The sequence below is a fragment of the Diadema antillarum genome, unplaced genomic scaffold, assembly GCF_040938485.1.
Source record: "Diadema antillarum isolate AM-2024a unplaced genomic scaffold, OU_Dant_1.0 scf00000047, whole genome shotgun sequence".
Classification (NCBI taxonomy): domain Eukaryota; kingdom Metazoa; phylum Echinodermata; class Echinoidea; order Diadematoida; family Diadematidae; genus Diadema; species Diadema antillarum.
The window spans coordinates 463,775-535,863 of NW_027270936.1; the positions used below are offsets into that span (position 1 = coordinate 463,775).

The 72,089-nt window shown below is 38.7% G+C and overlaps 3 protein-coding genes across 4 annotated transcripts; all 3 read left to right on the top strand.

Annotated features, from left to right (window-relative positions):
- Window positions 1–615: 615 nt before the first annotated feature.
- On the top strand, window positions 616–12,430 carry LOC139715362 (alpha-amylase-like). Its single transcript, XM_071626936.1, has 5 exons — window positions 616–755; window positions 1,269–1,495; window positions 9,380–9,529; window positions 9,611–9,614; window positions 10,786–12,430. The coding sequence occupies exons 1-5, from the start codon at window positions 616–618 to the stop codon at window positions 12,428–12,430; spliced, it is 2,166 nt and encodes a 721-aa protein (XP_071483037.1).
- Window positions 12,431–15,744: 3,314 nt separating this feature from the next.
- On the top strand, window positions 15,745–27,831 carry LOC139715348 (uncharacterized). Of its 2 annotated transcripts, none has more exons than XM_071626926.1 (9): window positions 15,745–15,838; window positions 18,770–18,822; window positions 19,587–19,689; window positions 20,403–20,485; window positions 20,790–20,869; window positions 21,902–22,066; window positions 23,022–23,248; window positions 23,836–24,054; window positions 26,972–27,831. In XM_071626926.1, exons 1-8 carry the CDS (start codon window positions 15,783–15,785, stop codon window positions 24,008–24,010), a joined length of 942 nt encoding a protein of 313 aa, XP_071483027.1. In that variant the 5' UTR covers window positions 15,745–15,782; the 3' UTR covers window positions 24,011–24,054; window positions 26,972–27,831. The 2 variants fall into 2 exon arrangements, with proteins under 2 accessions (XP_071483027.1, XP_071483028.1); XM_071626927.1 differs by having other exon boundaries at window positions 23,836–24,047.
- A 29,165-nt stretch (window positions 27,832–56,996) lies between these two features.
- Window positions 56,997–67,162, top strand: LOC139715363 (tartrate-resistant acid phosphatase type 5-like). The gene is made up of 7 exons (XM_071626937.1): window positions 56,997–57,012; window positions 59,898–60,038; window positions 63,279–63,475; window positions 64,031–64,158; window positions 65,181–65,387; window positions 66,081–66,228; window positions 66,911–67,162. The coding sequence occupies exons 1-7, from the start codon at window positions 56,997–56,999 to the stop codon at window positions 67,160–67,162; spliced, it is 1,089 nt and encodes a 362-aa protein (XP_071483038.1).
- Window positions 67,163–72,089: the final 4,927 nt, after the last annotated feature.

Sequence of the window (72,089 nt, forward strand, 5' to 3'; positions counted from 1 at the left end):
AATATTCATAATTACGCTGTGTACTGTACACGTACACGCACGCACCGGCAGCACTTGATTACCTCGTTTCTGATTGGTCAGTGAAGGTCGGACTTCGTCTCCGTCGCTTAGCCCAGGATTATTTTTTTCGTTCTGTTTACACTCACTTGCTTGGCACCGCAATTGCGGTGCTAACCCCTGCTATTTTGCAGGGCCAGATAGTACCGTACTATCGGTGGGGCTAGCCCACTTTGGCAAAAACGAGTGTAAACAGAAAGTGGGCTAAGGATAGTCCCGTACCAACGGTGGGGCTAAGGCCCCCCCCTTAGCCCCACCGTTGGTCCGGGGCTAAGCAAAAATTTACAAGTGTAAAAAGCCCTTAAGTGCGTCGATGGACACTGTAAATGGTGACTAACATATCATACATGCTTGTTTTTCTGTAGTAAGGTCTCAATAAGCGTTCTTGCATGCAGTGATGAGTAACGAAAAGTTACTAATCTTTTTGAAATGAGATGCAAGGTGTTTCAGGATACTAGCATCTACGTATCGAATACGAAAGTAAGAACGACAATAGCAATCACAGGGGTAATGCATCACTTTGCCTGATGACATTTACAGTCCATGGATAGCCGCAAGATGATTGGTTCGCTTCTGATTCTCCCGATGCTGATTGGCTCCTGCCTTGGCCAATGGCATGCAAACACGGTGGACGACAAACAAACCATTGTGCATCTCTTCGAGTGGAAATGGACGGATATCGCAGCGGAATGCGAAAAGTAAGGAGAACCCCTATGATGTCCAGTCTGGCTTGTTGCTCTTGTTATGGTTATCATCCGTCGGGTTTATATGAATACTGCGCTTTTGGTCATCATTGTGGTAAACAATGAAGATTTAAATGTATTTTTCGATGTCATTTCTGCGATAAGTTTACGCAAAAACGCACAGCGCCAGATGCTGCGATAAGCTATTAAGCAACACTGATTTGCACCTGGTGATCGCGATTAATACAATTGTTCCCTTTATAACAAAGCATTTCAAATTTCAAATTCCTTATAACTCAGTGATTTTATGTCGGATCTCCGGAAGACCGGTTTCTGCCATTCTATTTCATTTTTTTTTTCTATTTATCGAAACTAGTTTGGACATTGCGACATTTCTCAACACACTGACACGGAGAGAGAAAGTAAGCTTAACCCGGCCTGGTTATTGAAGATAAATTGGCACCGATGGAAAGGGGAAAAAAGGTTAGATAGTGATTACTTCTATTTCTGGATTTCTGCTATTACCAGCTTCCTGAATAAGTACGGTTTCGGCGGCGTGCAGATCTCGCCTCCCAACGAGCACCGCATAGTCACGGATCCATGGAGACCCTGGTGGGAACGTTACCAGCCGGTCAGCTACAAGCTGGACAGCCGGAGCGGCACAGACGCAGAGTTCCGAGACATGGTGCGCCGCTGCAACAACGCCGGCGTGCGAATCTACGTGGACGCAGTCATCAACCATATGGGTGCTAGTGGTAAATAAATGGTTACCTTGGTTACATCAGCTCGTCATTCCGGAACGCATGCACCAGAATGATATAGTGAAAATGTAGATAGAAATTGACCCACAACAACATTATAAAACACATAAACACGCTTTTTCAAGAGGCATGGGAAATAGTATTAACCAACTCATAAATTAACATAACTATTTTCTGAGCAATAAGTCGAGGGAATGTGTGCATTATACGTTGCAGTATTCATTAGATAAAAATCAAACACTTCACAAAGTCAAAACTCTTCAATTAGTTTTCTGATTATGACAAAACTTTCACTGACGCATATATCCTATATTCAATAATGATACTACCCAAAAGAAGTGTTCCAAAATGTAAAAGTTTTTTTTTTTCATCGGTGCACGTCACAAGTCCGACACTCACGAGTCACGCAGCACACGAGCTCAACATTAGGCAAATAATGCCCATGAATCCGAAGTAGGCAAATAAGGCCACAGAGTCCGACGCTTAGCGAAAAAAAAAAGTCCCAAACAAGGCCCATGGGTCCGACACTCATTCATGGGGCTTAAGGTACGCAGTGTCGGTCTCGTGAGAATTTTTCGCCTCGTAGTCGGACTCATGGGCCTTGTTTGCCTACTGTGGTCAGAGTTCTACGTACAAAAAGCTACAGCCTTATCCACAGCACAATTACATGTATGTTCCATGATGAATAACAACCCCGAACCAGTGCATTTCAACAACAACCACAAAATGTAGAACTAGAGATTGTAATTTGTCATCACTGACAAATTAAGGTGATCCGATTTTTTTTTTATCAATGATTCGAGTCCTGATCGCAATAGGCATGACCATACAAGTTTCATCTGTGTTTAGAGACATTGGCCGTGTTATGTTTGCATTGTCATTTAGCAAAGGGAGTCATATCTGCCATGTTTGGTACCAAATTTTGTATACATTATAACGAAGAGACAGCAACAAGAACATATGACCTTTGACCCACCTTTGCACTCCCAAGATTGCATCTGATGAAATAGTGGTTATTTTGTGAAATGATTCTCGCGACATCGTCTATACGTGTGCAAAATGTGGGAAAGATAGGACAGGTGTTCACCAAGATAGAAGATGAAACATTAATGACCTTTGACCCTAATTTACATACCCAAGATGTTGTCCGATCTAGTAGTTGTTATTTTATGCAATAATGTACGTGGCATGAACTAAACATGTGCAAAATATGGGGGTGATAGGGCGTGTTTTTCTTGAGTTATTGCAAAGAAAGTGGCAGAAAGAAAGAAATATCTCAATACATAGAAGATAAGCTTTGATTTCAACCAAGTCTTTTATCGTGATCCCGACTTCGTATGAAAAAACGAAGGGCAATTGAACGATAGCGCAAAGTCTCAGCTACAACATATTAAAATCTGGGAGAAATTCACCGAAGGGTAAGTGAGCTAGTGCTCGATAAAGACAATCATGTCAATTTTCACATTTAAAAAAAAATCCCTCCCATAGAGATAACACGTCATAACGGAGATACAAAAAGAAGTACATATGACCTTTGACCTCAATTTGCACAGACAAGATGGCATCTGAGTAAAAAGTAGTTATTTTGTGAAATGATCCTTGTAACATGGTCTTTTCGTGTGCAAAATATGGGAAGAGTAGGACATGTATTCACTAAGATACAGGATGAAACACTTATGACCTTTGACCCTAATTTACATACCCAAGATGGCGTCTGATCAAGTAGTTGTTATTTTATGAAATAATTTACGTGACATGAACTAAACATGTGCAAAATATGAAAGTGATAGAGGCCGTTTTTCTTGAGTTATTGCAAAGAAAGTTGCAGAAAGAAAGAAATATCTTAATACATCGAAGATAAGCTTGAATTTCAACCAAAATTTTTGACATGATCCCGACATCGTATGAAAAAACAAAGGGCACACTTACGGTAGCGTAAAGTCTCAGCTACAATATATCAAAATCTGGGAGAAATTTACCGAAGGGTAAGTGAGCTAGTGCTCGATAAAGATAATCATGTCAATTTTCATTTCCAGAAAAACTGCACTCCCATAGAGATAACACGTAAACTGGTCAAATTTGACAAGATTACTTTCAATCCATTTATACGAGGTGATACCGTTATCTAATCAAAATTTTGTTATTTTATGATTGAAAGAACATTAAATAAGCTACAACATACTGAAATCTGGGTGAAAATTGACAAAGGACTAGTGAGATACGCTCGAATAAACTTGAAATTTGATGACGTCATTTTGAAAATTTACTTTTTTTACTTTATTAAGAAATTTGATATCTTTTAATCATTTTGTCAGCATTGCCACCCCATGAAATGACATGTACAACTCATCAGCTTTCAAAATATGTAAAGAAAATGGGGGTCACCGTCCATCCTGACGAGTAAAATTGGATTTAAAATTGGCGGTTTTTTGGCATAGTTGCACTGTACATCGCCATTGACGCGCGCGCGGAATTTCAACTTTTACGGGCCCGTATGACGTCATATTGAGTCGGATTGACTTGAAACTTGGTATAAATATTTCTTGACATTACAGACATCCGATCAAAGTGAAAAAACTGGAAATTTAAATGGCATATGAGCTGTGCGTGCGTATATGCGCGCGCGCGTACGCGTCCGTCCAATTTTTTCAATTTTTCAAAAAATGCTCCAATTGGTCTGAAACGTGTGCAAAAAAATTTTGAGCTCGATTTGAGCATACAAATGAGAATGTGTTTTCATATAATGACGTCATAGTGACGTCACGGTCGACTGATCACTTTGATTTTTGTTCGATTGTCGTCTTTTTGACACGATACATATATGGTATAAGTTTGACATTCATAGACAATGCACTTTCTGAGCTAACCTCTACACAACTTTTGGGGAGAAATAAAGAAAAACTAGAGATTGTAATTTGTCATTACTGACAAATTAAGGTGATCCGATTTTTTTTTCATCAATGATTCGAGTCCTGATCGCAATAGGCATGACCATACAGGTTTCGTCTGTTGTTAAAAACGTTGGCCGTGTGATGTTTGAATTCTCGTTTAGAAAAGGGAGTCATATCTGCCATCTTTGGTACCAAATTCCGTATACACTAGATAACGAAGATACAACAACAAATACATACGACCTTTGACCCACCTTTACACTCCCAAGATGGCATCTGAGGAGTGGTTAAAAGTGGTTATTTTGTGAAATGATTCTTGCGACATCGTCTATACGTGTGCAAAATATGGGAAAGATAGGACAGGTATTCGCCAAGATACAAGATGAAACATTTATGACTTTTGACCCTAATTTACATACCCAAGATGTTGTCCGATCAAGTAGTTGTTATTTTATGAAATAATGTACGTGACATGAACTAAACATGTGCAGAATATGGGGGTGATAGGGCGTGTTTTTCTTGAGTTATTGCAAAGAAAGTTGCAGAAAGAAAGAAATATCTCAATACATAGAAGATAAGCTTTAATTTCAACCAAGTTTTTTATCGTGATCCCGACATCGTATGAAAAAACAAAATGAAATTTAACGATAGCGCAAAGTCTCAGCTACAACATATTAAAATCTGGAAGAAATTCACCGAAGGGTAAGTGAGCTAGTGCTCGATAAAGACAATCATGTCAATTTTCACATTTAAAAAAATTCCCTCCCATAGAGATAACACGTCATAACGAAGATACAAAAAGAAGTACATATGACCTTTGACCTCAATTTGCACAGACAAGATGGCATCTGAGTAAAAAGTGGTTATTTTGTGAAATGATCCTTGTAACATGGTCTTTGCGTTTGCAAAATATGGGAAAGATAAGACATGTATTCACTAAGATACAGGATGAAACACTTATGACCTTTGACCCTAATTTACATACCCAAGATGGTGTCCGATCAAGTAGTTGTTATTTTATGAAATAATGTACGTGACATGAACTAAACATGTGCAAAGTATAGAAGTGATAGGGCGTGTTTTTCTTGAGTTATTGCAAAGAAAGTTGCAGAAAGAAAGAAATATCTCAAATTATCGAAGATAAGCCTGAATTTCAACCAAAATTTTTGACGTGATGCCGACATCGTATGAAAAAACGAAGGGCACACTTACGGTAGCGTAAAGTCTCAGCTACAACATATCAAAATCTGGGAGAAATTTACCGAAGGGTAAGTGAGCTAGTGCTCGATAAAGATAGTCATGTCAATTTTCATTTCCAGAAAAACTGCACTCCCATAGAGATAACACGTAAACTGGTCAAATTTGACAAGGTTACTTTCAATCCATTTTTACGAGGTGATACCGTTATTCAATCAAAATTTTGTAATTTTATGTTTGAAAGAACATTAAATAAGCTACAACATACTGAAATCTGGGTGAAAATTGACAAAGGACTAGTGAGATACGCTCAAATGAACTTGAAATTTGATGACGTCATTTTGAAATTTTACTTTTTTTACTTTATTAAGAAATTTGCTATCTTTTAATCATTTTGTCAGCATTGCCACCCCATGAAATGACATGTACAACTCATCAGGTTTTAAAATATGTAAAGAAAATGGGGGGTCACCGTCCATCCTGACGAGTAAAATCGAATTTAAAATTAGCAGTTTTTTGGCATAGTTGCACTGTATATCGCCATTGACGCGCGCGCAGAATTTCAACTTTGACGGGCCCGTATGACGTCATATTGGGTCGCATTGATTTGAAACTTGGTATAAATATTCCTTAACATTTCAGACATCCGATCAAAGTGAAAAAACTGGAAATTTCAATTGCACATGAGCTGTGCGTGCGTATATGCGCGCGCGCGTACGCGTCCGTCCGATTTTTTCAATTTTTTAAAAAATGCTCTAAATGGTCTGAAACGTCTGCAAAAGAATTTTGAGCTCGATTGGAGCATACAAATATTTCAACGCGCGCGTACGCGCACGTTTTAATAGAAAATATGAATTTTGAGAACATGAGTAGAATGCGCATAATTTGAAATATATGTGACGTAAATTTCATTGAAAAATTTCATTCCATTAATGAGATATGATTGAGAATGTGTTTTCATATAATGACGTCATAGTGACGTCACGGTCGACTGATCACAATGATACATTAGATTTTTCGTCTTTGGGACATGATGCATACATGGTATAATTTTGAAATTGATAGGCAGCGGACTTTCTGAGCTAACCTCTGCACAACTTTTGCGGAGAAATAAAGAAACAAAGAAGAAGAAAGAATCCGTACAGATACAGAAGGTGATCCGAAGGATACTCGGATCACCTAATAAAAAGAGCAAGTTGATGCATGTTTTTGCGCGTTTTATCGAATTGAAACAGTCCCACTTGCTTAAGGTAGCAATATATTTTCATGTCGATTATCATTGAACAATTTGGCTATGAAATATGGTATCATCTTTTAAATCAATGTCTTGTATTAATTTTTACACTGAATATCATGAAAGCGACTGAACCCGAGCGAGCGGAGCGAGCGGGGGAAAGGGGGGGGGGGGAGGGGTGGAGGGGGTGTCCCCCTCCCATGGTGAGAACTTTTTTGCATTTTTATGTTGTAAATGGTGCAATTTGATGCATGTTTTTGCGCGCTTTATCGACGTGAAACATTCCCACTTGTTTAAGGTAGCAGTATATTTTGATGTAGATTTTATTGAACAATTTTCCTATAAAATGGTATGATTTAAATACACTTCTTGTATTAATTCTTTTCATTGAATATCATGAACGCGACTGAGCCCGAGCGAGCGGGGAGGGGAGGGTGTGGGAGGGGGGTGTCCCCCTCCCACGGTGAGATCTTCTTGCATTTTGATGTTGCAAATGGTGCAATTTGATGCATGTTTTTGCGTGTTTTAACGAGTTGAAACGGTCCCACTTGTTTAAGGTTGCAGTATATTCTAGTGTAGATTATTATTGCACAATTTACCTACATGGTATCATTTGAATAAACTTTTTGTATTAATTCTTACTCAGAATATTATGAACGCGACTGAGCCCGAGCGAGCGGAGCGAGCGAGGGGGACGGGGAGGGTGTGGGAGGGGGGTGTCCCCCCTCCCACGGTGAGAACCTTTTGCCTTTTGATGTTGCAAATGGTGCAATTTGATGCATGGTTTTGCTTGTTTTTACGTGTTCTATCGACTTGAAACAGTCCCACTTGTTTGAGGTAGCGATACAATATTTCATGTCGATTATTATTGAACATTGTGGCTATAAAATGGTATTAATTAGATCGCGAAAACGTCTTGTATTAATTCTTACACTGAATATCATGAACGCTTTCTGCTCAGCAATCAAACAGAAAAAGCATGCACACGAGGGTGTAGATATAGGGGCATTTCCCCTCCCACACGAAGGTGATTTTGCATTTTCAGACCTTAAATTCGGCGATCTGGTGTAAATTTTTGGTGCAATACTTTTTCATCGAAGTGTTAAAATCACGGAATTTAGATCTTATTCCGAATGTGCATCACCTGTGTGTATGTACAAAGTCTAGTGAGGAAGAGCTTACTGGAAGGGGGATTCCCCCTCCCGCTCGGCGGAGCTTTTGCGTTTTAAGAATTGAAATAAAGCGATCTGGAGCACACTTTTTGTGAAAAATTCGGAAATTGTCATTTCCAAAAATGTATTAAGTCTAAAGTGGGATACAAGCAATGAAAGGGTGGCAAGATATCTCTCCCATATTCAAGGGAGCCTTTTTTTTTTCAGTTTTGCTGAAGCTTTTTGAACTGATATTCAACAATCTGGCGCACACTTTTGTTGGAATATCTGGAAATTTTTCATTCAGAAGAGAAGTGTAGCAAGCCTGTGGAAGGAGATTCTGTATAATTTTCTGATTGCAGTTGAACGTTTTTGGTGCACACATTTTGTTGAAAAACTTTTTATGTTCAAAGCGTAGCCACAGTCTACTTCTATGCATGGGGGGGGGGGGGGGCGAGCAGGAAGAAGGCATGGGCGAGTGTTATCTCCAACCTTCCCGTACGATGGAGCTCTTGCCGTTTTAAAGGTTGAAATTGAGATATCTCCTATACGCATATTTGATGGAATATTTGGGAAATCATTAAAAAAACTGATGGGGGGGGGGACTGAGGGAGGAAAGGGTCGATTAAAAGGGGAAATTCCCCTTGTACATGAGGGAACTGAGTTTTCGGAATATTAAGTGATATGTCAGAATTATTCATAATTTTGTGTAAATCTAAAAAGTGTACTAAGGCTAGGGAAGGAGACACAGAGGGGGAGGGTTTGGGAGGGAGATACCCCCTCCCAAGCACGAGAGAAATTTTGCATAATTTGAATTGAAATTCCGACGATCTGGTGCACACTTTGAGTGAAATATTCAAAAAGTTATGATCGTATTTGATGAAAGGTTGAACAGGAGACCGGCTTCATATGCATGCATACAGTATACACGCATTTTTTTTCCGCCTCGCAAATCCCCGGTCCAAATCTTGGGGGGGGGGGGGGGGGGGGGGTGGGGACGACCGCCCCCATCGCCCCCCCCCCCCCCCCCCCCCCCCCCCCCACCCCCCCCCCTGGCTACGCCAGTGCTTGGAAGAGATGTTTTTTACCCATCAATGTCCCTCGCGACCCAGGTGCATAAGTGGGTACCTGGCAACGCTATAGTGGCAGGGCCCTCTAGTAGAACAGTAGAAACACTGAAGAGGCTACCCTTCATAAAGAAGACATCATTATTATCAATAATCATCATTATTATTATTGTTATCATTATTATTATTATCATTATTATTATCATCATACTCATATTATTTTTATTATTATCATTATAATTACCATTGTTATTATTATTATTATTGTTATTATTATCATTATTATTATTATTATTATTATTATTATTGTCATGTTGTTGTCCTTGTGTTCTAATCAGCAACTGGCTATGGCACGTCTGGCAGTTATTACGACTGTGGGAACTTCGACTTTCCTGGTGTTCCTTTCAGCTCGTTGGACTTCAATGTGCCACAGGGGAAGTGCTCGTCCTATAATGGTGGCATAAACAACTATCAGGATGTCGATGAGGGTGAGATAGGTATTGCTCGTAACATTCACTCTCGTAATCACGCTATGGTATTTTGAATATATTCGTGGATACCCGTAACAGTAAGGTGACGCGCTGTTTTGTTGAACTGGTATTCCTAAAACACACGGGGAAAAAAAGTGTTTTGATGTTTAAATGTTTGGTGCTTAGAGGGTCACAATCATGCCAGGCCTATTGATTAGCCAGCTCTTGCAACTACGGCCATGGGGGGGGGGGGGGGGGGGGGGGGGGGGGCTGTATCGTCCAGTTCATGGCGTTGTTAGTTTTTTTTTTTCGTATTTCATTCACAAAAATAGTGATAATTATTGAAAGGCCGTTCCAATAACCAGTCGAGATGAACCCAGTTCTGTATTATAGATAAAGAGCAGTTTCTGTTAGCAAATGACGCTACACAATTTTTTAATTCAGTTGAGCAAAACGTGTGTATTTGATAAAATTTGATAGATTATGTAATGGCTATATCGTAACTAAATTTCAATTAGCAAACACGTGCAGCTTTTTTCTAGCAATGGCATTTTATTTCATAGGGTTAAGTATGAGAAAAGAAGGTTATTTTGCGTTCCCGCAAAATCGAAAGTATTCGTGATTTACTTTAATACATGACCGCAAAAAAAAAACTAACAACCCTACATACACACAGTACAAAAAAGCAGATGGAGACCAAACACTTCGTGGGTTTGATCAGATCGATTCTGTATACGGGGAATATACTACAAGTACTTCAACCGTGATAAGGAGGCGTGACGTGATTATATGTGAGTGGTTGTTTCAGGCCAATGCGTGTGTCCTTTTCCATCGCTTCATGATAACCAGTGTTCATGTAAGGAAAAAAAAATACTATCATAGTTGATGCTGTGACAACCATAGTGATCGAGGTTATTTGCAAGTCATCAAATCTTCGCATATCAGGCAGGATATATCACATGTTTTCAAGCTTCAGTTGTTTGAAATTTAACTACAGGCAATCTTAAAATCGAACGATTATCTCAAGCTAGATGGATTTACGAAGTTGCTAAACCGGTCTCCACGTCTTCATTGTGCCTTTTTGTAGACAGTTCGGGGAACTGTTCTGTCACAGAAGGAGCAATAATTAAGGGGTTGTGGAGACAATATTCTATATCCACCCTATCCGGGTATCTGCGCTTCTTCTTTTTTCTTTTTAGTACAGAGTTTCATTAAACAGCTTCGTATTTAAGCAGTTACTAGTATGTCTCCGGATGATTGTTTCCGCAGGTTAGGAACTGCAATTTGGTCGGGTTAACAGACTTGGACGCTGGGAAGGATTACGTCCGTGGAAAGATCGCCGGCTACCTCAACGAGCTGATTGACATCGGTGTGGCTGGATTCAGGGTTGACGCCTGTAAGCACATGTGGCCCGGTGACCTGGGTGCCATTTTCGGCATGGTGAGCAACCTTAACACGGACTTTTTCCCTTCTGGCAGTCGTCCCTTTGTCATCCAGGAGGTCATCGACCAGGGTGGTGAACCCATCACTGCCAGTGAGTACACTCCTTATGGTCGCGTAACTGAATTCAAATACGGACTACGTCTCGGTGAAGGAATCGGTGGTTCCAATTCGATGAAATATTTCAGCAACTTCGGTGAGGCTTGGGGAATGCTCGCAGATGGTTCCGCTCTGGTCTTCGTGGATAACCATGACAACCAGCGAGGACACGGTGGTGGAGGTAGCATCATCACTCACGAAAACCCACGTGGGTATAAGATGGCTACAAGCTTCATGCTGGCCTATCCGTATGGTTTTGCGAGGGTCATGAGCAGCTTCAACTTTCATCACGACACCGACCGCGGCCCACCGTCAGACGGCAGCGGAAACACCGATTCTGTAACCATCAATGCTGACGGTACCTGCGGTGGGGACTGGATCTGCGAACATCGCTGGAGGCAGATTAGGAACATGGTTGGTTTTCGCAACACCGCCAATGGTCAGACCCTCTCCAACTGGTGGGACAACGGAAATAATCAGATCGCATTCGGTCGTGGGAACAAAGCATTTTACGTCCTGAACGCAGATGGCTACTCCTTGTCTGAATGGCTCTACACCGGTCTTCCAAGCGGCGAGTATTGCAATATCATACTGGGTGACTTTGATTCTTCTACTGGCTCTTGCAGCGGACCAACAATCAACGTTGATAGCAGTGGATACGCATACTTTGACGTGGACACCGGTGATGACCCCGTAGCAGCCATTCACGTCGATGCCCGTGTTGGTGAGAGCAGTGGTGACCCTGGCAGCCCTGGAAACCAAGATCCAGGGTATGAGACTGGTACTGTCCCGTACGGTTGGGCACGCACTGTTATTTTCGTGCGCAAAGAAACTATTTCCGGACAGGACCTATTCATCAGAGGAGGAATTGACCACACCAAGAGATCTAGCTGTACAAGTAATGCCGACTCCAGCGCATGCGCCATTGGCATCTGGCACAACATCGGTGGTAGTAATGCTAAATTTAACGCCTGGAAATCAGGTGACGATTACCTGGACTGGTACGGAGCTGAGAATGACCAGAGCAGCTACTCGGGCGTATCTCCCGCTGGCACTCCTCTCGTGTGGACCAACAATGATCCTTATTATGGTGCTTCGGTATCAACTGAGGGCTATGGCTACACTCCACTGAACACCTGGGGAGAGCACTACTGGATGGTAGACTTTGAGATGCTTTGCGATGAGACAGAAGATGGCTGGTTCGAGCTTAAGGCGTACCTCCAGAACGGTGATGGCTGGGAGAGCGATCGTTCCCAGGGCTCTTGTGGGGGCACAGCTGGTGGAACCAAGCCATACTCAAGCAATAACCACTTTGCACGATGTGGCTACGTCAATGTGTTTGAGTTCAACTCAAACACCTGTACCATCAACAATTTCTAGGGAGTGACATTTTCTTCCTTTCGGTTTTTTTTTTGTTTTGTTTTAGTTTTTGTTTTTGTTTTGTCAAGCGGTATTCAGTGTGCTCCATGACTAGTTTCTGCAAGTTTCTGATCAAGGCTGCACTTAATAGAAAAGCTGTGGGATATCTTTTTCCAAGTTCAGTTGGCAATTTATCTTGAAGAAAACTGCCACAAGAGTTGCATATTTGAAATTGAAATAAACAAGAGTTACATATTAACATGTCTTCAAACATTAAAGAAAGAAAAATGCCTGTTATGGTTGAAAAAGCTAACCTGACATCTCGGCTTGACACATTGAGTTTGATTTAATCGTCCTTTCAGGACGTATTATCGAATTCTAATTTTCAAATTCAAAATCCATGAGGGAAAAGTCTGAAATATGACAGTGACTATGTTGCAAGCTGAATACCTCTTTTAATTCTGTCTCTGTTTAACATCTATGAAGATAACAGTTCAGCTTTCAATAAAGCAATATGGATGAAAAAGCATCTTGCCTTTGCAGGCAACTAGGCCCCTCGATTTCACTGAGAATAAACTTTATTGCGCACAGACGTAAACTTCTTTGATTTGTCTATCTTCGACTTTCATTTGACTAGTGTATACAAATAAAGTTAACATAGAATGCCTATAATCAATATTACGGATTTGTTGTCGTTCTCTCTAAAAAATATCGAGTGAAAATATTCACTCTTAAAGGAGTGAATACAAAAAAGAGTGAATTTAGAGTGAAATTGGAGTGAATTCTGAGTGAAAATGTTCATTTTCACTCATTTTGGAGTGACCTCAGGGATCACTCGAAGATTTTGGAGTGATCCCTGACGTCACTCTAAAACGAGTGAAAATGAACATTTTCACTCAAAATTCACTCCAATTTCACTCTAAATTCACTCTTTTTTGTATTCACTCCTTTAAGAGTGAATATTTTCACTCGATTTTTTTTTAGAGAGTTGTTTCTTTTATACCCTTGTGTTCAATGTATTGCGTATACATCTGCTTAACATGAAATTTAACTCCAAAGCCAACGTCATGAACGGTGTAAAATCAGACTAACAAAGTATTTGTTAATATCTTAATATTTTGACTTTTGAAAACAGCGGAATCACTATTTTGGCGAATTAGTTTCGCACCTCACTATTAAAGAGCTTGCACTTCCATTGATATAACAGAATTCGGGGACCAACACGAAAGGTTCTCGCGCAACTTAATTGGTGGGTGTATCAAGCCGTTTTACTCGGTGTATTGGAGGGTAAACCTGATTGTCCTATGATTTTGTTCAATAATTACTTTACCAAATAAATTACTAGATACATTATTAGAATGTCTTGTCACTATTTTTTTTTTTCAAGTGGGTCCTACCCACCTGAAGCAGCAACAATATGTATACCTGGCAATGTGCCTCGGCCTATATCGCACGTAAACAGGCTTGACAGAAATGATGGCTCATAATAGAGGAACAGTGAAGCGATCTGCTGTGGGAATAAACATTTCGTTCGACAGCAGCTCAGTAAAATCCTATAATGCCCTGTACATCGTACGAATTAATGTACAGGGACGGGGGGCTTGTTTAGGCTGCAATGATAACAGACTGCAGTGGGGTCTAGTTGTTAGTGTTATCTGTTCATCCGGATCAGCGTACTTGCAGCGTCATTAAAGGGGAATTCTGGTCCAGATAAAAGTTAGTCTGAAAAGAAATGGTAAAATATGATAAGCATGAGCTAATATGTCATCACCTCACAATTTTCCATTGTGATATCACACACGCACACACACACACACACACACACTTATTATATATATATATATATATATATATATATATATGTAATATATATCGTATATACATGTATATTATATATATTATATATATTCTGCTATAAAAGTACAAAATATATGTCATTCCTAGTTGAATAACTTCAAAATAAGGATCAGTCAAATATATTACGACATTTTAGACAGTGGGACATAATTGCGTCGAAACATAATAAAATGGAATTCAGAATTGTGTGTATAAAGACAAACTGTCTGGCAAGTTGTGAGGGGATGATGGATGATATCATCAACTCACTATTTGCATGATAGGGCCTCCATATAGACTGGTCAAGAAGTTTTTCGTGAAATTAGCTAACCTTCAATTTATTTCCGAACAGCCTTTTCCTCTGACATTTACAAAACAATGACAAGATAATATATGTCTATTTCCTGGCATATATTCTACGACTTCGTCAGGCGCCACCCAGTCACATAAACTCGATGATGAGATTGTCAAAGCTAATCACGACAATATTATTATCTGTGCCCCTGAGTCGCCTCGTTCAGCCGCACTGCACACTCGACAGAAGACAAAAGGAACTTTTTTTTTCAATTTAATTCAATTCAGTTCAAATGATTTTATTTCCATATAAAGTCATACAAAGTAACATACATAACGCTTACATGAGTACATGATATTTAAAGGAACTTTGAATCACGTACGAAATGTTCCGTAATGACTCTTTTCTAAACGCTATAGGATATACTCATCTAATTAGAACACATTTATGCAGGAAATTATTCTGTTTTCTCTAACTAAAGTGTGTAACAAATCAAATTGGATGGGCCTTATTTCGGGGTCGAGTTATCCAGAAAGCATTAAATATGCTTATCCATTGCTATTAGGCTTATATCACCCATTGCTCTAGTTTCTCTTATCTCGCCTTAGTGAAGTCAGAGGCGAATTGGACAGGAGTGCTTCATCACTTTTACAGTATCTGATTCATACAGATCAACATAATCTAACTATAGGAGAGTGGTCGAGAGACTGAAATTGGCGGACTTCTTACTTCTTCTTCTTCTTCTTCTTCTTCTTCTCCTTCTTCTTGTTCTTGTTCTTCTTGTTCTTGTTCTTGTTCTTGTTCTTCTTCTTCTTCTTCTTCTTCTTCTTCTTCTTCTTCTTCTTCTTCTTCTTCTTCTTCTTCTCCTCCTTCTTCTTCTTCTTCTTCTGTTTTACAAAAGTTTTAGTCATATTTCTGCTTGGATAAAACGAAAAGTTCGCAAAGTCGGAGGGGTCTATCTAATTCATCAAAACCTATTTGAGGACACGTTAAAAATGAGACACTGTCAGGTTGATCATGTGACTTTTCTGCCATCTTTCAATGAGGATTATCATAATCACAATCGGTCTGCTAATTCTGCGAGCGCAAATTTTCTCTTTAATTTGCACACACAGAGATACCATAGCTCCCCATACAGTTGTACTGTGTGATACATACCCACACCTACCTCACTGTTATACGCGTACACACGTAGCCACACACACTATCGAGAGGACAGAGCAGAGGGTAAAGTCAGTCAAAATGTCTAGTCGGAAATTCATGGGAAATGATGGCGATTGGGTGTGCGGTAACTCGAAGTAAGTAATTTGTTGTACCATTTGTTGAGTTAGCATGATTCTTTGTGACTTAATGGATGTAGTCGTTGGTTCATCTTTTGCGTCTGAGCTCTGAGACGACGCTGCTCGGCTCGGCTACAATTTAATGTATGCTGGTTGTTGCATGTAGTGGGCTACCAACAGTCCTACGTATAGCAATTTGTGTCTTGTAATTGTGTAGACGGATATGGGTTGCATGTTATTGTGTATTCAGTATGGTAGGTGTCCAACCTACCGACCGGGTCCATAACGACCGGCCGCGCATTATAATTGCATTGCGCGTACAGAAAGAAAATGTACGCATGGGACTACGCGCAACGGTGTTCGATTATTCACTTGGCTACGCTACCGAGTAAAATGTGGCGAAAACAACTAAGTATTCCCTCTAAATTACCGAAATTTAGCAAAATCGAAATAAGGTTTATCGTGTAACTAACGTTACATATATTATAACTAGGCCTACCTTTGCTGACTCGTTGTTAGATGTAGAGTATCCTTCCGTAATAAATTTGACGATTTTGACCGCAAAATTGTCACCGCCGCTTGTACGATCGAGCACACACGTTACACATACACATGACATAAACATTTTGTCGCCCGCTACGACCGTACGAGTTGATGCAGAAACGAGGAAATGAATGTGAAAAAACAAACCGACTCATCTAGACATGGTCTAATTTATTTCAATTACGATGAAAAGTTTCCTTATGAAAATCAATTCAAATTCATCAAACGGTCCTTCAAAAGTAATATCGAAGGATTCAAAATATATTCAAATATTATTGGGAAAAAAATGACGGCTAGAAAAAAACAGAGGCCTGTCGAAAAAACGCATTTAAGTGCCCTTTAGGCTTTATACGTATTCTCAGGGTGGTCGGTGGAAATGAGCAGGGCAACTGAGTGCAGAAAAAATGACACCCCACGCGTTCGAAGCCGCCATCTAAGAGCGCGTACCTCAGATCGCATTTTCAGTGCGCGCTTGTGAATCCGGAGTATTTTCTCCACACGTGAGTAAAATTTCAGGCCAATTGTGAGATTTTTCACGTTTCTATTGATAGAAAAACGTTAGGTGTCCGGTATTATGGACACCCAACCATACTACTCCTCAATACTTGGTTGTGCATAACCTCCACAGTGTAGGGTCTACCTGCTGACAGAATGTCAATAATATGTGATAAACTTAGATCTCTAGACTAGATCTAGATCTATGTCAGTATTACCGTGCCGTGGTACTTTTTGTGGCAAACTTAGACCTTATTTAGTATTTAACTGTTATATGTTTGATTTGACCGAAAGATCGGTCTGTATCTGTCCGTCGGGGAATGTTCCGCGGAGACTGCGTCTGGCTTCACGGATCCCCTCCGTATACAGACCGAAGTCAATGATTGCGGCTCCTGTGTGGAGCAGTCGCGCACAGATCAAACGTTACAATAAACCAAATTTCAGACAGCTTTTTTACATTCAAACAAGTATGACATGACATGACACATTATGCAGCAATATTTGGGATAAATTTCTCACATTTTGCAATTGAAATACTCACATAACCTCGGTTATAATGCAGAAATTTTATCGATATGGCAACATCGCCGTTCGCGAGCAGTAAGTCGCCATTTTGAATCTGTAACAATTGCTAAGCCAATCACATGCGAGGTACGTGTTTTAGTAAAACAAACACGTAGAAACTACCTCGCATGTGATTGGCTAATAGATTCATAGTGTATGTTTCTGCAGTTTGAATGTGACGACGCGACAGGCTGTGTTTTACGTTGAAAATTCTCCTAAAATATTGGATTATTCATTAATCTGGTGAGTGTAACGTATTCTTAAAAAAATAATTTCACCATACAAGCTTAAATTTGCCGACCTAGGGCCGTGAATTAGACGCAATCGAGAAGGGTGAGGTACCTCACCCAATTTTCCATAGAGACAGTGGTTAAGAACATCCACACAGCAATGGGTACTGCAACCTTCCGTCTGTCTACGGAGGACAACGTTAATGGCAAAATATAAAAGAGTCCTCCGGACAGACGGATCTTTCTGTCTAATGTTTGATAAGCCACAAGGCCCAAACTTTTTGTGATGTGTCAATATTATTATTAGACTCTAAATAGTCTAATGTTGCACTTGTTAGTCTTGTAGGTCTAACGTTAGATGTCTATTCACATACACTCTTTTCAAACTTTGTTACATAAAAAAAAAGTAAGCTAGCTTGTGAAATTGATCAAGATTTTCATTGTATACTTGTAATGTTGCACAATTCAATAAGAATTAAGATATGTCCTTCCATCCAATAACAATATCCAGCACTAATGACCTCAGCTTGGCATAATCATTGGCACATTGCACATTGATTTTCAGCTCCTGGTTTATACTTCAAAGATACAATTAATGTAATGGTAATTGATGACTACCTTCAGTTACAGATTATGTAGGCAGTGAATGCCACACTAATGAAGAGTGAGTTGTTTAGAGTGACTGCATGTAAGTCAATGTCAATATCAATGCCATGTAAACTGATTTGGTTCAAGTATGTGTATGCAACATGTATGTGAGTGATTTGAAATAAGCTATCAGATATTTCCCATTATTTTGGTGCAATTTAGTTGCACAGAATTTGAAATGTTGACATGGATACAAAAGTACATTAATGCCCACCCTTCTTAAGATCAAAGAATACATTGTACATACCCTACACCCTGAAATACAATCTTAATGTGCAAATTAAGGCAATATCTGCAATCTCATTGATGGTGATGGTTTCTATTACATATTTGTACAGTAAATGTACATTTTGGATGTACATGTATGTATGTATTAAATTCTGTGAATGATCGTGGAGTTCAAAGTTGTATCCACTTACTGTATGCCAACCACATGAGACATTCTGGGACTTTTTTTTCTCCTATCAAGGTGCAACAATGTCAACTTTGCAAGGAGAACTCATTGCAACAGATGTGGTGCAGGTATGTTCTATGAAGTACATGTTGATTAAACTTTCTGTATTATAATCATTTCATTATAGTAGATATTCAATGATATAGTGCTCTTTGAATTTGAATTCCTAACTCGTAGCTGTCTTTCTGTACTTCCTCCTCTCTCCTCTCAATGGTTCCATGACATTTGCTCCTGCAACAATTGCTCCCATGAAATATCTGCATGCTGAGCCAAACATTCTTCCTACAACCATAACCCAACCCTTATACTACATTGTAATCCTCACATCAAACTAGACCTAAAACCCATCACATTAAACCCTAAGTCCTTGGAGAAAATAATACTGGAGCCATTGTCACAGGAGCAAATGTGTTACCGTTTCAACACCCCATCCCTTTCCGCTCCCTTGCTGACATTGTACTTGGTTTGCTCTGTTTCTGTGAGTTCAGTGTCACTCATTGTAACTGTTATTACAGTATATGCTATAGGTTATATCTGTGTGCGGTATTACATGTTTGACACTAGCGACAGTCTAAGTCATCATTTTTTGTCTTTTTTCTCTTTCTTTCTCCTTCTCCCTTTTCATGGACTTTTTGAGCTGTGTGTTTTGTGACCAAGAATTTATGTCCACGTAGGTTGAGACAGCTGATCTGCACATGTGTAATATACCTTGGAATTTTTTTTTTTTGTAACATCATGTATTTACCAGGTTTTGTTGGTTTTATTTTGTTTTGTTTTGTTTATGTTTACCTTTTGTTTGTCTTTTGTGCGTGTATTGCTTAATTGTGGACAGAAAAGAGTCGGCTGAAAATCAAGGATGGAGGGACAGTGATCGGCAAGCAGATGGCAGAGAGAAGCAGAGGGTTGTTCAGTGCTGATGACTGGCAATGCAAAACGTGAGTGACACACAAAATAGAGGAACAAAACAATGAATATCCAATGGCCAATTCAGTAGATTTGCAACTCAATGCACATGTGTGTTGAAAGACAACAGAAGCCACAACCTATCGCTTTGAATCAATCAGAGGTGCGGTTTGTTGTCTTGTTAGCAATGTCAGGAGATTGCCGCCATCAAAGTTGATATTCCTGAAAAATTCATCACATAGTATATACATGTAGTCACTACTTCTCAACATCATTGTGAAAAAAAAGAAGAAATAGGAAGTGTAAATTAAGAATAGGAGATCAGCTCTCCACAGGGAATGTAAAAAGAGGGGGTGACATAGCCGCTTGTGCTTGTGTGATTGTTAAACCCTCCTGCTTATCTACACTATGTATGTCCATATTTTAGCTTGGAAAAAGAGACATTACAAAACTTTCTCAAGGTCTCTTTAGGTTGATGTTGGGAAGGAACTAGGTGCATGTGAATTTCCAGCAGCCTACGTTGTATATCTATGGTTCATAAAGGCTCTGTCATCTAGTCCTGATGCAAAACTCTAAAATATTCTAGTTCATCTTAAGTCATGCAGTAAGGTGTTAGCTCTCACTATTTTCCTTTGATATACATAGATATCACATAGACTTGTGAATGATGAGCAGCCTTGCTGTTACATTGTGTTGCCATAAAAACTGTTATCCGTGTATTTTTCCATCCTCTCCCGTCGATCAGATGTGGAAACGTCAACTGGGCCCGGAGGAATGAATGCAACGTGTGCCACTCTCCGAAGTTTGGCAAGATTGAAGAGAGGACAGGTAGATGTGACAATGCTGCTTTGTTGACATTAAAAGATTTGTTTAAACAGGACATGTTTAAACATCGTTCAGTCTGGTTGATAATGTTTCAGATGTATTGGATACACAGTACCTTGAAATTTGTTCAGACTTACGGATCACTGATGCAGTTTACTATCGCCTATAAATATGTACTTGGAATGTGTCCCTAAGTGTGAAAATAAAACAAGTGAAAATGAGACAGGATCGTAAGAATTGTGAAATTACGCATCATTAATGTTTTAGTGAGAGATGATGATAATGTTTACTACAATGATTCTTCCAGGATACGGTGGAGGATACAATGAAAGAGGCAATGTGGAGTACAAGGACAAGAGGGGCTCCGATGATGAGGAGTATGATGAGGTCAGTTTGTTTCCATGACGATGAGATGTGGCAAAAAGCTTCTATAGATGTCGATATTATTAGTTTGTTTGTTTTTTGTTTGTTTGTTTTTTTTGCAGTACCTTTTAAAGACATTAAACCAGTCAGCGTTGTCAATTGATCTTTGCATTTATGTGTTTGTAAACATATGTGTGTTTATACAGTACATGCATGCATGTATCAGCATGGATGTATGTATTTTGTGTATTATGAGTATGACTCTTTCGTGATATTCCAGTCTGAATGAATATGACAACCATGAGCAAGCTGGGGTAAAAGCAACAACCTAAGCATGGCCCCATGACACAAAGATTGACTACTGGATATTGTTTCCTAGTCTGCACAAGGTCTTTTGAAAGATAGGTGGATTGAAAATATATGATGGATTATTACTGTCACCCAGTGCTTAGGGTTCATGCCAAACCTCTAATATTGATTGCAAGACGGAGACCAAGAAATATCTCATATAACCATCCTTTGAATATTGCCATGTCTGCCATAATCTCAACAGTTGTCAATTTTCTGCCTCTATCTTGTGTGCGAGCTGGTATAAAGACTTGAGCATTGACTAGTATTTCATTGTATTATTTCTTGCCATCCGTACAGCTTTTGGTGCATGTAGCATAATGAGGTATTTCTTTTCACCGACTCAATTCAAGAAGGGATGAGATTGCCCGATGTACTTGCTATCATATCCAATCTTTAAACTTATTCATTTTGTTTTTATATTATGGTATGGATTCTCACAGAGAAATATCCACCAGTTGTACACTTTTTAAGAGTGCATATGAATGGATTTTGATACTACCAATGAGATTAATCTGTCGTGTGCCCGGCATGACACTGCGCTATTTGCACCATCATTTAGTCACACCTACCAATCTCAAATAAATGCGGGTGTTTGTAGATAAACAAGTATACTAATTTCATGTTAATATATCCAAACACAGATGTCATAAATGTTCTCTGCATATCCTTTGTTTTGTCCTGCCCTTCTATTTCATGCGTTCTCAGTTTGGGAGAAAGAAGAAGAAATTCCGCAAGTCATCTGCCTCCGACAGAAGTGACACAGGTTGGCAACCCAACCAGAGAGTGGAGGATAACAAAAGTGATGATGAGGAGGAGGAGGAGGATGAGGATGATGAAGGAGGACTGGATGCCTACAAACTAGATTCTGAGGTTAGTCTTTGATGTTGCGTCAATGTTGTACATTGAAAACAAGAAAAGAAAAGAAAGATAGGCATACGTGTCTACGTTTTATGGAAGTATCTATTGTCCAATAGCTGGGTTGTGTGGCACTCAGAATGATTCCATGAAATGAACGTATTGCTCTCTTCTAGTTATTCACAAGATTTTTTTATTTTTACTAATTTGCTGTCAGTTTATTGTTGCATGATGTTGATCCTGCATAAGCATTGCCAACACTTAAGGATGCTGCAATATGTCATTCAGAAATACTGTATACGCTATAATTTTCGCGTACATAAATTTTCGCGAATTGCCGCCGTCACACATTTTCGCGAGTGGCTAAATTCGCGATTGGGGGACCAGAGAAAATATGAAGTGGCAAAGCAAGTGTGAATTTTCAACTTACTAGCAAATAAGAATGATACTAGTTATACACTGCATGAAAAAAACTTACCAAACTCTGCGAACTAGTAAGTTGGAATTCAACATTTTTGAAGTGGTTAAGTCCATCGCGCTAGATTTCTGACGAGTGGTCCCCTTGCGATAATGGATTGGCTCTCTACAGTATTCGTAAGTAGACGTGGACGTGCGTAAACAAGCTTAGCCAGTATGGTCTGTTCGGTAAGCCGTGACATGGTATACTAGTACTGAAATGTTCGTATCATCAAGGCAAGGGATTCATTTTGGAAGGTAGTATTTTTGCGTGTTGTTAATTTCGCGAATAGCTCCCGACTCGCGAAATTCGCGAAAATAAAACCCCCGCGAAATATATAGCGTATACAGTAAGTCACTACTCTGCTCTGTGGAATCGTCGTATCTTGATATGATTCCTATGAATAAAGCACTATGCTCTTGAGGATATATATACCCTAAAATTGAAGCAGGGAGCAGAAATGCTTTGAATCCGAATAAAAAAATATATGCGACTTTGATTTTATTGATTCAGGATGATGACGATGATGAGGAAGGCGGCGACCTCTCCGCCTACGCCCTCGGGGACAGTGATGACGATGGAAAGGCAGCTTCAAAGTCAACAAAAGATGCCTCGAAGTCCAGTCCAGCCTCAGGCACCAACCCCTCCTCCAGCTCGCCCTACTCATCGAGGTCATCATTATCATCATCCTCCCAGTCGTCAAGGTCCAGCAGCTCTGCATCTGCCCAGTCTCGGTCAAGGTAACAGGGGCAGGGAGCTTTGTCGGTCAGCTCAAGAGAGTTGACCAGACTGTCCCAAGCCCAGTTTGAGTGAAGCCAGTGACCATGTGACCAGTCACATGACCCAGGGTCTTTTTCTAGACAAATGTGCAACAAGTTTCCCCGTGAAAGAACAGAATTGTCAAAATCGGGGTCCTGAAACATGATCTTTCATAACTGTGGTGTTATAGCATGCACTGTATAGTGATATTCTATAAATAGAAATAGCTGTAACAATCCAACCAGGCATGTGAAAGATGCAGTATCCCATAGATATCCCATAGATATACCGTGAGACCACTGTTGTGATCATCTATGGTTACCGTACCACATACTGTGGAAATGCACTGTACTTTTTTTCTACTCTCTTTATGTGACACTTCAAAATATCCATAGAGACCTTCTGCCTCCAAAGAAGCTGTTTACTGCAGTATATGAGTTTACATTTAGAAATTGACATATGTCTATTAACTCAACATTTTAGTTTTATTTCAACACTTCAGGGGATATTCACTGCTTGATTTTGGTCTAGTGGATGCTAAATGTAGTCTGTGTCTATTCACATGTAGATCCCGATCCAATGATCGAGGATCATACTCGCGTTCGAGATCCAGATCCAGGAGCCGCGACCGCCACAGATCCCACTCTGGCTCCACCTCCTCCAGGCATCGGTATCGTTCCCGCTCGAGGTCACGCTCCCGCTCGAGGTCAAGGTCCCCCCTGAGAGACAGGAAGTACCGCTGAGGTCACGACCCACCCCAGCCGACTGGGAGCATGCTAGGTCAAAGGTTTGGATGGTTGAACTGTACCTAATGTATCGCAACTTCCCAAGCTTGGAATTTTCACAGGCGCTGCCTGGCTTCAAAGGTTTAACAGTCATTCATGATAGATGTTTTCTTCAAATATCTTCGGTGGGACATGTCACACAATAGTCATCACAAAACAAGAAAAAAAAAGTTTCATAATTGTTATGTTAGGGTATCATTGTTGGGTATTCACATACTTAACACTTAGATATTTTTAACCTAAATTAACGAAGTTCATCATTCTTCCTGACTGCATTTTTGCAGTTGTACACTTAGGAATGAAACATGGACTCAAGAAAGGATTGAACAATGACTTCTCTCTGTGTCATTAAATCTCTTTGCAGGCATGGGAAAAAGTCATACATGTTTAAACCACAAAAGCATTTTCCTATTTAGTTGGAGAAATAGTCTGCATACATTGAATACTGGTCAAGGTTGTGTTGCATGTTATGAAATACAGTTTACATGCATTTTTGAACAAGAATTTGTCCATTTCAGTCATAGTTTGTGGAAAATACTTGTGAGTTGGAACAACTCTCAATTTGATAACTGAACGGACAGATCACTGCAAATATGTGGAATACATCGCTGACACCAGAATGAAAAAAAAAACACTAAAGAACACAACCACAGATGGAGAAAATGAGTCATACAGTGTAGTTGCAATATAGTCAACCTTGCCTAAAGTCGATTCTATTTAGACTGTAGAAAGAGCTTCAACTTAGAGGAAATTTGACGTATGAGGGATTTTCAATCAGTAGAATATAAAGAGAAGAGGACTTGAAAAGACTTTCGACTTAGGTGATTATCCAACTTATGCAAGATGGACTTAAGCAAGGCTGACTGTATTTGCCATCATTTCAAACTTTCTAGTTGGAAGATCTATGGACCAATGTTATTAACTCAACCATTTACCCTCACAGTCATGACTTGCAAATGAACTTTACACATACATTTTATCATTATGTGCATTTGTTATCATTGTAATTTTGTATGCTTTTTTCTTGAAGTACAAAAATGAAATGATATTTGATTATTAATGACTCCTATCAATCAACTCTGCCTAAGCTGAAAATGAAGCATTCACGTGTTAAACTGAATTTGTCATCCTTTGTCACTTTCTCTCTCACTTTACCTGCCTCCTATCCTACTTGCTCCATAAACTCTATCTCGCTATCTGTATCTGTGGTCATCAATCAATCGGTCTAACTATCTGTCTATCTAGATATCTATCTATCTATCGTGATACAGTACACTCCTATTATAATGAACAGTTATAACGAAATTCCTGTTACAGCGAATTAAAAATTCTGATTTTCCACTCTTAAGTATTTTTGTTTTTTATTTGTTCGGTTAAAATGAAATTTTGAAATATGAAATATAAGGAAAGAAAACTGCCAGTCCCAAGGACTTTGTTACAACATGGAGTCCACTGTATCTGTCTGTCTCTCTGTCCTATATCTAACTATCTTGCTGTCATACTTTCTACTTATCTCAGTTTGTCTATCTATCTATCTATCTATCTATTTATCTATTTATTTGTCTATCCATCTGTCTATCAAGCTATCAACCTATCTATCAATCAATCAATCAATCTATCTATCAGTCTATCTATCAATCTATCTATCTGTCTATCTATCTATCAGTCTATCTATCAATCTATCTATCTGTCTATCTATCTATCTATCTATCTATCTATCTATCTGTCTGTCTGTCTATCTGCTAGCTATCTCTGTCTGTCTGTCTGTCTGCCTGTCCTCTTTGTCTCCTTATTCCTTGCTTTCCTGATATCCATAGTATTATGTTTATGGATACTCTGTCTGCCATATAGGGGAATTCTGGAACAGTTATAGGTAGTTTCAAAACAGAGTTTTCAAACTAGTTTGAAATAAGAGTAAAATCTTGTAAGCACGACAGTGAAATTTGACAGAATCGGATGAAACTTGAGGAGGTTATGACATTGTGAGTTTAACTAATTTTTACAAAATAGTTCTCAAACAGTAGATATAGATATGCAAATGTGTGAGCTGATGATATCATCACCTCACAATTTTCATTGATCGTGTACAACAAAAAAACAGAAAAAATTAACATTTTTCTGCTATAAAAGTGTAAGAGATATTGTCATTCCTGACAGTATAACTTTGCAATTCTTATCAGTTAGGTATATCAGTATTTATGACTGGGGCATAAGTGCATTTAAATGAAAAAAAAAAATGGAAATTTCCAGATTTTATGTAAGAACTATATGGCAAGTTGTGCAGTGATGACATCATCAACTCGCTCATTTACATTTTCGTATGTACCGTTGCAGAATTGCTTTGTGAAAATGAGCGAAGATTCACAATTTCCCAAACTACCTTGAATTTTTGATGATTTCAATCAAACTTTCACTATTATGCTAATAAAATCTCACTCTCTCTCTCTCACTCTGGCCTGGAATTCCCCTTCCAGTGATTCACCTAAGCCTATCAAGGCTGGAGTGAGATACATGTACGTGATTGCTCATTCTCCAGTGTCAAACGTGTGTGCTGTGGAAACTTATGTATATTTACCTGCACGAAAGCATGTGGGTGGAAATTGAGCATACTTGGTAGGGGTCACAGGAAGAGAATCTCAAATTTAAAGCAAAATGTCCGTAGGAGGAATTGGGGGCATTTTTTGGCCACAATGACAATACTGGAATTTATTTTCCCTCAGTTATAATGTCAAATTCTAAATGTCTCACGTTATTATCATTATGTTCATGTACAGCGTAACACTGTGGTAACACACGTGATGTGATAATGCAATTCATTGTGGTGATTTAAGGTATTTTTAATGTAATATTGATGAGGTGCTAAATTATTTGTAATGACATGCGTCTGTTTTCTTCTTGTATCTTGTGTCTTCTCTGCAGGTTGCTTGATGGTACACAGGGCTGTAATGATTCTCTGCCATCTGTAAGTGCAGTAAGAGTGTAGAACTCGAATGCGAGAGATCGTGGGGAAGGCAAGGTATTCTTTAAACTCTTTCCTATCCTAAATCTTTCAACCATTTCTAAGTACATGTATGTGACAATACTGAATTCTATTTGTTGTGTTTTATGTGGGGCATTTTTTATAGTTTGTTGTAGAGTCATGTAGTCTGACAGCTTTCATGTCTTATATTGTAAGGACAACCTACTTGACGAAATGTACTGGGGATCATGATTTCCTGTTTAATTGCCATTTGCATTAGTTCGTTCCCCTATTTTAATTTTGTAGCTGTTAGTCACAGTTGTCAGAATTATGTTAATTCTCATGTAATATCCCCTCTTTTCTTACTATAGACCTAATTTCTGGAGTCGAGAAGTTTTCTATCTGCTTGCAACAATGAAGAGGAGACATGCTTCAAATTTAAGTGTAGTGCTCCTCAAATTTGTTTCGTAGGCCAAGAAATAAAGTATACAAATTGTGATCACTTAAAGCAGGCTGTGTTAATTCAAGACACTTTATTCATAGAAGCTTCTTTTCATATTTCTCTGCTTATGTCAACATATTTTGACAGGATAACAAGATCAGCAGGTTAATGCTGTTTTACATCAAGGTGCTGTACAATCCAAATATAAAATCACATTTCATAAATATTAAAAACATAATAAAGTTTGAAGAAGCAAGATCCCAGTTGAGATAGTAATAACCAAGTGTAGAGAATGGCAAAACACTGTAGTTAATTTTTTTTTTTATTAAAACAGCTATTAGAAAATGATGTATATGCATTCAAACAAATAGCCTATGATATAAGCATAAATAGTTATGAATTTAGCCAAAGATTTTGACTACTTTTGATTTACATATTCAATTCATCTCACTGTTCTCTTTTTTAGGGTTGTTTTTATGCCATATGCCAGGGCTCGACACTAATGGTGGCCCAGTGGCCCGGGGACACCAAAAATGAAAGTCGGGCCACCAAATTTCAAAAAAGTTCAAATTTGGTGGCCTGCCTCAGGCCACCAAATTTTTTTGAAAAGTAGGGGCCTATGTCAATAAATTGGTAACTTTTTGTGCCAGAAATGCATAAATGCATGCAGTGAGTGTGTGACTAATTGAAAAAAAAAAGGACTTTTAATGTTTTGTTTTTTATTTTTATTTTTTTTCGGGCCACCAAATATTTCTCTCGGGCCACCAAAAAAAAGTTAGTGTGGAGCCCTACATATACCAAACAGTGAGTCTTCTTGGTACATTGCATCCACTAAGCTGCAAAGTGCATATATGTTTCGATGATTATTTGATGCTTTTGCCCGATCCCATACATCAATGCAACCCCTCTCCCTTTCAATTTCTCGTACATTAGAAACGTTGTGCTTATGCTGCCTTTGTTACACTGCTTAAGTATTTCACGTAATGTGACCATGGTGCAAATCTCTCCGCATCAGAATCACTTTGAGGTAAAATGTCAGAGGATGTTTCCCCCAAACAAAGAAATGTATGGCTTTAAAAAGAAAAAAAAGCCCCCCCCCCCCCAAAAAAAAAAAAAAGCAGATGGCTGATTTATGTTGAGAGAGTATGCTTTCTTAAGATGTGGCAAACAGTTTGTGAAAATAATCAGTGTTCTTAAACACGAGGTTCTTCTCTGTTAGCTCATATAACCACTGCAGCTTATTGGGGTTTACTTGGATTATGTGTGTGCTTCGTACATTGGAAACTTTTCATCAACTTCCTGGTTACTTCAGCTGTGCCCCTCACCATTCTGCACGTCTCTACTCTTGTTTACTTCCATTCCAGAAAGAGCAGGGCTTGTACTTGTGTAGCCATTGCAGGGCTCGGCATTGGCAGTGGTAAAAATTGGTGTCAGGCCACCAAATCTATGTTTTGGTGGCCCAATTTGGCAACTAAAATTAAAAATTTATCGTTACTTTTGCTTTTATTTTGGACCACTACATATCTTTGTTGGCCAGCATAATTTCAGATTTAAAGATTTTATTGGCCTGAACAGGCCGCCAGGCAAAAAAGTTAGTGTCGAGCTCTGGTCAGTGCATCAGTGAAAACGTGTTCATGTCACTACAGTGCACTCCCGTTATAACGAACATGGGTATAACGAAATTCTGGTTACAACGAAGTAAAAATTTGGGCCGCAAGATTATCCACTCTATGTATTTTTATTGTTTATTTGTTCGGTTATAACAAAATTTCGATATAACGAAAGAAAACCGCCAGTCCCGAGGGCTTCTTTATAACGGGAGTCCACTGTATAACATTTTACACTAAAAGTGTTCATTTAAAGCTGCATTCTGTTCCCATGTTCAAAGAGGGTGTAGTTTGTGGAAGTCATAGTATAGAAATTCTTTATCAGGTGTGTTGCAAGAGGTCTACAACAGAAAAACGGGCATCAGTAAAAATGAATTCGCTGGTGTCCTCATGATCAAATCAATTTTTTTCTGTGGTAAACAGAAGAACTTATGCCATGCTTTCATATTCTTTGTTTATGTGTGTGTCTTATAACTTGTTTTTGTGGCAAAGTGGGCATTTTGACTCATAAGGTTTTGTACTACAGAAAGAGGACAAGTTGCGTGAGAACACAAGTGTACACCTAGAAAATTGATAAAGTAGTTAATTCATTGGTTTTATATTGCAGTATTCAGTTTTTAAAAAATGATGGCTTGACATCGCTTGGAACATCCATATCTGTTGCAGATAAGTAAAATACAGTATCATTAAACATGTGTGCATGTACATATGCAGTTCTTAATTTTCCTGATGCAAGATTGTGTGATTTCATGATTATTTTTATTTTTTTACACTCCTAATTTTGAATAAGATGATTAACAAGCCGCCATTTGTAACCTTGTGAATCCAACTGTTTACTCTACAGGACCTCATGCAATTGTGACATACTGAAAGTGAATTTGTTGTACAGACACAGTTTTCTGTCATCATTTATACAGTATTTTGGAAGTAGGTAAAAAATTTTTGTGAATCCTATTGATTTTGGATGTGTCTTGTAATACAAAGTGCAGCCGTAAATGTATGAAATACAAATTGTTTTTTCCTGGGCTTTGTGTTGTCTTCGGGTTCATCTTCTCTTGCCAAGGAATGTTCTTATACATCGTAATGGAAAAAAAAAAAGTCAAGCAGCTTTTATAATTTTGCATGCAGGGGTGAAACAGGAGAGCCCTGATAAGCGATTGGATTTTCAGCAAAAGTTTAGGGGTCAAAGGTCACTGTCAAAATCAAGCGATGTTACTGTTCCTGGAACAATACAAGTTGTTTACCTGAATTTTATACATGTTAAGGATGTGACAGGATAGTTCACTGATTAGATTTCTAGCAAAGTGGTACATTTACAAAATCTTATTGGCATTTAAAGTAGTGAATATTGTCATGTTTCCAATGTTCAAGAAATGACTCACAATGGATGATTCGGAATGTAATTTTCAATCTTCAAGCGTACATTAGAATAAGTATGTTGTAGCAACATTGACAAGACCTACTGTGAGCGTAGTCAAGAGGATTCGATGTTGTATTGGTACGATTCCCTAGAAATTTGGGGTGAATAAAGATTAATAAAAGATTGCTGCAACCAAGTAATTGTATTCTCTGCATAGCTTGCAGTACCCTCACATCGTAATGCAGTGTATTTTAACCCATTGAGGACGATCTCATTTTGCTATAACACACATTTTCCGTACATACCTGCAGGAGTATACTTTGGGTTAGTCATCAGCGGGGTAAAATACATGTAGCTAGTTGTGATAGGCAGGTGGGTGCAAAGGTATTGAAACAAAGTGTAGAGTGGCAGATTCGTGTACATGTGCTTCCTTTTGAATTGATAAATACTGCCACGTCAGGTGCTAAGCCCAAAACTGCATTTTGGGATGAGACATAGGCACATTCTTGAATCATAGCCACTGTTTTCTGCTGGCTGACTTGTCTTATCAAATGCGAAACATCACTCATTAGTATGACTTTGAGATATTCTTTGAAATTATTCAGCAATACATGTTCAATGTATCCTATTTGTATGTTCTGACCTGTACATGTACTTCATTCCTGCATCAATCCTAACCAACACCAAACCCAACCCAAGGCATCACTACCATCACCAACAACCCTTTCAATCCCCATGGTGATCATGATGATGATGATGATCAGGGGGGATCCAGGAATTCCTTAAAGGAGAGGTGCCTATGCAAAATTAAAGGGGGGCGCATGCACCCCCTTCCCCATTTTTTCTTTTGTTTAATAGCAAAAATAAAGGGGGAGGGGGCGCCCCGGTGCACCCCACTCTGGATCTGCCACTGATGATGATGATAATGATGATGATGATTCACAGCACCTGTATGGTGCCATGTATCTAATAAAAAAAGCATTCAAAGGCACAGACTCAAGGGACTTAGTAGATGAACGCTTGGTGAAAAATGTGAGTCTTGAGTGAAGCTCTGAAGTTCTCCAAGTTGTCAATTTCACTACCAATGCAGTCTAACGCGTGTAATAGCATCCTCACCTCCAGTAAACTGTCAACTAACTACCACTTTCACCATCAATCCCATCTTGTCTCGCTCGCTCATCACAACCATCACCACTATCCCCGCCCCATGCACTCACCACCAACATCACAACGACCACCATCACTTCCATTAGTACATTGTACATAGTTCTGTAAGTGGGCTCATACGAAACGTTTGATTTACAAGGACACGTGTCATGGCAAACCGTGAATGGTTCCTGGGGGAAATTGGAAGCTTGGTTTATAGCAGTGCATACAGGTCTCACACCCGTTAATGTCTTCAGTTGGAGATTTGAGGAAAATATCTTGGAGGTTTACAAAGGTCACACAACCTTCTTTTTTTCTTCACCTAGTTTTAAAGTAATATTGAACATATAGTTTGCATAAGCTTTTTTAAGTGTTTTGGAAGAGGTTACCTGCTCAAACTTTTCACAGGGGTGTGCAAATTTGAGATCAACTCATAACATTGTTGCCCATAAGTTGTCTATATCTTGCAGACATTGCATTCAAAATGTATTGACCAGAAAACAAGAGTGAAAAATCTTATATAAAAGATGCAACCGATCTTTTATTTCTTTGGAGCTTATTGAGTCCCTTTCTTCAACCTCACCTTCAAGAATTTACAACACACGTACAAGTGCGACTTGCATTTTTCTTTACCCTGTAGCTTTGTTTATATACAGTTGTATAGATAGAAGATTGGAGTGCAGCATGCAGTCATTGCCAATTCTTGCAAGAACAAGTAAGAAAGCCAGCTGAATTCAACCTGTAGGCAGTACATGTACAAATTAACACTCATAAATATTTCTCCTATACAGCATTTGTGCTCTATAGGCCTATCTTGTGATGCTCTTCAATGCTCTTGCGTGATATTTACAAAGGCTAAGCTTAAGACGTTTACATTGTAGTTATACAAATGTGTTGAATTCCGTAGAGATTAGTGACCGGTTCATGTCATTGTGAAGAAAATTAAGGGGGGGGGGGGGGGGTATCTTAGGAGGTTTTTTTATTTTCAATTAGTCCTATTTTTGAATAATCCTTTATTTGTTTCAGAAATCTGCTTGATATAATTGATGTTTGAAATTTAGTACTTACAGTGTATAAGAATGTTGTACACAACATAATTGGTCAATAAAATGCAATGAATTTGCTACTGTATACATTGTGTCCTGCTGTTTTTATTAGAAATATTGAGTGATGGGGAAAGTAAAGTGGAATGTATGAACCATGGATGCCTTGTTAGAGGATTACATCAAGACATGATGAATGTGATCAAATGTTGCTTGATTTTGTTTTTCTTTGTGCAATGCACGTGTTTTTATGCGGGTGGGGGAGCTATTTACATCACTTGACAACAAAATATGATACAAACAAGGGAGTAAAGATGGAACACAATATTTCTAAGAACTAAATATGTATTTTTCAAAGGTGAGCAGGCTTATTTTAGCAATTTTAAAACCAAGAAGAAAGTTACAGTGTAACCATGTTAAACAAATTGTTATGACATACATTTGTATTTCCTGTAACTCGGTCTAATTGAACCACCACACATTTATTTTATGAATGTTGGTTACTTTGTCAGACAAACATATATACATGTACATTCAGTTGCACAGGTATTACGTAGTCTCTGTTTTAGAAGGAGCTGTCGATTTGATGAAACGCTGATATCTTTGAAATGTTGAAGATGTTGTAGTTATAATTTAAAGGGATGGTATAGTAGTGGCTGAGGTGGGGATTCAGCTTTTAACTATTTGTGAGATACTTTGAGACTGAGAGTTAAAGATCACACAATTCTAAGAGTCATTCTGACATTTATTTGCTGAAAATTGGTTTTGAAATGGCTGAGATATTCAAAAATAAAACAAGACCGCTTTGTTTTGGACATCGGCGATTTCTAACCTGAAATAAACTGAATTTCTTTTAAAATTATATGTTCTTTCATATTTCATAAGAGGTTTCTCATTATTTTGAAAAAAAAAGAGAAAAATCATCGAAAACCGTTAGAAACCTGGCGACCCATTAAAGTAACCAGACAGAATGTGAGAATTTTCAGTGATACGGACCCAAAATCAGAAAGTTCTGAAATTTAAGAAGTTGCGCCTATTTTCACACAACGATGATACACCGTACATGTATAACAGTCCGTACCGGGGAAACTTGTAAGGAGACGGTCGGGATCAAGCCATTTTTATCATTATCGTCTATCTCTCGACACCTACATGTATAGCAATCTGGGCAAGGAGATAGATGTACATATGTGCCGAGCATGTGGCCTATTGGACCTGTTGTACATGGACCTGTAGAATTCCACAGAATGCCAATTTTATGACAAATATATTACATATGCATTTGTGTGTGTGTGTGTATTGTTAGTGACATAATGTTGAGAGTGATCATGTATTCTTCCCCGTGCTTTCGGAAAGATGTAAGTCAAGTACATGTATAGTAACTCATCCATTTTGATAGAAGATGAAAATACATTGTATGTTGAATTCTCTTTATATTATCTTTGTATCTTTGCCCTATTGTCACATCGCAATTTGTTTAATATTCTTATCCAGCGTTGACGACAAATGGAGATAACTGCATGAAGATCAAAAAATAATATAAAGGCCTAATAATAATAACTTTATTGAACTATCAGATTTTGCCTGGAAAGTTTATTGATGTGCACCAGATTCTGTATTCACTGAATCCACATCATATTTGGGAGATCTACCTTTCCAAAGCTCGTCGCTGACGAATATTTTACATTAAGCCAGAATTTGAAGCTTAGAATGCCCCCCCCCCGGTCATCTGTATACATTATTGTGTGTACTGCCTACTCATTTTTCAAATTGTCGGAAAAGGAGTATAGTTCAGGGGCTCAATTCATGGGGCAAAAAAATCGAAAAGTCGATGAAACAGAGTCTTTCTGTGTCATGAGTGTAGTTTTCAAATCTTACCCAAACAACCATGAACTAGGTTTCCGAATGGGGTTAGTTTGCCCCCCCCCCCCAACAAGAAATCAGAGATGGGGTTAGTTGGGCTTCTTGATGTTGCCCCGATTCTCCCGAATGTGCTTTATACCCGTGACTGCTGCAAAGCATGCAGGGTGGGCTTCTTTTCGCAGGATATTATTTTCGCCACCGTGCTCTGGACGTAAAGTCACGCTGCTTTGCTAGCTTTCCTTCCAAAATACCTTGATAAGAGGTCAAAATCCCAACCCATTGTCATCCGTAACGATGAACAATGTACTTCTAAGAATCTGGAACAAGCCTAGGCAGTGGCGGATCCAGGGGGAGTGCACCGGGCGCCCCCCCCCCCCCCTTATTTTTTGTTAAAGCAAAAGAAATAAAAAATGGGGAGGGGTGCGTGCGCCCTCATTAATTTTGTAAAGGCACCCCACTTTATAAAAGGAATTCCTGCGATTCACCCTGCTAGGTGTATGGTTGCCCGCCTGAGAAAGGAGGGGGGGGGGGGCATGACGTCACTTACTAAGTTTCAAGACTACCCATATGGATACTAGCTTCTCAAACCCATCCCACATGGGGGAAAAATGCCAGTGGAAGCGAAGATTCGATCTCATCACCAGAAATAATGTTTCGCAATTGTGCGATCCACATCTCCACCTCATGAAAATACAACGCCATGAGCAAAACAGTAGGCCCATATTGGGACATCGCCATGCGTACCGCCAAAAGGCAAGTAAAATATTGACAATTATAGTGAAACAGTAACCGCAACAACAACAAACAAATTCAGAAAATGACTGATAGAAAGCAACAAAAATTAAATAAAGGGGCGAACATTCACAGTACTGTCAATGTGCTTGGGTCAATAAGTAACATCATCGCAAAGTATTCAGATTTTTTTTCCATTTTTATTCGTATTTTCTTATCTCACTTATGATTTCTCTTTTTTCCTCGCTTGATATCTTGAATTATAGATATACACTCAGCAAAAAAAGTAAGTTCCCCCTAACATTTTTGGATATATCTCAAAAAGTATTTAACGGATTTTCATAATTCAAACGGGAATGGATAGGGAATTTCATTACTCACAACATGAGTGGCATATCATTGCTATCAGATGTCATTATTGGTGTAAAAAAACGAATTTTGTGTCAAAATGCATGGAAAAAAGTTGCACTTCAGGCTATATGAGGCATATTGTATACATTTCCTATGTAAGTTAGCAAATGACCTTTTTAAATTGTGTAATAGTCCAATACTCAGGAACTTCTTCATGGAAAATTTGTACTTCCTTATTCAACAGATGTTATGCATACTTTTTAAACAATAGGCCTTTTCAATATGAAAATGTTTGGTAGAAGCCATGTGATTTGTAATTCCAATTTGGGTTGATCACATTGATGTGCCTATGGCCATTTTGCATCATGCGCTCAAGTTGTAGATCAGTTTGTTAAGGGAAATGGCATCGAACGTATGGAGTGGCCTGCAAGATCCCCTGACTGTAATCCAGTAGAGAATCTTTGGGATATCATTAAACGGAAAGCGAGCAAGGAGGTGAAAGATGACAATTCACTGCAAGAATTTCAGCGCATCTTGCAGAGAGCATGGGCCAACATTGAGCAGCGCCAAGTACAAACTTTAGTTAACAGTATGAGGAAGAGATGCCGGCTGGTCATTGAAGCGGATAGTGGACATATCAATTATCAAATGCTTCACTGTATCCTCGTGAAAGAAAGAGATAGAGAAATATGCTATAACCCATGCTTAAATGTTCAGAATCATGAGTGATTGTTTATTTGTGTAAAAGTCATTGCAAATCACTAAAGTGCAACTTTTGTTTCCATGCATTTTGACATAAAATGCATTTTTTTTTTTCACACCAATAATGATATCTGGTGGCAATGATTTGCCACTCATGTTATGAGTAATAAAATTCCTTATCCATTTATGTTTGAATTATGAAAATCGGTAAAGTACTTTTTGAGATATATCCAAAAATGCTAGGGGGAACTTACTTTTTTCGTTGAATGTAGATAAGAAGCAAGCGTTGCTTCTTATCAATCCCGATCGCAGGTTAAACAGAGTAACATAGAATGTATGTGTTCCTTGAAGTTTTAACCAGTCATCTGTGACGGAATACGTTTACCCACAAACTTCAACTCGTGAGTGAACGTTTAGGACTTGTTAAACTGTAAAAGAACATGCGAAATAGCTCCTAATATATTCTATTTTTAGCCTATAATTGAGATGAATGGTGGGTTAAAAATGAGGCAATAAGAGGACATATTTTCCCCCAATTGTACAAATTCCAGAAGGGTTGATATCTGCATTATCATATATAATTTTCCTTCATTTTTATCCAAGAAACTAACATTAATTCGTACTTTTGTTTCGTTAGGATCCTGCTTTTACACAAGAAATGAACATGATGAATACCTATACTCCATGTTTGCCTATTCTAACAACGCTAGCATAAGGAGTATATTATCTGTCCCATCATAATTATGTAATTTTCCTTCATTTTCATGTGAGAACATTTTTGTGAAATATCCTGCTTAAGTAGGGTTATAATGAAGGTCCTTTTAATGGACCATGTGATGTTATATATTTGATTTTATGCATGCTTTAAAGCAGCGCTTTTCAACCAAAATTAAAATGACATGACTACACATGGTATAACGAGCCTCAAAAACTTTGAAGGAACCAACTTAGTGGGCCTTGGGTAAGAAAAGAAAGGTTTGAAATTGGCTTTCAAGCACAAACGGTTACAGATGTCGGAATTTTACATATAACTATCAAAGATAGTTACTAGATACTGTAATGTTCATATTACCAGACCATAACCTAAACCCCATCTTCTAATAACATGTTCTATGTTTACATTAACCACCAAGCTTTCCCCCTCACTAACTTCTACTGATACAGCTGTAACGCAATCCCCTCTTTCCGTTCCCAAGCTGACCACACAGATTAACTGTCTCCACTTGATTGACAAACAAACCCAAACAAACTTGTTAAATGAGCTCCTATTGCAGACTGTGTATATACTCCCAGTTTCAACAATAAACTCTCACTTATCCTCCCAACTACCACTGAGTGAAGTTCGATCTATCCATTGCCTCTGAGTCTCCAACTATCTGTACTCTATATAGTCCGGGAGCCAGCGGGGGTCAGCCTAGCTGAAAAGGTTACCAATTTTATGTATATTTTTATTATAGGAATTTAGTACATATGCCCCTAAGTATGGAAATGCACGTCTGGCTGGTCATCGGTGGTGGGTGTGGCCAGGAGGGCCAAAAAAAGGACCCCTCAAAATTAGGCTAGCCTAGCTGGAAAAGTAACCCCATGAAAACAATTGGAACTTGTTCGTTACACTTACAGGATAAATGAATGACCATTGCCAGACGTTTTAAGTGGTGGGGGGTAGCCGCCAGACGCTCTTAAAGACCCAACTCCAGCTAGGCTAGCCTAGCTGAAAAAGTACCCTTACGAAAAAGTCCTGTGGTACTCCTGTGGTAATTACCACAGGACGGTACCACAGGACAGTACCACAGGAAAGTACCACAGGACAGTACCACAGGACAGTACCACAGGAATTGTCCTGTGGTATTTTGGGACATACCACAGGACAGTACCACAGGAATTCCTGTGGTATTTTGGGACGTACCACAGGGCAGTACCACAGGAAAGTACCACAGGACCGGTACCACAGAACAGTACCACAGGACAGTACCACAGGGCAGTACCACAGGACTAGTACCATAGAACAGTACCACAGGAACTGTCCTGTGGTATTTTGGGACAGTACCACAGGACAGTACCACAGGTCGATCATTACCACACAGCATTACCACGGGGCAGTACCACACAGCATTTCCATGGTACCACAGGAGAGTACCACACAGGACAGATCGAAAAAAAAAAAAAATCTGGGAGACTTTTAGCCACATTTCACGGAATATTCCTGATAGGTGAGTGATGGATTTCAGGACAAACATGGCCCTACTTAATAACCTGTCCTACTCCTAACATATAACCACAAACGAGAGTCTAATGGCCAAGTGCCAATCTAGTCCTATAATAGATCTATATAGTCATATTCTATTCCTAGGTAGCCATCGACCCTATCAGTACATATATATATGGCCGTCTATCCGTAAAGCATTAAGGCATGGTTACTAACTCGATTATACTTTATTATCAAGATATGAAATTACACTTTCATAACAATATCTATGATATTGGGAATAACATAACATAATTAGACAATCTTTCATAAAGTTCAAAGTAACTTCCATCATTAATACTTTGATTTTTTAAGACATATATGTATTTTCTAAAATCTAGAGTGCTTTTTATGAATATTCATGAGCTATGTAAAAATTTGTACTACAGGAGTACCACAGGAGTACCACAGGAGTACCACAGAAGTCCTTATGAAATTTCTCATGCTTTACATCAGCACTTTCACTAAATAGGTAATACTTTAGGAGTATAGGACAGGATAAGCAATGGCAAATCAATTGTTATAATTCACAGCATAACTCATCTATCAATTAATTGAGGAATATTAATATGTGCTTTTTTGTTTGTATTTTTGTTATAAATTTCAGTTGATTCTGCCTTACAATTTTCCTGTGTGGTACTCCTGTGTGGTACTGCTGTTTGATATTCTCCTGATGTGATAGTCCTCTGGTATAAAATGTTAAGAAAAAAAAAGAATATGCTGTAGCATTTTTCTGTGGTACTTACGAATTTAATTTGCTGTGTGGTACTTCTGTGTGGAATAGCACCATATTATGATTTTCCTGTGGGATTTTGGACAGTTCCTGTGGTACTCTCCTGTGGTATACATCGAAAATTACCACAGGAATTCCTGTCGTACTGTCCTGTGGTACGTTCCAAAATTCCACAGGACAATTCGTGTGGTACTGTCTTGTGGTACGTCCCAAAATACCACAGGACAAGTCATGTGGTACTGTCCTGTGGTACTATCCTGTGGTACTTTCCTGTGGTATTGTCCTGTGGTACTGCCCTGTGGTACTGTCCTGTGGTACGTCCCAAAATACCACAGGACAAGTCGTGTGGTACTGTCCTGTGGTACGTCCCAAAATACCACAGGACAAGTCGTGTGGTACTGTCCTGTGGTACTGCCCTGTAGTACGTCCCAAAATACCACAGGACAAGTCGTGTGGTACTGTCCTGTGGTACTATCCTGTGGTACTTTCCTGTGGTACTGTCCTGTGGTACTGCCCTGTGGTACTGTCCTGTGGTACGTCCCAAAATACCACAGGACATTTCCTGTGGTACTGCCCTGTGGTACTGTCCTGTGGTACGTCCCAAAATACACAGGACAAGTCGTGTGGTACTGTCCTGTGGTACTATCCTGTGGTACTTTTCTGTGGTACTGTCCTGTGGTACTGTCCTGTGGTACTGCCCTGTGGTACTGTCCTGTGGTACGTCCCAAAATACCACAGGACAAGTCGTGAGGTACTGTCCTGTGGTACTATCCTGTGGTACTGTCCTGTGGTACATCCCAAAATACCACAGGACAATTCCTGTGGTACTGTCCTGTGGTACTTTCCTGTGGTACTGTCCTGTGGTACTTTCCTGTGGTACTGTCCTGTGGAACTGCCCTGTGGTACTGTCCTGTGGTACGTCCTGTGGGATTTTGGACAGTTCCTGTGGTACTCTCCTGTGGTATACATCGAAAATTACCACAGGAATTCCTGTCGTACTGTCCTGTGGTACGTTCCAAAATTCCACAAGACAATTCGTGTGGTACTGTCCTGTGGTACGTCCCAAAATACCACAGGACAAGTCATGTGGTACTGTCCTGTGGTACTATCCTGTGGTACTTTCCTGTGGTACTGTCCTGTGGAACTGCCCTGTGGTACTGTCCTGTGGTACGTCCTAAAATACCACAAAACAAGTCGTGTGGAATTCCTGTTGTACTCTCCTGTGGTACGTCCCAAATGACAATTCATGTGGTACTGTCCTGTGGTACTGTTGTGTGCTATACGTCCCAAAATACCACAGGACAATTTGTGTGTATACTGTCTTGTGGTACTGTCCTGTGGAACTTTCCTGTGGTAATGTCCTGTGGTACTGCCCTGTGGTACATCCCAGAGTACCACACGAGCCTGTGACACAGTACCACACATTTCCTGTGTTAACATATATTTGTGTGGTACATTGTGTGGTACCAACCAGTACCACAGGGAGTACCACATGAGCCTGTTAAACAGTACCACACAGTTCCTGTGGTAACATTTATTTATGTGGTACATTGTGTGGTACTGACAAGTACTACAGGGAGTACCCTACAAGCCTGTGGTACAGTACCACACCATTCCTGTGGTAACATTACAAGTGTGTGGTACATTGTGTGGTACCGACAAGTACCACAGGGAGTACCACAGGACTTTTTTGTTAGGGTAACCCCATGAAAACCACTGGAACTTGTTCGTTACACTTACAGGATAAATGAATGACCATTGCCAGACGTTTTAAGTGGTGGGGGGTAGCCGCCAGACGCCCTCAAAGACCCAAATTTTTCCAGCTAGGCTAGCCTAGCTGAAAAAAGTAACGTAATGAAACCCACTGGAACTTGTTCGTTACACTTACAGGATAAATGAATGACCATTGCCAGACGTTTTAAGTGCTGGGGGGTAGCCGCCAGACGCCCTTAAAGACCCAAATTTTTCCAGCTAGGCTATAGCCCTGGCTGGAAAAGTAACCTCCTGAAACCCACTGGAACTTGTTCTATGTTTGTATCTCACCTGATAAACACTGTCGACATAGTATTCTGGTGTTCTTTCACTAACTTTCCACACTTTTGAGCCATATACTGAGTATGACCACCAAATTCACTCCTCAGATCGTCTAATGATTGCTGTCAAGTATTAATATTGGAGAAGTCCGACTACGTCAACAGTCAAAAAAGTCAATGAACTATACCATTTGAAAATCTCTGTAATCACAAAGTCGATACGTGGACGAGACATCACTTCGCTTTTGCCTTGTTAGATGGTGAATATTTGTAAGCTTCCGTTTGTTATTCATACAGCACCAGCATACATGTCTGAGAATAGCGGTAAAGAAGATTAAAGTCTTTGGCAACAAGTGCAAAATTAAATTCTGTGCCTTATTTGCTGAACAAACGTCGTAGGAGGACAACAACCTGTTAGGCAATATGGCGGACCAATAGCTCTATATTATTAGTGTTATAGAAATGACAATGATGTAGTTCTGAAGCATACTCTTCATTAGATACTTTTGCAATGACTCAATGTATACTTTTAATCGAATTAAGTATATATCCATGACTTGCTCATGAATTACGGCAGAACGATTCGGTGAGGAAAGTTTTCTGTCATGTCATTACGGAAGAAGTGAACGTGTCAATATTTTGTTATTTGTTCCATAATTATTTCTGAAGTGGTTAAATGTATTTCCCTAAAACATTTTTTTCTTTTATATATATACATGTACCTACATTGCAATCAAATGCCTATTCGTTGAAAAAATGCAGGCCATGTATTCAAAGGTCAAAGATCATAGGTTATGGAAATAGGGTATACAACATTTCACTAAGTTATTGGTTGTTGAATGGTTGTTGTTGTGTTTTTGTTTTTGTTTTTGTTTTTGTTTTTGTTTTTGTTTTTGTTTTTGTTTTTGTTTTTTGTTTGTTTGTTGTTGTTGTTGTTTTGTTTTGTTTTGTTTTTTTGTTTTTTTTTGGGGGGGGGGGCATGATTCAAAGTGTCCTAAAACCTTGTATAATACATGTATTTAGTTTTGTAGTCACGACTCTTGCTATGTATGATGCCAAACTCTTCCCGCTCATACAAATGCAGCCATTTCAGGGAAATAATTATGATATATTACTTCATGATTTGGTAATGCTGAAGTGGTTCATAACATTCCATGGATACTATGTATAGAACAGAAAGTGAATTTGACAATGGTATATGATATCCGCAATTTACTCTTTGACAGGTTCTATCATCCGATTAATAATGTATAAATTGAATATACAGTACTACTTAGTCCCCTATTCAGTAACTACAGGTTAAGTTAGATAAACTGCATTCATTTTGCACGCGACCATGGCGTTATAGCCAAAGATGATTGAATTCTGTAAATCCCTGTGTGCCTGCACAGGATTGGAAAACGAAACAACTTTCTGTGTACAGAACAACCAAACAGAAACTGGTGCATGTATTATTCTCAGTCACTTTGTTATTCATATAGAGGTTTGCTCATTGCAGTTCCGGAATCTCAGCTCGAGGGACTCGAATTGATCCCAAATCAGTCGGCATGCGTGTGTCACCCAAAACAATATCTGAACACATAACTGCAGTCCCCCATAGTCTCTATTGGTTGCCGATAAGGGCTGGTATCAAGTTTGATTTTCATATTATTTACAGTACCTTGTATTTAAAGGACAAGTCCACCATCATATACATAAGGATTGAGAGAATGCAGCAATATTAGTAGAACACATCAGTGAAAGTTTGAGGAATATTGGACAATCCGTTCAAAAGTTACGAATATTTTAAGTATCTGCTGGAAGAGAAGACTACTACAGTGTATGATGTCACATGCGTACAACTATGTCAGGAAAATAAAAAGAGAATTTCACAAAACTTTACTTTTTTTAATAAAATGCACATTTCTTCGACTTGCTACTGATGTATGTTAAGGGTAATATTATTCCCCCTGCCTTCTGAAAGAGAGAAGTTGAGTGTTCTTTTATTATGTGAGAAAAGTGAGAATATCTTGAATTTTCTTTATACTTTCTTTATATAGTTGTACTCATATGACATCACAAGCTATAGTAGTCTTCTCATCCAGCCGTGACTGAGCAGAAACTTCAAAAATTCATAACTTTTGAACGGATTGTCCAATTTTTCTTAAACTCTCATTGATGTGTTCCACTAATATTGTTGCATTCACTCATTCCACATGTCTATGAAGGTGAACTTGTCCTTTAAATGTTTTCATCGAAATGCCCGTATACGGTATGCGTATCTCAGTTAACTCTTTAAACCATGGTTGTAATCTACGTGCCAAGAATCTCATGTTTTCAATAAGCGTGAACTCCAAGACTTGTCGTGATAAGGACTTTAAGACAATTGGCATCGTCATCATAAAACGAATTCCCCTTTTACAAGACACGTTTTAGATTTCAGATAGAAATATGGATTCGTTTGAATGCATACAAACAGCTTCTTAAATCCTCTTACATTTTGTTGTTTTTAAGATATGGTGTATACTTTAGAAGTGTAAGAAGCATGCTCTTGTTTTAGAGGGTTTGAGTACTGGTAAGAAGCATATGTTATTCTTATAGATTATGTGAATAAGTACGCATTCAAGAACGTTTTGAATAAAACGTATCCAGACAACTGCATATCATATTTTCACCTCTTCCTTCATGCAGATGTATACTCTTGCCGAGAAGGTTTGTTTGATAGATATAGTGCTCTGGCTTATTGAAAGGTAACTGGGTAAATTTTTGGTTTCAGTATATTATTCAAACACAACTAAGTTAACTTAAACATTAACATTTTCACAACTCACAAATTCCACACGCACACACATGTCATTATTCACAAGATCCAAGTTACACCAATCATATTTACTTTGCAGAGTGCAACAACAACATAAGTTATATACTGAGCAAATAGGCTTACATCAGTTCGCACTATTCAAGGTTTAGAGTAGTTCAAGGGAAGATAAACCCAAAGAGCAATGTGGATTGAGTGAAAGCAGCAAAATTAGTAGAACACAGCCGTGAAAGTTTGAGGAAAATCGGACAATTGATGCAAAAGTTATGAATTTTTAAAGCTTTGGTGTTGGAACCGCTGGATGAGGAGACTACTAGAGGATATGACGTATGAGTGGACAACAATACAAAGAAAATATAAAGGAAATTCAACAAAAATTCACTTTTCTAGAATTATGAAAGAGCAATGGACCAACCGCTTCCAGAAAGCAGGGGGAATAATTGCTACCCTTAACATATATAAATATCAAGTTGATGGAATTTGTAATTGTCATGAAAAATGGATTTTTGTAGTATTTTCTTTATATTTTCTTGGTATTGTTGTCCACTCATACGTCATAACATCTAGTAGTCTCCTCATCCAGCGGTTCCAACACCAAAACTTTAAAAATTCATAACTTTTGCATCGATTGTCCGATTTTGTTCAAACTTTCACTGATGTGTTCTACTAATGCTGCTGCTTTCACTCAATCCACATTGCTCTTGGGGTTTATCTTCCCTTTAAGGAACTAAATCGTACCCGATTGTGTGATGCTAAGTTGCACATTGAGATGATGGGCAATATTGCCCCTATAAAGGAGCAGGCAGTGACACTGACTTGCTCCTTTAAAGGAGCAATTTTGCAGCAGTCATGGAGCAAATAAGCACCACATAGGTGCAACATCATACCAATAAGGCACAAGATTGCACTCTCAAGAGAGGGTACATTCTTGCATCCTTCGGGTATAAAGTTGCACCTAAAGGTACGAGGTTGCGCCTTTTTCAAGGGGGCAAAGTTGCTCCCGAGGGTGTAACTTTCACCCTTTCTTGCGGGTACAAAGCAGCACCCAAAGTTCCAAGATTGCACCCTCAAAACAAAGCACAATCTTGGAACTTTGGGTGTTTCTTTGCACCCTCACGAAAGAATGTAAAGTTGCACCAAGATGTAAAGGCTACACGGGGTGCAAAGGTGCGCCGAAAGGTAAAGGGTGCAAGATCGCACCCTCAAGAAAGGTGCAACTTAGCACCACTTAGTGTGGGTGGAAAGATGCACCCTCAAGAAGAGGTGCAATCTAGCACCACTTAGTGTGGGTGGAAAGATGTACCCAAGGGAACATTTTCGCACCCTCAATAAAGGGTTCAACTTTGCACCCTCTCTGCAGTATTATTTTATACACACGTGAATTCCTTGTTCCTGTGAGCTACGTTTAATATGAGCGTGACCCAGTATAAGACACGTGTCAAGCCTTTGCAGACACAGAATTTTTTTTCTTCATATTGTTTAAAGGTCATTTAAAATATATATATATATATATATATATATATATATATATATATATTTCTTTTAAGTTAAGAGGAGCAAATGTGGAGATCATGACCTGTGTTGTTATACATGTTACGGGAAGTCTATATTTTTATGTGTACTCGTTTTTTTCAACTACAAGGAATTACCTATTTATGAGCTAATTGGATAAAGAAGCTGAGCATTCTTTTTTTTTTTCGTCAGTTAATGTCAGTGCTGGAGTATTATTCTTGAAAAGTTGGCATCTAAATGTCCTCCAAACCAAGTACTTATTGTATAAAATTATATTCCTGTGAGTTACGTTTCTTATGAGCATGACAGATCTGTAGACACGTGTCATAGTGGTTACAAACACTATAAGTTTCCTTTGCTTTCATCGTTATCAAGAAGCGATTTTGAACAATTACAGTTGTTCTGTTGGTTTTTTTTTCAATTTCGTTACGAGAAGGCAATAATGATTTCATGTAAAACATATGTTAAGGAAAGTTGATAGTTTGGTTACTTTATCATTACTCATCTTCGTCTTCTCAACAAGAAGATGATACACATGAGCTCATTTGCTAAAGAAGCTGAAGGATGTTTAATTGCTTGTAGCCACGTACGGGGTTTTTGTCATAACATGATGCATCTTAATCCCTCGACACTAAGTACATGCAGTATTAGTTTATAGATAACATAATATTTTGGTTGTTGCTATGAGCTTATTCATATGAATTTTAGACATATTTCTCATATGTTTCTGTCACATGCTTTACTGAAGAACAGCAAATGTTGAGTTTATTGGCAAGAGAGGTTGATCATTACTTTACATTTAAGTTCATTGAAGTGCCGGAGCATAAACTTGTCTTGAAATATTAGCATCCAAAACCCTCCAAACCAAACACGTGCAATACTAGACACGACAGGAATTCCTTGTTGTTGTGAGTTATGTTTCCTAAAAACACTGAATTTTTCTGCTTTTGCAATGTACTAGTTCAAAAACACTCCTGAACAATTTTCAGATTTCGTTTCTTTCTTAAGAGAAGAAAACGGTGAGGTCATGTGAAGCATGTTTCGAGAAGTTTTATTTCGTTAATAATATTTCTTTACCAATATCCTCAACCGTAAGGTGATACGGTACCTAAAAAGTCATAGGCCAAAGGTGTTGAATTTTACTTCCCCTTTTTAAAGTAAATTTAAGAGCTGGGGCATTACTTTTAAAAAGTTGGCATTTTAAGCTATGTACACCGAGTACGAGTCTTACTGAATGGATTTCTTGTTGCAGTAGAATTGTATTTTTTATGAGCTTGATGGAGTATTAGACAATTGTATCAAATGTTTGCAAAAACTGTTAATGTATTCCCTTTTGCTAATGTCCAAAGAGTTCATTTGCCAAGTTTTGATTGTCTTTTGTTTTAATCATCAGGGGTTTGTTTTATCATGGTCATAGAGGAAAGAAACTTAATTATAAAAAAACCTTCATATAAGAAGAGATACTGTAGGACACAATTTCATCAAAAGTTGTGATTTTCAACATTTCCAAAATGCAATTGATGAATATTTCTCCCCAGGGCACAGAAAGAAAGTAGTACTCCTGAGGACGGACAGTCAACTGTACGAAACGTTGAGTCTCTTCTAACTCTTTATACTTCCTTGGTTCACAGTCCTTTTCAGGACTACACTCACTCCAGAAAGAATACTCTTACTCAATTTCTCACCTCTCATCCAACCTTTCTTTCTATCTTTCTCCTGTCATTTCAACAGTCCTATACTATATAGGGACTATACATACATGGTGAACCGCAAACCAAGTGTATCTAAGTAGTTTTTGTCTTGTTTTTTTTTTTTCCACGTCAGTATGTTATAATACCCGCGGGTTTACGCCCATCCCACCAATTTCCATCCGGATACTCTACCCGGCCCTGTTTTTTGTTTTTTGTTTTTTATTTTTGTTTTACACTGCAAAGAAAATGAGAACACTGATGTTTGAGAAAAATCCCGACATGTTTGATTGAGCAATTCTTTTTTGCTGTCCATTATTCTTTCCAAGTAAGTTTTTTTTTTGTTATCACTGAGGACAAATACAGATACCCTATTCCTTTCACCAAAACCACAGCACTGTATATTCTCATATTTCTATATACATTATTTCGTCTCAACACTTGCCCTATTGATATTTCAAAGCACGTTTCCCTGTGCGCTCAAGAAACTACCCCATTAAAAAGGAGACCTCCGGGTGATTCTCAGATTTTTACATTTGTACAACTGTGAATTAGTTATACTGAGGGCAGAGTTTCAGAATTTGTGATAATTGGGATGAAGAATAAGAATATTTTCAAAAAATAGAACAAATTGCAATGAACAAGGATGATGACATGGGAGAGTCACCATAAGAATGCATGAGTTGGGGCTCAAGGAAGCAGAACAAAAGAATAAGGCATGCATAAATAATAGACAGGTGAACTCGCAAGCAAGCGGTATTGTTATGGAATTACACTGCTATCATTTCTGAAATATGTGAACCTTATAGCTGGTAAAATTGGGTCTTTGAGAGCGTCTGGGGGCTACGCCCCACCACTTAAAGCGTCTGGCAACGGTCATGCATTTATTCTGTAAGTGTAAGAACAAGTTCCAGTGGGTTTCATGGGGTTACTTTAATTTTCAGCTAGGCTAGCCTAGCTGGTAAGAGTTTGGTCTTTGGGGCGTCTGGCGGCTACCCCCCACCACTTAAAACGTCTGGCAATGGTCATTCATTTATCCTGTAAGTGTAACGAACAAGTTCCAGTGGTTTTCATGGGGATACTTTTTCAGCTAGGCTAGGCTAGCTGGAGTTGGGTCTTTAAGAGCGTCTGGCGGCTACCCCCACCACTTAAAACGTCTGGCAATGGTCATTCATTTATCCTGTAAGTGTAACGAACAAGTTCCAGTGGTTTTCATGGGGTTACTTTTCTAGCTAGGCTAGCCTAATTTTGGGGGTCCTTTTTGTGGCCCTCCTGGCCACACCCACCACCGATGACCAGCCAGACGTGCATTTCCATAGTCAGGGGCATATGTACTAAATTGCTATACACATAAAAATTGGTAACCTTTTCAGCTAGGCTAACCCCCGCTGGCTCCCGGACTATCTATAGTAACATACAGACAGCGATACAGCAAAGTTAACGTATCCCCGAAATATCACACTTAGTAACCAAAGACATAGGCCTAAAATGTAGGCTTACTCGTCGAAATTTGGCTGACGAGCTATCTTCCTGTCTTCTTCCCAATCTCACGGATATTTTCTTATTTTTCTGCAGGACGATTATGAAATACGGCGAGGGTTTGTATTTGTCATTGAGTTAAATCGCTCCTGTATTTTTATTTGTGTGTTTCATTCCTTCTTTTTTTTTATTTGTTTTTGTTTTCCATGACGGGTTCACGGAGGTCAGTCCAAAGATAAAAGTCAGAAACACAGTATGAAAACATAAACACAACATTCGTCACAAATGCGATGACGCCGCTCCCGGCTGGTCCAGTGGCAGGTGTCAAACGGGTGATTTTAGTCCCGGTTGTCGATGCCATGTTAAAGGCACAACACGAAAGCTTCTCTTTTCCCGCTACCACGACCAGGACTAATTAAGCTCTTACCTAACGTTTCCGGTCTGTGGACCAATTAATGCCAAATTAAGGCATAAAGTATTACTCCAGTATCGACCTGCCTGCATGAGGTGATGTTATGAAACGAATCATAGCTGCCTATTACCCTCTGCGACCCTCACATTAGATTTCTTCATCATCTGTTCATCTATGTTTTTGTTCGAATATTCCTTTCTGAAAGTTGATGGATAGTGGAAAAGTAGATCGTTCGATAGGATCATCATAAATGTTTACGTCAATTTTGAAACTCAAGTCGGTAATATTGTGTTAATATGATACTGTTAGTAAATGTGAAATGTTCATACACGTGTATTTACACGTGTACTGCAATCTTTCATAATATACAGACACTAAAGACGTGTAGTTAAGAGGTCATTTTCGGATGATTAGGTCGAATATCATTCAACAAAATTACTCGAAAATGAGCTTTTACTCTGTCATATTAGATTATGGTCATCTGTTAAAGGGTATGGCTAGTATTTAAGAGTACATTGATTATATCTATTGTTGTGTGAAAATCATTTGCTTCAGAATGGTCTCATATTCAAGTAATGTGCAGTTTAATGTTTCCAGGTTAGCATGCCTGTACAGTGACGGGGCATTAAACTGCACATTAATTGTATATGAAAACATTCTGAAGCAAATAATTTTCACAACAATGGATATATGTGCTCTTAAATGAATCCCACAAGGATTGGAACAATCATCCCCCAGCATTCCCACTGCTTCCTACTGATCAGTTCCTAGCCATCTCCTTTAGATATCGTTATGTGATAATTTTCCATATTCTGCAATGCTTTTAGACGTGCGTCATCATTATGAAATAATACACGTGTATGTAACTTATGTTGCGCCAAATCCACAAGGCGTAGGACCTACACATTTTTGCTATCATCATCATTACCCGGATTATTGGATACAATTTCCAACCAGCACTGACAGTGCTCACTCTCTTTATTTTTACTTTTGATGAAAATACACCGCCGATAGCATAATTTTACTGAACTGTGAGTATAATATTATATTCCTTCACTAGGCCTATCCATCTTGTACATGGCCGGTGCCACGTTTTTAGAAGTGGGTGGGGAAAAAAGGGGGTCTTCAGGGCAACTTTCTCATTCCACTTCCGGGTTTCTTCAGACGACAAGCAAAAAACAAAACAAAACAAAAGTCCTTATCCGCGCTCCCACTACAAGGTTTCATCGGCGGGCCAAACAAACAAACAAACAAACAAACAAAACAAACGAAATCAAACAACTTCTAATCGCCAAAAGTTTACCACCTCTAGGGTAAAAGAAAATTGTGGAGGGGGGGGGGGCAAAAGTGCTTACACCCTTTGTATTCCTAAATGTATTTGGCAAGAAAAATGGTGTGGGAGGGGGGATTCACCCCCTCCCAATCCCCCGGTTCTGCTGGCCCTGTTTGAATCTTAAATCATATGTAAATGTCCGTACCTGTTTCTTTTCTTTCATCTCTCATAGTTCCCTCTGTCTCTCCTCTCAATAAATAATTAATTTTTACTTAGAACTTACGTAAGCAAAACTAGAATTGTATGACAATATACAGTGATTCAGACGTTCTTCTACCATCCTTCAAGACGCATGATCTACATTATTGTATCTGGTTCACAAACGTGCATTTGTATGCTAATTTATGTGTTTTGTTTTCTTATTTGTACCTGTTACATCATGATATATCATCGTTTTCTTCTACCAAGCCTCTTTATATAAAATTATGGTATAGGTGCTGCTCCAAAAGGTGCCAGTGCATTTGCTTAGGCAGTTGCACCGTCTGGAACGGTTTAGCCCTCCTTAATACAACGATTATAGGCCCTAATTATGTCATACATGGTTATGCAATCAGGAAGAAAAAGAAAGTGACACCCATGCATAGATTAAATATCGGATGTGTAGGTTGATTAAGTTTGTTGTTTATTTGCGTTGGCTTGTTTTGCTCTGCTTGTCTTGTTTTGTTTTGAGAGGGCAAGTTCTTCGTTGTTGTTCATGGTCATCTAGTTGATCATAATCCATTATCAACGTTAAACCTGTAATTATCATCACCATCATAATTGTCATCATAATTTTAACTATTGGAGCAGAGGTCCATAATGGTCTTATACTTTTACGCACTGCTTTCAACGGGAAGGTCCAGGACGCTTGCCCTGCGCATTCCATGAGTGCTCGTGACTTGAGGGTTGCAGTTCGGTATTCCGAAAGTGCGTAATTCCGAAAATCATTCATCATTCATTATTCAATGCAATTTGTTTCAATCATCAACGAAAATGATACATAAAAGTATGCATTCTTCGGTTCATGTTATGAGCAATTTGAAAAAAAAAACAACAACAGATTATGAGATATAATGTAATATATATTTATATATAGGCCTACGTACAGATAATTACATATAGGGAAGACAATGCACACTTTGCAATAGAAACGAAGGAAAAATTGAAACAATGGAAAAGAGATCTACTAAGAAGTAAAGCTTGATCATAGATCACTCAAGAGGAAAAAATAAAAACAATTTACAAATAACATAGTATCCAAATTTAATATATAGATATATGTTCCATCAAAGCATTTGAAATATTCATGACGCTTTTTTTAAAGAGTACTTGGGGTTGATAAAGTACGAGAAAGTATAACAGCTAGAGGAGTCTTGATCATATCAGCAAAAGGTCGATTATCTCTTGAGTTTTGCTGGATCGGTGGTGAATCATTTTCACATTAATCCTGTCGTTCAGGAGAGTATGCAAGACCAAGTCTTTGCGAATATTCATGCGCCCTTCTTCCTCTCAACCACGTGCGCGGGAATTCCTTCTTGTTTAAGCCTAACATCTATGAAAAATGTTACACAATCATATTTTTGATCGGGCAAGGTTAAATGTCAAGTAACGTTTTGTCTCTTTTCCCATTCTCATTTTCCCTACAAATTCCCAGTATTTAAAATTGCATTAATCTCCTTTTATATGAAATACAGAATCAATTGGTGTGCAGAATTTGTACGAATGATTGGTGAGAGTCGTAAAACGTCACTTTGGGGTGTCATGTGGAATAGTGCGTGATGCTTCATTTGATTTGATTCCATATCAGCATTGACACTGAGGTTAGTAGATGTGAGGTTTCTTCCGTTGGGAGCTTACATTGTCTGCAGTTCTCACTATCCCGTTTCTTTGGGGGATTTTCCCCCAATTCTTGGCATGATCACCGTGAAAAGCACCTTCACAATTTTACAAGAGGCTGTAAAAGAGAATAACTTCGCTAACCAAACGCACATGAGCGCGACTTAGGAACTCGACTATGGCAGCTGGTGGAAAAAAACTCCAGTTAAGCTACAGGTGACAAAAGAACCTCAAGAGGGGTCAAAAATGTGAGGGAAAGCGGATGAAATCACTTTGTAAACGAAAATTTTAACGAAAGAAAGATGTGGGTATAATCCATGTCCAAATTTAACGAAAGACAGCCTCCGAGAAATGTTCGTTCGTTCATTCGCTCTTTCGTATTTATTTTGTAGTTTATTTGTAGTTCATTTATTATTGAGTTTTGCTTCTCAAATAAAAAATCATTGATAGTTCATTTATTATTGAGTTTTGCTTCTCAAATAAAAAATCATTTATAGTTCATTTATTATTGAGTTTTGCTTCTCAAATAAAAAAAAATCATTTATAGTTCATTTATTATTAAGTTTTGCTTCTCAGATTAAATCAAAGTAAATTACATGGATATAACAAATTTAAACGATACCTAACCAAATGACAAAGGAGCAATACAAAAGTGCAGTTTATACTGCATACATTAAACTAAATCATTGTAAAACAGTTTTGGTTGCATGTAACACAGAAGAGGCAGTACATAATATGATTCAACAAGGAAGCAAGAGACTGTCAGCATAAGCATGGCTTGACTGGGCTGATGGCCTCAGTGGGAATAAGTGTAGCTCGGGTTTGCCTCTCACGAAAAGTACTTTTTGTTGTTGTTGGCGTCGTCGTCGTTGTTATTGCAATAGTATATTTATCAGATGGGAAAAGAAGATGTGGGTGAGTGCTGTGCTTTCAAAGTTTGAAAATGCAAGAACAAAAATATAAACGTAAAGAGAGGCATAAAGCATTATGAGGGAAAAATCACAAACAGTGGAGTTGATAGTTGAAGTGGAAAGAACGTGATATTTTGCGTTGAACATGACCGATGGTTCACACATAGCATAACTTCCAGTGAGAACAAAACATTTGTTTATTCTTCCGATGCTGATGAGTTCATTGATGCAATTCTCTTCCAATAGAACAGCTTACGTGGCTCTTTTGAAGAAAAGTTTGACAACTGAAAATAAAACACGGTCACAGATTATCAAAATTGCAATCCTCGTGAAGTGTTTACGTATCATTAGTCGATTGATTTAATTCCTTATCTTTTTCATCTTTTTGAGAAAGACAAAAAGTGACATCATAATCACGTGAACGGTGCAGCCACAGAGTTGCCAATTGTTGTGTTATAAACTTTGGCAACACCGGTACTTCTCCTACTTAAGATCACTCGAAGGAATTTCATATGGATAGACGCTTATAATTATATTACTATATTTGCCGGTTCTCCCTTTAGTTCAACATATCGGGGGAAGGGATGAGTTCTTTCAAGACTTGCGACAAAATCTATATACTCATAGTGATTTGAAACCATTATGGAAGATGGCGGATGCAGGAAGATACATACCAGGGACATGGAAAGATATGTGGCTCTCGTGAAAGTAAGATATACAAGGGAGTAGAGACTATGATCCTGTAAGGAGAGCTGATGTAGTTGGAACAAGTGGTCAGTAAGACATGGCCTGGGTGTCGTGATTCCGTATGGTACACCTTGCAAAAAAAAATACTCTAACACGTGAGGCTTAATGGCTTTAGGGAAGGGAACACACGGAAACAAGGAGTGCGTGAAACAAGGGGAGAAACGAATCTTGAAAGGATTTGTGGAAGTTTAAGCATACGTTCAAGGAGGAAAGTGGGACGAAGAGTTCAAGTTTACGAGAAAAAAATGGCGGGAATTTAGACTGAAAAAAATTCAGTAGTAATATGGAATTTGAAAATCTTAAGCTTTTTGTTGACAGGTGCAAGCCTGGCTTCCGAGAAATTGCACTTCATATTATGCAGATGTTAACCCTGTAGGGAGGTAGCCATCGAGCATGGTAGTTCTGAATAAGTTGATGGTATTATGAACAGTAGGCGTATCGATGTCGATGAATGTTGTAGATGGACTGTTAGACGTTGGTATATGCACAAATTTGAACGCAAGAATAAGTTCTGGTAAAGTCATCTGACATCTTTGATAGTGGCATAACCTGAAATATCTGTTATATTTGCGAAATGGGGCGTCATGTTTGTTATTTTGTCGTATAAATCGACATGTCAGAGATTGCGCTGTATTTACGCTTGGTCTCTTGGAAGTTTCGCCCCTTTTCTTATAGGAAAAGGACGTTACGTTTCATTTCTTTTTTTCAGTTTGATTCATTTGATTCTGTAAAACCGTTCAAATTGGAACTTTTTGGCAAGACCGCGTTCGATGAACTGTCATTTCGAGTCGCTGTCATGATAATGAAATTTAATTTCAGTCAAGTTGAATCCACTGAGTGTTCTAGTTTGCTTCGGTACAGGTACCTATCAAGTGAGAAGATCGTCACCAAACAAACAACAAAACACCAAGGACAGTAGAGACGATATTAATTAAGACTGAACCTGAAGTCAGAACTTCATGGAATTTCAAGGTTTATGCTTGTTAAATGAAAGGAAGATATTATTCAGAGGGGTGAAGGTTCGGGTGTGAATTTCTTCAATTTGTACTTGTTTTTACGAAAGCGTCGTACTGATCACATAGTCACAGGTTCATGTGGAAAGAATGTAAAATAACTTGACAGTGTTTGATGAATCTTCTAAGACCTGAACACAAGTCTTCTCTAAATTCCATGTTTAAGAATAGAAAAAATGAAGAGTAGATCAGATTGATATGTTGTAGAATATTCATATGTTTCTGTTGGAAATGGAAAAATGAATGAATGAATGAATGAAATTATGAATGAAATTATGAATGAATGAATGAATGAATGAATGAATGAATGAATGAATGAATGAATGAATGAAAAAATTAACCAAACATGATTTTGATTAGGCCTACTATATCTTTATGTACCCATTAGTATAGTGGGAGACGCATATGTATGTGATGAAATGACGACATGGTTTGCATAACACGTGATTGCACCCAATATCACTTTTACATGACCACATGTATAATTAGAAATCCCATGGTTTCTTACCTATATATGTCAGATTCTATAATGAAATCTCTTTCGCACGTTTGAATTAGTGATTTTATTGACCAAAGTCAACATGAACATTGTGTACCGTAATTATAATGTCCCTTCAATTTATTTGCCGAGGTCGGAACGTCTGTTGCGGCCGTTTGTTTTCAGCATATCTTGATATTTTCTCCAAGTTTCCTTCTCCTTCTCTCAACAACGGGTACGCAAACTTGACGAAGAATTGGTCACGGCTTTGAGTTAAATTTTCCTCGATAGTATTCCATTCCAACTTAGAAGAAAGCCAGCAGCCGTGTTGCAGACCGCATAAGTGCGTGTCGCTCTACCTCGTCTGATGTATCGACAAGGCTGGGGCCGACGACGTCTGACCTTCACAATCTTGAAGGTCAATGGATGAATAGCGAGTTCAATGTCAGAATGGAAACCAGCGATGTGTCAACACAGACAGACAGACAGACTTTAGGACTTAATCTTATGTTCGGTAAAAGATTAAACAAACAACGGCTGGTGGAATATTAAACAGCCCACTGAACTCTAATGGTCACTTGCAAAGATGAGATATTGAAACGGTTAACAGAAAATTCTCCCTCCAAGAAAAATTCATTTGGGATTTTATCTTTTTTCCTCAGTGAGGAATGTTCAAAAAGAAAAAAAAAAATGATGACAGTTAATTAGTTTAGTTCCAATTACTCGTGATGCAACACATCGTATATTGACTGCACTGCGGATGGTTGTCTTGCCCATGCTTCGGTTACTTCGCATCGTGTACAGTATGTCCCCCCCCCCCCCCCAAAAAAAAAAAAAAAATAAATAAATAAATAAATAAATAAAAATACAATCAGATTTTCGCATTGATAACACCTAATATGATTAAACTGTCTAGATGCTACTTCAGGGTCTTAAAATACAACATCTTATCTCTATTTTGCAAAAAAAAAGATAATAATAATTTGCAGAGAAATGTGGATTGTTTGTAAAGCATGTCACGAGTCTGATTCTTCCAAGTTTAGCACTTCGATGCTCTTGTGTGTGAACACAATAGACAGAACTTGGAGGGAAGAGATTCCTGACATCCTCTACAAAATTCCTCATTTCTCTTTGGCCACCGAAGCAAATCGAATGGGGTTTTCTTTAAGATGTGGGTAATGAGTTATAGTTTCATACCCTGAATTTGTATTTAGATTGATTCTTTATTTTAAAGATATCATTGCGGAGGTTCCCGTTGTAATTTTGTGGGGACATACGGTATATCGTGTATAGTAGACCTGTACACCTCTTATCTCATACACCAATGTCTCATCTCAATATTACAGTATTACAAGATTTCAGACATACCTCACGGTCACTGTGTTCATAATACTATAAGTTCACCCACTGCCTGAATGGCAGATGTATAACTCAATTCATGCGCACATATTCAAGGAAATCAGAGTCATGTTTGTCTTTTTCCCATACAACGACAAGGAGTGGAAGGATACAGAATTGTCCTCTTAAGCAACAGCTTGACGCCATGTCCGGAGACGACGGTTTGGTATTCATCTTATGATCTTTCTGTTGTAAAGAGTTATTTCATCGATTATCACTTGATACAATCTGTTACGGTCGCTGCTTCTAGTCAAAACTATTTTCTCTTTAATACAATTTCTCCTCTGCATTTTAAGGGGTGGGGACGGTGACATGATCCAGGATTAGGATCGCGGAGAAACTGTCCAAACAGGTGCTGATGGATCGTAGAATTTCTCTGCAGGGACGACGGAAGTTGACACTGCATGGTCGTCTGTTTGTTTGTCTGTTTTGGGAGGTTGTGCCTTCGTAGTCATTGTCGCTGCAAAATATTCCTATGAATTATACATGCGTTGTCTTTTCAATGAACTGACACATTGTGTCAACTTATTACAACTTGAATATAAAGATGATTCCATGAAATATTGAAATAATAATTTCATTGCTATACACTGTTCAGTTCAATTCAATTCAATCCAAATCAAGTGAAATTTTAAATGAAATTATAACATGGTATTCATCTCCATACTTTTTGAAAGTGATTTCAGTGTAATATTACATATACAGTGGAGGAATCGTCACCCTATTATATTAACAGAGAAAAAAAAGTCAAAGAAATCATCGACTATAAAAGGATATTGACCCATGCAAGAACATAATGAGGTATTGACGCGTGCACCTCACCTCAACGGAGCATTCTTGACACATATTCATGCTTGAAAGTTGAAAACATCCTTGAAAATAGTGATGTTGCTCAAAGTCGTTTATTTCATAGACGTTTAAAAAACAAGAACAAAAAGGTTCCAGTCAGTCTTCAGTTGAGAAACACTTGATTTTTCAGTCCCTGAAAAATATAGCAACTTAATATTAGGCCCTAGCAAAAATTAATAGTGTCAAGATCACCTTTAAACGACCACCGAACCTTGCGTCGATACATACATTTCGAGCTGATAAGCAATATCTTGTCTGATTGTCAACAGTCATTGTCATCCAGTGCAGGTAAATTCACAAAGCAGCACGCTTGTGACAGCCCGGAGCCGCCGACCGTAGACAGATGTGTATAATATGGAACAAGACCAGAGCAAACAAGACCGGATTTATCTTCCACATTCTTTCATCGTGTTTCTAAAACAATCAGATCATAGTTCTTCGAATGTTTAAGTCGGTTATCTGTGCTACAGACTGAGGATATTATGAGATGCATGACAGCGTGTTGCTCATTGAGCACATTTTACAATCATTCCGCTTGCAAGTACAATGTATACTATTATAACTTCTGGATACAAGTCGATGGGCTTTACCAACAACTCTTGGGTCTGAATGTATATGATTATATTATACATACATGTATTTTAAAGCAGCGTTTTGTGTAGTGTTTCTTTGTTTTCCACCCTTCTATTCGCATAAATTTATTTCAAACTCACAGAGGCAGACCTTGCCAAATATAAATGACGCACTGGATAGAAATGGTTTATTGCCACCTTTTTTTCATATAGTATAGTGCTTATACTCTTGTTGCCATTTATGCATGATTCTCTATGTTTTCTGTCGTTTTCTCTCTATTCTCATGGGACATTTCAAATCGTGGACAGACCAAGTAAGCACATTAATAGCCGACGAAATCTATAGGCAAAGTCATTATATACCTCATTATATGCATGAAAGCACATTTGAAATATGAATCGGAAGGTTGCAATGTGCGCTATCGCAAATTGACTTTTCATGCAACCATGGCCTGTTCAAGAGAACTTCTTCTTTATCACTATCAAGGGCAGTCGCCTTGTGCTTGTCCAATTAATTGATACTTGTTAATGATTCACGCCATCATTGTTGGTTGCAAACTATGGAGGTTGAAAGGATAAACTTTGAATGAGTATGATTTACTAATAGTACTTTTGGTTATGATAACCTAGGAACCGGTTTTGAAAAACTTATGCTTATTTATATATTCTATATGTGCGTGAACTCTAGGCGATTGTCTTTTCATACAGTATGTGGGTGTGTATGTGTGTGTAGGTCCCATAATATGACATTGTGAATGTGCCAAGAGAGATATTCCATGAAACCTAACTTAAAAGTAACCATATTTATAAGTGATACTTACTTCTGATGTCCAGGAAGGAACAAAGAAGGAAAAAAAAAAGAATGATGCAGTTGCCTTAATTGGTATCAAAGAACAGCACTTTACCATTAAAATCCTACTTTTTCGACCGGCGACCCCATAATCGTAATCGGTGACCTAACAGTACTTCAATCTCATATCCTTCCGTAACAGTTTGGACCATGATGAGGCACGCGACAGAGAGACAAACAAAGTAAACTCTAGAGTCCACTTCCAATTGGGTGACGAACGAGGTGCACCACTCGCCAGTGGTCGTTTGTGATTGGTCAGGGAGCAAAGACCCCCCAGCGCGACACTTCGGACAGGTACATAAAACTTCCGTGACACCTGCCAGAGCGATTCATTCAACCCCCGCAGGTTGGATCAGGTTGGAGCGCTCGCTCGAACGTCCCGGAACCACTCAGTGTTTAACACCTTATTCATAACAACCGAAGACCTCCTGATTCGCTCTGTTCTCCTATACCCACATCTCAAGCTAATCCGTCAACGCCTTTCATTGTTTAATTTAGTCGGTCCCGAAGCCCAGATATATATGTTTTGCATTTGTTTATCTTTCAGATATGGCAGGGCGATAAAAGTGTCAACATAACATTGGCTCGCTTGGGGAGTATTTTCATTTAACTGATTATATCATCTAAAGAAAAATAACACTTGTTTGGTATTCCTGTCTGGAAAGAAGGGGGAAGATGCCAGTGCCGCGTTCGTATTCCTTTCCGCAGTCCTTGAGGGCAAGCGTCGCTTTCAAATGTTTTTTGTTATTCTCCTGGACGCTAATCTACTGCATAGGAGTGCAAAACTGTGATGCGTGCAGTACCCGCAGCGAGAGTTGGGCTGCCTCTCCGAGACCCAACCCCCAGGACTTCCCCACGGATCCGCCGCCACGGCGATCCCATCCTACCAAGCCGCCGCAGTGGTACGCCAAACCAGGTAAGGGCATGTAGTTCTCGCACTTGACATGGCTTTCTCATTGAACTAGCATTGTCTCCTCTCTCGGAGTGATGGTTTGAGTTGATTTATACAGTCGTTCTTTCAGTGTCTTTTTTGTATACTTATGAGATAATGGTCTACAGCTATATGCGAAACGATGAAATCACCTTCGCAACGCTTCTTGGTCGGTTTTTATAATAGAGCAACAACGATGGATGTATAATAGAAGAGTCAAAAGAACTAGTAACCAAGAACAGAGTTCCATAATTATAATTAGCACAATTTATTTTTATTCTATTCTGTTTTGCATCGGACTGTTCACGAATATTTGTTTAATATGATCATGAATTATGGCGCGTCATCCCATTCCGTATCGTGATAATGAATGAAGCCTTTCTTTTCTCTAATTCATCGAGTAATGTAGGATGAAAAGTATTATCATTGAATTGTTGGAGGATGTGTTGTCAGGGCAACTCACGACAGTCGACACCCATTCCATGAATTTTGCAACGTTGTGTAAAGTAGGACAGTAACAGAAGAAGATACAGGTGTCACGCATTGCAGCAAACTGATGGCGGGTTCTTTGTAGGGGAGTCTTAATTTCTCCATTTTTGTGCAGATCATGAAAAAAAAGTATCTTACAAGGAAATTTGTGATGACGAGCTTCAATATATCCTTCATTACCTGGAAGCGTTTCTTCTCGGCAAAAAAAAAAGTGAACCAAATGAGACAAGTCAAATCCACGAAAGATAACTAGTCTTGACATCAGACTTTTCTTAACAAAGTTTAAAATCTTTAGAAGATGCTGTACCACGAAGATATTGATCAACGAGTTCTTTTTCTCATAGCATAATGTTAACTGTAAACTATTCTTTCAAAATCTGTAATTACTTAGAAGATGTTGTACATATACCACCAAAATACTAATCGGCGAAGTCTTTTTCGAATAGTTGAACTATGTTAACGTCTTTTTCCCCTTAACCGGTTCGCATTTCCCGAAAAATAAACACAAAACCATGAAACACTACAGTGCTTAGTTCAAGGGAAATGTTACATTTGCATGATCGTCATTTAATTCAATATTGACGGAACATCTCTTTCTGCGGTTAGCCATCGCTGTTTGCCAAACTGGAGTTCTTGACACAGAAATTTGGCACCTGTGCCGGCAGAAACGAGGACACGCGAACGAAATGCGGCTATTTAACTTTGCCTTGATTATGAATATTAACGAACGAGTGATTTCGGCTTGCCGTCCCTTGCCGTCAGAAAAGAATCATTAAGTTCACGCGAGCAGATTGAGGGCTGCGTGAACTCGATTTTCCCAGCCCCATGACTGACAGGCCCGTTCAAGATCAAAGGGGATGCTATCGCAGAGCAAACAAGGCAGATAACCTGCTCCCCTAAAACATGATGTTCTTCACTCTTGATAATGCTAGAGACGTAGATAACAAAGGCAATTGTGTGTTAAGTACTCGTGGACTGAAATCATTCCTGCTTACGAACTTGGCAAGGACATAACGACGTGTCCACCGATTAACACTGACATTCACCTTGACAAATGCTGAAGGTCGTATGAGCATTAATTGTTTTATCACGGCATATCATTATTATAGAGCAGGTTAGTTATACTTAACAGACTAATACAGTCGTACACATTTAGGGCGAAATGTCGACAGAAAGTGACGAAATGCCACTTGATGTGCAGAATATTATTATAAGAACAAGTGCTGTGCGGATCCAAATAAAGACTTTGGATACATGCGCCCGCAAATACCTGCCTAGATAGTTGATGCTTTATTTGACCATAATTATGACCGCACCTTCCTTCCCGTTAAAAAAAGAGCTACTCAGGGACAACAAACCCACCACAGGATTTGTTTTCTTTCCGCCTCAAAAATTGCAATTTTTTTCAACAGTTAGATGATACTCCTCTTTTATCTGAATTATCCGTATGTGCGTGTGTATGTGCGTTGTTTTTAGCCTTCCATCTAATCCAACCAAAATCTCCTGTGCGTGCTTGTTATGATATGTTTGAGGAATATTGCCAAACCATTTGTGAGCACAACGGAACTAGCGTCCGACATGTCAGATACGATGAACATAAAATCACGGCTTTCGTCCATTTCCTGTGGTTTTCACATTTTTGAAACTGATGTACAGGTTGTATAATGTGGAATTAAGAACGATGATGCAGAGAAGGTACATAAAAGGGAGCAATGGATGGATGGTCTGTTGAATATTGGTAAAGCGGTTTGTGGATATAACACATTCTAACTTCAAATAGAGATCTGATACGGACACTGGAGTCGGCAACGACGGTATTTTTAATACTTATCAGAACAAGTTTATCTATGCTTTAAATGGATGACAACTGTTACGTAAATTCATTTATGATTTCATTTCATTAAGTGCGATTTGGATATTCTAAAGGCAAATACAGTTTGGCTCTTATTTCTTCAGAGGCCTATAGGTTAAATGGATGGTATAGTTTCGGTTAAGATTGGGCTTCAGGTTTAAACTTTTTACGAGATGATTAGAAACTACCTATATGTAAAATATTCAAGAGCATACAATTCTAAAAGGAGTGAAAAGTTCTTCGATGAAAATCGGTTTTGAAACGGCTGAGATATCCAAAAACAAAGTGGTCCTAATGAAAAGTAGGACCCACTAGGACCAACTTGTTTTACTTTGTTTTTTGATATCTCAGCCATTTCAAAACCGATTTTCATCAAATGAATTTTGAATTCCTCTTTTATTGTATGCTCTTTAACATTTCATATAAGAGCTTTCTAATAATCTCCCTAAAAGTTACAAGCTGGATCCCCATCTCAACCAAAACTATATCCCTTTGAATTCATGGGGATCACCTCATTCAGAAATGGGTTCATCTGATTCAGTCGAAACTATGACAACTTTAATTATTAAAAACCAGCAGATGATCTTTTCTCGGAAATCGAACATTTTTGTCTCTACAAGCACATGGAAGATTGCCTTAGGTGCCATGACTTAATTGTGTGGAGAATATGATGTTCTCAATTAGCAAGCTGAATGCAGTGTACAGTATCCTACGTACATTGTCCAATTTAGCACACTATAGACTACGACTATAGTGAAAACATCCTTGCATTCAAGAACGATAATCAAGCGCTAATCAAACTGGGGCTACTAACCTTAGAGTCAATTATGATTAGCTTAGGACGTTTCCGGTCACCGCAGTCTCTCCTTTTCGTTGTGTTGCAGTCGGTGCTGAGATCCGCTTTGTGATCATGGGCGACATGGGCGGGCAAGATGAGCCTCCCTACACCACCTACGACCAGCTCGCCGTCGCGGAAGCCGTTGGCATCGTGGCAGACAGCTTCCAACCGGACTTCATCGTCGAGCTGGGCGATAACTTCTACGAACACGGCGTGAAACACGTCAAAGACAAACGATTTCGCGTACGAGCCGTGTCCTTTATATTGTCTAACTTTCTGAGTTGATAGCCAAAGACTAAATTATTCAGGCACATAGCTCGATGGCCGATATCTTACTTTTTTGTGTGCTGCCAAATTTAGATCCCCAAATATTAGGTTGAACACTGCCAGAACACAAAAAACCCACCAAGTTTTGATCGAGTGATGCACTGCGTCGTCATCATCTCTGTTGTGATCGTCCCTGATGATATGACAGACTTCATTGGGAACTGTGTATAATCATACATATATATTAATATATTATTGTTATTATTATCATTATCATTATCATAATAATAATAATAATAATAATAATAACAATAATGATAATAATAATAATTATTATTATTACGTGTATTATTATTATTATTATTATCATCATCATCAATCTGTAATCCACGCCTGACAGGGGCACCACCTTTCTGGCCCGCCAAACTAGTCGATCTTTCAATAATTTGATTAGAAACTTGTGTTACTAAGCTGCTTGCTCTATTGCCTAACTAACAGAACGTATTATACCACTTTCATTTCTCTTCCCAGTTGACTTTTGAAAATGTCTACACGGCCGAGTCGTTGCTGAAGACCCCTTGGTACATCGTTCCTGGCAATCACGATTATGAAGGAAACATTACCGCTCAAATTGAATATTCCGAGATCTCCATGAGATGGTAAAACATTATTTTCTTTCGTTCTCCTTCCAATGTTTTGCTTCTCCGTTTCTCAGTGTTCAGATGAGAGGAACTATTAAACTTCATAAAAACCCTGGTGCGATCATGACCCAAACAACACCAATGGCAATTGTAGACGCATGATGAATATTAACTATATACTTTGATACTATTTCTCCTTTGAAGTCCTTATTGAGGCACTTTTTGAATTTATGCCACATAGAAAGTTATCTCTTCTTTTATTTATTATTCATATATTTACTTATTGATCTATTTATTTACTTACTTATTTAGTTATTCATTTATTCATTTGTTTATTCATTGAATGATTGACTTATTCAGTGTTCTTTACCCAGGGTAGCCCCAGGGTAGCCTCTTTACTTTAAGTTTAAGGAAACCGTTTATAGGCATGAGGACAGCCCACATGTAGGCCCTATTAGGCGTATGTACTTTTCATAACGTTATGTATCTCACTGCAAGTCTCCTGAAAATAAGGCTTACAGATAAAATACACAGTGAAGGATGTTTAAACGAGATGCAGTGCCGCTTGAAAGGTATGACGAAAGTGCGTTACGAGGCTTACCATAGCGTGTGTTGTTCTTGTTGTTGTAGTTTATGAAGCACTCGTGTTTGGAAGTAAGATATGTCGAGGAATCTCGGGCGTCTCATAAAACAAAAGATACAAAAAGCAGTGCCGGATGCCGGATCAAAGGGGGCGCACCCCTCCCCTTTATTTTTGTTTTAAATGCAAGAAATAGAAAGAAAACGTTTTGTTTTTGCTTGTTGATGAAACCCGGAAGTGGTACGAGGTGGTTTTTTTTTCTTTGTTTGTTTGTTGTTTTTTTTTTTTTTGCTTGTCAGCTGATTAAACCCGGAAGTGCCGCCAGATTTCTGTTTTGTCCCTCCCCCCCCCCTCCCCCTTTACTGAACTCAGGGATCCACCCCTGCAAAAAAGCAATCATCGTATGAAGTCTTTGTGACAGTAACATTTTTTTATTCTTATTTTGCGGTACTCGCTCCAGGAACTTCCCGAGTTTGTACTACTCCAAGGAATTCCGTATCTCAGACTCGCCTCGGTCGGACCTGTTCCTTATAGTGATTGACACCATGCTCCTGTGCGGGCTGGGAAACAAGACCCTCCCCGGGTCTCCCCCGACGGGACCCTGGAACGTGACCGCTGCTGAGAACCACTGGACCTGGCTCGAACAGCAACTGAATGAAACGAAAAGGTTTGTTGGAACTTTTCTTCAACCCGAAGTTTACGAATACTTTGAACTGGAAGAACGACGAGAAAGATGACTTCCTTTTTTTCCTGGTAATGTAAGACAGTGAGATAGTGCAGTCATGTCCAAAGTATTAGTCTGATTGTGTTTGATAATAGGCCTTGCATACATCCTGTGATCCTTTCAACTGATATCGAATGAGAGAATTGACAAACGCGATTGATGTGCCATTAATAACGACAAGGGCTGTGAGGTTCTTGTTAGCATTCTTGCACATAGACGTGCTAAATGGAATGTAAGATAAATCTATACTGTTACAAGAAACGAAAACAGGATCATCTGCGAAGAAGCTATGTTACATTTCAGTTGGTCGAAGATCCCGTCGTAACGTGAAAGATAACCCTACAAATTGCTTTGAAGGCAAAATGCTTCGTGTGAATTGACTTCGTTCTGTGAATATGTCTTTGCATTTGATAGCTGTTTATTCGGCTCCAAAGAAGAGGCACGAATCTCTTAAAAAATCAAATTTTCATAAGACATTATACTAAGCGAGCAAGAGCGAAGGAAAGAAGTTGATGACGATTAAACAGTCGCGGTTGATCGTACCGTCTGCTATGATGCGGTGAGGGGAGCGGAGATGATTTACACCAAGCTGATGATCATAACATGTCATTAATCTCCTTTCTTCCTTTCATATAGAGCCAGTTACGTAGTCGTGGCTGGCCACTACCCAGTCTGGTCCGTCGGTGCCCACGGACCCACAGAGTGTCTGAAGCAAAGACTAGAACCGCTCATCAAGAAATTCAACGTTTCGGCGTACTTGGCAGGACATGACCACAGCTTGCAGGTAGGCCTACGTGCACTTGAAATCTAGGATTAACCTTGATTCTTGTCGTGTCCTCTTCTGTCAATACTCACTCGACAAAGCTGAATGATTGTATGTTAACTTCATAATACATCTTTTCATGTTTATGCTATCCCCCAATATCTCCTTCGCTTTCTGTCTATTTTGTTTTGATGATTTGGGTCTTTTGAGGGTTTTACTCTTCATGACTTTCACGGTTCTGTCCCAGATTGTGACTCTTCACCTCTCTGTAATATTTTTAAACACAAAGTGATAAGAACTTTCGAACTAGCACATCGTAAAAGATATTAGCAGCTGCTTGACTTTGGATGTGTAGACCTGGAATAATAACATTTCATATCGCTTTAATTACTTGACTTCAACTTTAGGTACATATTGGCGTTATGGCAGAAAATTATTACCTTGATAATGTTCAGTAATCTAGATGATTATGTAAGATACGTGCGAACACTTTCTTGCTTAAAGGAGAGGAGCCTCTTCATACTGATCATTGGTGTTCCAGAGTTTGTGGTATTGGTATTTTCCAGCTTTGCCCTGTACCCCAGGGTCAAAGGTGAGAAAATACTAAATTATTTTGAAGAAAAAAAAGGTATTACTTTTATAGTTATAAAAATTTCAACTTCATGCACACGTCAGTATTCATTTTCCTTTGGCTTTTTAACAGCACATCCACGAGCCCGGTTCGCCGGTCGAATACTTCGTGAGCGGAGCGGGCGCCCAAATCGACCCGGCCAAGACGCATCGGCACAGCGTGCCGCCCGATTGGCAGCTGTTCCACATGGGGGAGATTCCACGAAAGGGAGGCTTCCTGTACGCCGAGGCCACGCCCGAGCACTTGACTGTTGCGTTCACTGACGCCAAAGATGTGTGGGACCTGCACACGACCACGATATCACCTCGAAGGACTGAAGAATAGCTGTGCATGCAGTCAGCTGCTCTTTGACATGGAACTATTTCTGCACCGTCATGCGCAGCAGAACAACTCTTTGACTCTTTCCCTCTCGCATTCCACAGTGCGCCAATGAGCATCTCTTCACAATGAGTTTGAGAAACAGAACGGGACCTTGATAGGAAGATTACCCATAATGCCTTTCTTTTCACCCTGAAACACTGAATGATATTTTCTTCTTTTTTTTGGGGGGGGGGATACTGTGACTTAGTTTTCATTCACTAAAAGTGTTTGGGTGATGTAGATACATACCCTGGAACACGCCATAAAACGTGCCCATGTTACATATACCAGGTGTCAGAGGAAAAATAGGAAAACGAGTTGCAGAGAATCAAAGTAAGCCTATATTTATAGAAACAAAGGAGAGAATATTCGCTTGAATCAAGTTATATTCTCGTCTAACCACACTCATTTCATCGACTTTCACCAGTAAAATGTTTATTTTTCATAGTTTTTCGTTCTGAAAAAGGCCTATCATAAGTCCTGCCGTCGAGCTCTCACGTGCAGTTCTTTGAGAACGGACATATTGTTTTGAGCTCAATCTCGGTCTCACCTCCAGAACAAAAACAAATCTGATGTGAGATGACATGAAGAGAGAAAAATAAATTAACACGTATCTCGAGAAGCAGCTGTGATGACATCATCAGAACAACGCTCAGGAACATTGCCAAGAAGTGAATCTTACGACTTCGTGCGTGGAGGCGGGGATTTGAGCTGCATCTAGCGGGCAACGACCCTTCAGCAAAGCCAATACATGTACTACATCACGCCACAACTACTTGCTACCCGAATTTCCCCTATATCTTAGATGGGTCATTCTTCGCTAAGTATATATTTTTGGCCTTACAAATTATTGAAAGAAAAAGTGTCTCAGAAATGGAAAATATTTCATACTTCATTTAATACGGACGCAATCTTTATGGGTGTTTCCTCATTTAAAATAACTTTCAATTTTTAGTGTTGCAGTAATAAATATACGCAAAATGTGACGTGACGGAGATGACGTGATGGAAATGGGTATTTTGTAGTCTAATATGGCATAAACAAATTTAAGGATAGATATTTAATGCAACTGAACAACAACAGAAAGCAGTGGGTAAAGGACTTCCAATATGATTGACACGATACATTTTTAATATCACTTTATTGTTATTTTGTACTAAAGAAAAAATTCCCTCGACGTCACAACCGTCACTTTCAGTGACGGAGGTGACGTTACGGAGATGACGGGTCCAACAATTAATGGCCTCATATCATCCTAATCCATTCACCTGCGGTAAGAACCGTGTGTACTGGTAGAGGGTATGATTTTCTCTCCCGTTATGCCGCCAAAATTATAAATTAATTTGATTTGATATGTAATCGTATAAAAAGCGTTCGGAGATGACGCTGAATAAAGGTACGACCTGGCTTTTGTCACAAATTTCAATAAAGAATTATAACTTTCTTGATTAAAATAGAGGAAAAACCAGAAGAGTTCTTCAACTTCAGCATGTAACTGTCATGAGTAGCACTAAAATCGATACTTAGGGTACCCGACATTTTTCGTTAACATGGTTAACGGCCCCCTAAATGTTCGAGATGACGCAAAATGGCGGAACAAACAATTTTGAATTATTAATTTCATTTTTTCTTAAATCGTTTGATATTGGTATATCTCATGCTAATGATTTAATAGTACGCTCTGAAATGAAATAAATAAGCATTTAAAAACGTTTCAACATGCTTCCATCTTGAAATACGACATAAGGATATTCATTTATTTTGTAGTATCCCCGTGACATGAGTTTATCAGTGGTACGGATACGGGAAAATTAAAATAATAGGTCAGGAAAAACAATTCATCCCCTTTTTTGTGTGTTATCTTAATTACATGAATGTAAGTCATTGTAAACAGAACAGAAAGTAATGAAATGACCTTTTATTTTTATACATATCACCTTTAAACTAGCGGGACACAGTTTTAATATACACTTAGCGAAGATTGACCCAGATACGCGCAAACTCGCGTAACATTCATGGATTGGACGTGTCAACAGGTGCAAGGTATTGTGTATGAATTGGGGGCTTGGGCGGAAATCATATCAATATCATTTCATTTTATAGAAAGGTCAGTGTCTTTGTGTGCTAAGTATGTATGTCTAAAGATGAACTCTTACTTTTAGTTTCTCAACAATCTTTCTTTGTCATCTTGCCAAAGCATCGCGTATGATTATAGCAAGAGTCTTTAACAGGTACGATGTACTATCATTATGAACCCCACTTTTTTTTTCTTTTATGATAGCTGCCATAAAGTTTGAGCAAGTTCTAGTTTGATTAAGAAGTTTGAAATAATTCAGACATACAGCGGTTGTAGACCTTATAAGCTGCCATGGCAGTATATACATACTACCAAATCAGCTTTTAGCATTTGCAGTTGCTGTTGCAATTATAATATCTGCAGTTATTTGAACCTACAATTAGGGGTACACTGCAAACGTCTTTTCGATATAAAAGGGCTCTAAAATTACTAGATGGTGCAGTGACAATGCAATGTTATAGATACTTGTGCAAATTCGTCCTAAGGTCATCTAAATCGCCTTTCGTGAGAGTGCACATAACTATTCTTCATAACGATTGACCTAGAGCTTTTGATGCATGTGTATGTGACGTTCATTATTTTTTTGTTAAATGAAAATGAAGCTGTTCAAGCTTTGAACATGGGGACATGGGGGAAAAAAAAAAGTTGTTCCTTACTGCCAACAGTCTCTCGTAGAATATTTCCCCGAGATTTGGCTATTGAATTTGACATGCTTTTTGTGTTTTGTTTTGTTTTTGTGTTTGTTTGTTTGTGGGTTTTTTTTTTCTTTCCACGATGAAAACCCTGTTCTCCACATGAGATTCATTCATCTATCCAGGCATCTCCAACATTTCTTGCCACCCCCCCCCCCCCCTTAGCACGTGGTCATGCGATTAACACTTCAGTGACACTGGATCTTTCTATGTATGTATGAATTAGTACTGCACAGTGTGCATGTTGTTTGTTGTTTTTATTTCAGCTTCGAAGAAGCAAAAAAGTACGACGCAGAAAACGTATACTTGACCACAGCGCAACCAGATTAAGTGTTCTTCATCACCTCAGGGGTTATAGGTTAATCGATTTAAATGATTTCATGTAATGATGCTTTGGTACTATAGCGATAGAGCTAATATCATAGTGTGATCCTAAGTCATTCTTATATGATCTTTAACAGGTTATTTGTGGAAACAGTGTGTGACAATAGAATATCAAATATTTTTAGATCCACTCCTTTTCTTCCTCTCTCGCTCTCTTTCTCCTTATCTTTTGTTTGTCTATCTGTATGTATGTCTCTTGCCTTCTATCTTAATACAAGTCTTCTAACACCTGTTTATAAACTCTAAACCAGTATCTATCAACCTATGTTTATATAGAGGCTGAATGCGAATTGATGAAGGGGGCTGAGGATAGATATACTTGTTTCAATCTATGAAACCGTTTTATCAACAGATCTAATTGGTAATAACTTTGCAGCTGTCGAACCATGCTGCTCAGATGAAATCGAATAAATCTAACTTATGCCGATATGTTTTCAATTCTGCTTGAAAGGTCACATATGTTTACCTTATCCCTGTCTCACGATTAATGATATAAATAATATATTCTATTGTGCATATATTTACTAACTGTCACTGAATGCTGCTACATTGTTAAGAAAACCTGACAAAATTCTAATTGTTGATAGATTGTCGATGGATGGACACGCAACAATGACCTTGGTCTTTTTTTTTTGAAATTCTGAGAATAACCTCAATTCTAAAACTCATGAGCATAATCACTATAAATGGATATTGCATGATAACATAATGACATGACATATTGGTCTATGGTTCGTTTATGGTTGCTTTTACAGCTCATGGCAAGTGTGCAATCATCATTGTCAACTTTCGCTTCTCAAATCCGCGTACGACTATTCAATAATCATCTAATTGAATTTCTACAATATCTGGTTAAAATTCCTTAAGATATCCATGTGGAAACGTTCTACTTAAACAAGAAATTACTTGTAAATGTATATATATGAGACTAATTAAACTACTAATCTTGCTGCATTTGATAACATCGGATGATATTCATATCGGAATAAAAATCGTATAGATCCATTTGATATGCTGCATTCGATCGTAATTACCCACGCCGATGAAAATCGGCAGGGGGTTATGTAAAGGGTTCCGTATGTTTGTTTGTTTGTTTGTTTGTTTGTTTGTTTGTTTTTTTGTTTTTTGTTTGTTTGTTTGTTTGTTTGTTTGTTTGTATGTTTGTTTGTTTGTTTGTTTGTTTGTGTACAAGATAACAAGAGAACGGGTAAACGGATTTGCACGAAATGTTCAGGGAATGTTTGGATAATGACAGGAAAGAATCGATTAGATTTTGGTGATAATCGGTTGACCCTTGCAAATTCTGTGTGACCTTGAAGTTTTGACCCCATGGTATAGTGACCATTCCGAAAATTTCCCGTTTCTCACTTTGCGATTTTCCGCTACCATACGAACACATAAACTCCCCAACGATCCGACTTCGCTGCTCAAATGTTCGTAAGAATTCCGAAATTTACGTTTAGGCCTATTTGAGGGACTATGTCCTTCTAGATTTATGAAAGTTCGTTCTCCGTCATCACAAACTGGCCCGTATTTTGATGATTTTTCAAATTAACATTGATTGTTTTTTTCGTTGGAGGAGCATTTTGCTCGGTCGCAGTCACACTGCACGATATGCGTGCTCAATGTCAATGCGTGTGCAAGGCCGCTGAAAATGCATCGCGCTCTACACTGTTGGTGCAAAATTGCACCGGGGACGTTGCGGCGCTCGTTGGTGGCCGAATACTGGTGCAGTAGA

Bases quoted from the DNA above. Each gene is read 5' to 3' on its own strand.
- LOC139715363 (XM_071626937.1), top strand. The intron at 60,039-63,278 runs GTAAGGGCATGT...GTTGTGTTGCAG, and splicing joins GCAGTGGTACGCCAAACCAG to TCGGTGCTGAGATCCGCTTT. The intron at 63,476-64,030 runs GTACGAGCCGTG...TTCTCTTCCCAG, and splicing joins TCAAAGACAAACGATTTCGC to TTGACTTTTGAAAATGTCTA.
- LOC139715362 (XM_071626936.1), top strand. From the start codon at position 616: ATGATTGGTTCGCTTCTGATTCTCCCGATGCTGATTGGCTCCTGCCTT. The intron at 756-1,268 runs GTAAGGAGAACC...TGCTATTACCAG, and splicing joins ATCGCAGCGGAATGCGAAAA to CTTCCTGAATAAGTACGGTT. The intron at 1,496-9,379 runs GTAAATAAATGG...TGTTCTAATCAG, and splicing joins CAACCATATGGGTGCTAGTG to CAACTGGCTATGGCACGTCT.
- LOC139715348 (XM_071626926.1), top strand. From the start codon at position 15,783: ATGTCTAGTCGGAAATTCATGGGAAATGATGGCGATTGGGTGTGCGGT. The intron at 19,690-20,402 runs GTGAGTGACACA...CCCGTCGATCAG, and splicing joins GATGACTGGCAATGCAAAAC to ATGTGGAAACGTCAACTGGG. The intron at 20,870-21,901 runs GTCAGTTTGTTT...ATGCGTTCTCAG, and splicing joins ATGATGAGGAGTATGATGAG to TTTGGGAGAAAGAAGAAGAA.